General features: G+C 49.1%; 1 protein-coding gene across 1 annotated transcript; it reads right to left on the minus strand.

Moving 5' to 3' along the window:
- Positions 1-2,786: 2,786 nt before the first annotated feature.
- Positions 2,787-37,092, minus strand: JCAD (junctional cadherin 5 associated). Its single transcript, XM_082833188.1, has 4 exons — positions 37,040-37,092; positions 22,807-23,148; positions 6,764-10,281; positions 2,787-3,167 (listed from the first exon to the last, which is right to left on the minus strand). The coding sequence occupies exons 2-4, from the start codon at positions 23,088-23,090 to the stop codon at positions 3,133-3,135; spliced, it is 3,837 nt and encodes a 1,278-aa protein (XP_082689314.1). The 5' UTR covers positions 23,091-23,148; positions 37,040-37,092; the 3' UTR covers positions 2,787-3,132.
- Positions 37,093-71,548: the final 34,456 nt, after the last annotated feature.

Consider the following 71,548-nt stretch of genomic DNA (forward strand, 5'->3'; position numbering starts at 1 on the left):
CAGAGCAGGTCATTTCACTGCGGGGGAAAAAGCGGTCGGTGTCTAGTTTCAGAGTCATTTGAGTTCAAACACTCGGACTTCCATTAACGACAGACAGCTCTTCACCAACAGTCACGTGGAAAAAGAAAGATCTACTGAGAATTTCCACATGAATCAAACCTCAACCTACAACTCTCAGAAGGAAGCCAGGATCTCAGAGAGCACATACATTTTTAAGGGAGTTTTAAAAAAGGAACCCAAAGAGTTAACGTACAACGTGGAAAAGGATTCTGAAGATGCCATCAGGGGCTGTGCATCCTTAGGTGTTTCCTGTGGTCTGCAGAAACGGAAGGTTCAAAACAATACTAAAGATATTTGGTTTTCAATCATTCAGAAATTTTCTTCAAAGAAAGGTAATTACAGCTATATTAACACAGTCCCCTTCTTTTGCAAATCGAGAAATACAAATACATTTCAAATGTGATTCCTCATATAATTCTTTTAGTCCAAATAGCCAAAATGAGAACGTTTAATTTTATAAGCCACCAATTATTAAACACTAATAGTAAGTCATCTGAATGAGAAAAAGAAAGACAAACACAAAATATGAAAACTTCTTTTCCAGCCACAAATGATAACGGAGGGTTGTGTGTGTATAAGAAACAGAAATAATAAAAGCATAATCAGCTGAACTCCAAAAGCCCTGGAAAAGCTCTTTTTGATTAGAGACTGTATTATTTACCTCAGAATACGCAAGTTTAAAAGCCACATTTTCAAAGTTACCATCCCCACACCTCCCCACCCCCCGAAGACTTATGTACAGGCTGGAATCCAGAAATTAAGGTTAGAAGTATAAATATTGATAATTCCCGCCACACTTTCAGAACGCTTTTAGAGTGCTGTGATACAACGATTTAGAAGAAAGGAAGAGGGTCGCAGTTTGGTTGGTTTGTGATATACATAAGGTTCGGTAATTTCTTCCCTTTAGGGTCCTTCTCTTTCTCTCGAGGAATAAGCTGTAATTGGATCCTTTGGGTTAAAAGAAGTGTTAGATGGGACCAACAAAATGTAAGGGGAAGTCAGAACCGTTAAGATGTATGTACATGGATGATACACGTACGTGTCTATATGCATACGTATATACACACATGCCCTCCTTCATCTGCACTTAACAGGAATGCACACCCACGAGGACCCCCAGGAGCCGCCCTCACTGAGTGCTACCAGATGACCCCCGTGGTTCACCAACTACAGCACAGTAAAGCGGCCTCTTCCCCACGACATCTTTCCTGGGAAAAACAGTTCCAGCCGTTCCTGGCAGAGGCCTGGCCCATCGTCCCCGTGTGTTGTGAGAAGCAGAGAATCCTCTAATTTCACAGGAACCAAAATCTGGAAAGGAGTAACTAGGAGTAACAGGTAAGAACCAAGGCTGCGGGAAAATGTGTTTGAAAAGACTTTTCAGAACTGCTTGGATTCTGTGTTGTTTATTACCATCCAAATACATGAAGTTCTGATGAAATAAAACCATAAGGTACAGATAAAAACAGGCCACGAAAGCCCAGAGTTGTTTTAGGGCCAAACTGCAGACCACCCAATAGTTCATATTTTAGGAATTTGAAATGCCTAAAAATAGATAAGGTGGTTTCTGAAAAAGAGAGAGAGAGAGAAGGAAAGAAGAAAGAAAAAGAAAGGAAAAAAAGGAGAGGAAAAGGAGGGAGGGAGGAGACAAGAAACCATTCAGGAAATGTTAGCTCCCAAGAACGCCCGACTTAGAAAGAAGGGACAAACGCATAAAAAATGCATAAACTTTGCGCAGGTTAATGCAATAGTAAACAGTAGAATACATAGGCCTCGTAATACTTTTGTAATGGCATACATATAACGTCTCTAGCACTTTTGAAAACTATGCAGACACTGATTAAGGATGATTCTCGGTAAAAATACATATTTCTTTAAAGGGGCGGGGTGGGAGGAGGGGAGGGGTGGTCTCAGGGCAGATCCCCACGGACGTACAAAGCTGAAACTACGTTTTTTGGTAATTCTAGTGGCTGTGGCAGCAAAAATTTGTCGTAAGGATGTTGGCTGGTTTTAAGAGGGTTATTTTCAAATATAACCGTACAGCTCTCTTTGTAAAAAAATCTTTGTGAAAAGTTAATTTTATTAACCCTGAAAAATGCCTATATTGACATCTCTTTCTAAGATAAACTAAAAGTAGCAGAGTTGTGAACGGGTAAGGGCTATATGCTTTAAAGCAAATGTGAACCCTCTTTGGGTTCCTCTCACACAAAGGGATACAGAGTCTTAAATACAATAAACTTCCTTAAAAATCTGCCACCTAACAATTGTTTACATCATAGAAAAATAGCGTTTTTGTAAAAAGAAATATAGTTACTTTGTTAAAATGGTCTATTTTAAACCAGCAATTATTTTTCATATAAAGAATTTCTAAACATCCATACAGGAAATAAAAATAGATAATACTGAGTGCAAAGCAGACAACATCATGTTTGCAAACGATCAAAGCATCTCATTGCCAGATAAATAACACTCTTAGTTCATTATGGTACAAGTCTGAATCTTTCGGGAACTTAAAAGCTACAGCTTTATTCTCTGATGGCAAGTTACTTATACATAAAGTGACTTCAGCAGAAGGCCAGACTGATGAGAAATGGATCATACATATGCGTTCACATTTCCCCAGAACTCAAAGTGCTGACACACTAGCAGTGGCCTGCATCCCAGACTCTGTGACACGAGCGTGGACCGCAGGCCACGGGGAAGCGAAGGGGGCTTTACGACATTCACGGTCCTTTTAAAAAATCATTCATTATATCATCCACATTTGAGTTTTCACATACAGCCAGATTAACACCAAATTCTTTACCAGCTTGGCTAAACCCATCCTTAAGGAGGGTCTCTGTGACTCTTTTCTAAATACAGGTATTAACTCTTCGTGCCATAAAAACAGATGGTTTCAACCGACTACTGCTTTACTTCCACAGAGTGACTCTCTAGGGCTGATGAGTTTCCTGGCGGCCGTGGGGACAGGATGTCACAGCGAGGGTCCCAGCTTCCTCCCAGGCGGCGGGGCTGAGGCCACCTCAGAGATCACTCTGTTAGCAGATGACGGCCCCGCACTCCACTGGCGCGTCATCACACCCTCTCCACCCTGCTAGGGTCGTACGAATCTGCAAAAAAGAAAACGAAAGACAAGTAGCGGTATATTCAGCTGGTCTGTTGTCTGTTTAAGCCTCAGACCAGAAATAAACATGTTTAGGGAACCAAGTCCACACATGTAGCAACGTTCATTTTCAGACATCTCACCCATCTTATTGGTATTTTTTACTACGGAGTAAAAAGCTACCTAAACAGTCTAAAGGCTGTTTTAAAGGGACGTGCATGACCACTACCTAATCACAGATGGGAAAATGGGAGTTGCTTAGTATTTTGATGGTCCCTTCCTGTTGTTCACAGTGGAACATAATTAACTTTAAATGCAACTCTTGTAAAGCAGCAATGACGCTCTCAGCTGACGGTAAAGAGGATATTGTGTGCGCGTAAATTACAACTCTAAGGAAACCTTGCTGCAGAATGTGCGTCCTTGAGATCAGTGATGTCCCAGAAGGGCCTGAGGACCCCGAGACCCTGAGAGCTGGGCTGGCAATGACAGGGCTCCTGTCCCTGACCCGACAGCCGGCAGCAGGCCCTGGGAGTCTGGGCTGCCACGCTGATCCGTTCTACAGGCACACACACTGGGCCCAGGTGGCCTGGGTTTCCGAAACAGGACACCACACGAAAGAACAATAGTCCTAGACCGTCATTAGGGCTGTGGCTAGGCCCTCGGGGGCCACAGATCTCTGGGGCCCAGGCAAACCTGAGGCTTACGCGTGTGGCTCCCATGGTCAGAATTTCCTGCCACGGCAGCAGAGGTCCAGAGGTCCAGAGAACAGACAAGTCATCACCCTCGGTATTTGGAATCCTGGTTCCCACGGGCACCATTTCAGGTGAAGACAAATCACTAAGGCCCGCCCTCGTGGGTATTTCGAGCATGAACACCCTCAAAAGCTACTGCCCTTGAGGACGTGCTGACGCCCAGCCTTCTAACAGCATTATCTGGCATCATTAAACTGCCCCAGGTTCCCCACCGCGGGCCCAAGCAGACAGGCTCCCCCCACTCTTCTCCTGAACGTCTATTAGGAGAGCAGCCAGCAGAGGCTGATGGGACCAGCAGGTTCGGACACTGATGTGCCAGGATTACACTCCTCACCTGGAACATAATCCGTTCGGCAGAGATGGAGTCTAGGACCTGAATTAGTTTTGAGCTGCTGACTTCTTAGCTAGAGCGCAAAAAACCCCTAAAAAATGTTCACTGAAATGACCATCTTTAAGCTGAAGGAAAGTCTTTGATACAATGGGTGCACAACACAGATAATAAGGTTCTAGAAGGGTGTGTGTGTGTGCGTGTGCGTGTGGTTACAGATGTACACGGTATGATCTTGTTGGAAAATTCCAGAACAAAATCTGAACTTAAGCGGCCTGTGAGTTCAGGGGCAGTGAAGGGGGTCCGGCACGCTGGGGTGGCAGAGGCAGGGGTTGGGCGGGGATGGAGATGATGACTCTCGTGCCTAAAATGATAAAATGCATCAAAAGGAAAGAGTCCAAAAGCTTGTGAGCAACCAGCCTTTACTATGTCAATCAAAGACCTCTCAGAAGGACTGGCTTTGGATCCCGAGGCCAGGTGACCATCACCTGGAAGGCTGACGGGGTCACCTGAGCCACTGCACGTGTGTGAAATCGTGCCTGTGGGTCGTGCCATGCGGTCACTTCAGGAAGCTCGAGGTAGCTATGACCACGAGGAGCGCTCTGCCTTCCGATTTCTGGTCATCTTACTGTGTATCAATAACAAATGCACCAGATGGAGAGACAAGAAAGTAATCAAAATCTCGAACTGTCGGAAACTATGGTTAGAAAATATAATAATAAAGTCATGGGGGTGGGGTGGAGTTTGAATGGCTCGCTAAAATGAAAATCAACATTACCTAGGTGATTTCAGACACCCATCTGGCCCCATTCACGTGTCAAAAGGTCAGGCTACAAACTGAGGGAGTACTGAATTGAACTAGAAATTTTCTGTTACAACATATTCCCCGAAATACGTGGCCGGCCACGGACAGAGGCGTAGCGATCTCTACAAACCGGTGTTTTCCTCATAACAGGATGTGTCTTACTTCAAAATCCTTATAATTCTCAGGAGCACTGACAAAATCATCGTGATTTGATAGATAAAGAAACGCCCTTTAAAAGCCTGTGATGATGTCCTTGTAACCAGCACTTAAAAGCCAAGGGGCCTATTTTTGGTGGGAGGAGAGGGTCTCATGCTACAGCCTGACAAATCCCAATGGCTCACAAAATGGGCCACGGAGTACTTTCCACCATGATGGCAAAGGCTCCGCATTCCAGGTATTCTCTTCCGCAGCAAAGACCAACTTTGTCAACTCAGATGACCCAAGAGGGCCCTGACAAATGAGTTCTTTCGATCATGGATGCTGAGTGAGGGTGGGGGCAATGTTGGCTCATAAGAACCACTCTGCATTTGTGGGAAAACTGAAAAAGTGCCAAGGAGATTTTTTTGTTTAACCAAAATTTCGGGACTCTTCCAGCTGAAACCAGTGATCTTCTCCGTCTCCTTTTAAACCCTTGGATTTCAAAACAGGAAGCAGAGCAGCGAGGGTTGGGGGTCACCAGGTCGGCACAGCTAGTCAGATGGGAGGGCCTGGCTGACGAGGCTGGGCTGGGGTCGGGGTCCGGGGACAGCGCCGGAACACTGAGAAAGGGGTCACCCTTCCAGCAGAAGGGTCCCTTCTAGTCGGTAGTTTATGATGTGGACTTTGAATTTCCTCTAATCACGTCTAGGGTATATAATTGATAATCCACGGCGCCTGAAACAGAGATGCCAAGGGCTCTGTCGCCTGTTCCTGTCAGAGCCGAGAGGGGGAACAGGTGTCTGGGGGCACCGCTGTCACTGTCATGGGAACCTGCCTTGTGGTTCTACATGCTGAAGAAGGCTCAGGAGACACGTGAAGGTGAGGGGATGCAGGGCTCATGGGCCTGCAGGATGCTGCGGCCAGAGCCAGCTCCCCTGGGTCTTAGCCATCAGAGCACAGGGGCCGGAAGAAAGAGGGCTGGCGGGTGAACTTCCAGGGGTAGGTGGGTACTGAGAAAAGCAAACTGCTAATTCTGTCTAGACCTCTCGAGTCTTAGGAATGGTGTGGTGGTGAAGACAGATAAAAATGGGGACAAAGGATTCTGCAAGAATCACGGGGCAGGGAGTTTATCGAATCGACTGGTACGTCTTTTCCCATTAGGTTAATAGAGCAACGAGGGTTATCTGGGTGAATGGCTATTATCTGGGAAGAGAATACAGAGTCCATGGTCTCCTACGAGACTGATCAAGGTTCCTGCACTAAAGCTGGAATACTTTACTGATGTACCTCTTCACAGCTGGGGGCCCCCAAGGTTGTTTATGTCTGGAATTCTACCTAGTTGCTTACATAGATAATTTCTATCAAGACTGGATCATTTAAGATACACTATAAGATCTTGCTTTTTAAGGAAAGCTTCTGGATGATTCTTGGTAAGATGAAGACTCTTTTGGCCCATAATTCACAGGGTCAACTGCACCTTTTCTGCACCTGCAGGTTTCAGCATCCACCAACCTCGTGTTCCGATGCTCTCGGGACGCCGACTGAACACAACGCGCCCGCCCGCCTGCCCCGATCCTCACCTGGGCACCAGAAGTCCTGAGCGCCGTTCTCCTCCCTTTGTGCTGTCGGATGCCCGTCTTCTTCCAGCGGGGGGGCACCCTTGGGGTCAGAGAGCTTGTGCCTGGCGCTCAGAGCCCCGGGGCCCCTCTCGGCCTTCAGGTCCTCGGCCTCCTCCGCAGAGTCCGCGCCCCGCGAGGTCAGGAGCCTCAACCGAGACACAGAGCTCACCTCCTTCATCCTCATCAGGCGGTCGGGGTCTGCCCTCCGCGGGGGGGACGCCAGTTTCTCCTGTAAACTTTCAATCACTTTGGACGTGCTTCGGAGCCTCTTTTCGGAGGCTGCCAAATTTGGGGTCCTTTCTATAAAATGGAACAAGGTGGACCTGAAGGGTGGCTTTGTCCCCACGTCCTTGGGATGGAAGGGCCGGCACTCCTGGGGGCTGGGCTGAGGCTCGGGGACCTTGCTGGGGACGGCCCCGTCCACGCCGGCGGGCTCGGAGGCCTGGGGAGCCTGCCGGCCGCTGCCCACTTCTCCCACAAACAGAGGGCTTTCGGTCCAGCCACACCTCCTCCTGCTGTAGAAGGCGTCGGCGGACGCGGCGGGGTCACACCGCCGGTCTGGGCCGGCCGCTGCGTCCCGCCTGCGGGCCTCAAGCCCGCGGGCGCCTCCCTCAGGCTCGGGGTCTTGACTCCGCCCCGTCCTCCGGGCGCCTGGCAGCAGGGACTCCACGGCCACCTCAATGCCCAGGATCCTGGCGGCCCTGGCTTGCAGGGACTCGTTTGGGGGGATTTCTAGTGCACTGACTTCCCCCGGAGACCCCGCTAACTGGCCGGCGCTCTGCTCCTGCCCCGGCGTTAGCCCCACAGACCTCAAGTCTGGCGCCGACAGGCCTCGGGCTTTGCCAGCCACGGACAGGGGGGCCCCCGTGGTCCCCCGCCCCCCACCGCCCGCCTTGGGCGCGCTGGCTGCGCTCAGCTCCGCAGCACTGAGCTCCCGACTTGGCGGGGGCGCCCTCGGTTCCGCTGCATCGGGCGGGGGCCCTGCTGCGGCATCGCTCGGCCCGGAAGACGCGGCTCGCCTCACAGGCCTCGGGCTGACGGCCGGCTCGGGCGCCCCGGCCTCGACCTCCCGGTCCCGTCCCTCCGCCATCCGGCTCCCGGGGGGCGACGGCCCTGCGGCGCGCCCGCTGCCGTCTGCCTGCCGGGGCCCGGGGGCCCAAGGCCTCGCCTCCTCGGCCCAGCTCTCGGGCTTGCTCTTGACGCTCCCCGGCCTGGGCCCCGGGTCCTCGGGTGCCCAGCCCTCCGGGAGGCCTGGGCGCGTGGACACGGGCTGGCTGCGGCCTCCCCAGGGCGGCTCTGTCTCACTGTCCTCGCGGCCGCTGTCGCCGTCCCGGCCCCCTTCCTCCTCCTGAAGCTCCTTGTTGAAACTTTCCAACTGGCTGATCAGGTCCCAGGGGCGGCGGCTGACGGGCTTCAGGAGGAACTGCCCAAACGGCTGTCTGCTGTTGCAGGGGCCTGTGGTCGCCCCCTTGACAACCTCGGCCCTGGGCACCGGGCTGCCTCCGCGGACACGGCCGTCCACGTGTGGCTCACCCGGGCCGGCCCTTGGTGCAGGGGCCTGGCTCCTGGGCGAGGAAGACCCTGAGATGGTGCCGCCACCGCACGGGCTGAGAGGCCCCTCTTGGCCTTTCGGGGAAGGAGCCCCGGGCCTCTGGTTCTGGTCACTGGACACCAACGCCACATGCATCTGAACCTCGAAGGCGTCCAAACATCTTGGAGGCAGCGCGGTGTCGGGGGACCCTCCCCACATCTCCCCAGGGAGGGGCCACGGGCTTTGGGATTCCTGGGTGAAGCTGGTCTGCGTTTGCTGGTCTCTGTACTGCTGCCCGGGCCACGAGCCAGGACACACGAGCGCTCGGTGTTTCACAGGGTGTGGGAACCTGGGGTCGTCCGTTGGCTGGTCTCCTCCGGGGCTCCCCGGGTCTGGTTTCTGGAGCTCCGTCCTCCCGGTCATGCCGCCCATGAGCGCCTGCAGCTCCAGGTCGGTGGAGGACAAACTCAGCAGACTCTGCTCCTGCAGAGCTGCGCTCTTCTCGGGCCCAGGCCTTTCATCCACGTTCTGTTTTAAGTCATTGTTGTTCGTATCTGTAGCTGGCAGATGTGATTCTGACTTAACTGGGATGGAAACCAAACAAAATATCGTCTCGCTCATTTTTTTCTTTGAACTTTTCTTGGTCTGCAGCCCAGCTTCGAACTTTCTGAGCCGGGTTTGTATCTCACAGGTACTCTCGCCCTGGGGGCTCGGGGAGGAGACGAGGCTTTCTGCGTGCACGTCCGGCCGCTGACTCCGAGTGACGACGCAGGCGTCTCTGTGCTCAGCAAAGCCACCATCTTCTCCACCCCCGGGGAGCCGGTCCCACAGCCAGCTCTCACTCCCCGAGGGGCCCCGAACGACAGCCTCCCGCTGCAGGCTTCCAGGCGCCGGCTCCATGGCAGGGACAGGGCCGTCCAGCTTCACGTCTTCCCAGAACCCGTGGGGTCGGGCGAGTCTAATGTGTCGTATCCGTGGGTCGTCGAAGGGGATGTACAGGACGGAGCCGTCACAAGCCGTGGCGGGGCGGGGCTGCGGGAGGACCCCGACAGGAGAGCACGGGCTGGGCCCCAGCTCCTCCTCGGCTCCCCGGGGGCCCGAAGGGGGCTGGCCGCCGGCAGCAGCCTTCTCCACCGGGTGCTGCTGCGCGTGGCGGCCTCCGCCCTCGGGCCTCCGCCCTCGGGCCTCCCCCGGGCAGGCGGGTGCGGCGGCCTGGAGCGGCGACCGGTAGGAGGGCGGAGGCACGTACACCGGGGGCTCCAGGCCGGGCTCAGGCGCGCACGGCTCCTGCCTGGCGGCGTCGTTCGCCTTGGCCGAGGGGGCGGCAGCCGAGTCCGGCTGCCGGCTGTCCGCGTAGCTGCCGTTTTCCGCGCCGGCCCTGCAGTGTTGGTGGGAGCCGTAAGATGGAGGTTTGAGGGGTCTCCCAAACCGAGGCCGGGGTAAGGGGGCCGAGGAGCCGCCCTTCTCGGGGTTCCTGGTGGCTTCCGAATCGCGAGCACCGAATGAAGGCTGAAATGCCGCTTGAGGGACACCTGGAAAGTGCCCGTCGCTCAAAGGGATGGGAATCTCCACGCAGCTCAGGCTCTCGGGGGAAAGAACCCTCGGCAGCGAATGGCGTTTCTCGGAGGTCAAGCCGTGGCCTCCGAGCACACACGGGTACAGGTCTTGGAACAGCTTCTCCCCGACGCCAGCCGGCATCTGCCCCCCCGGGTTCCGTGGCTGGGCCTGGCCTCCGACGCGGACGCTCTGCCATCTGGCGGGAGCCGCCAGTCCCAGCCCTTCCTCGCCAAGTGCCCTCCGCATCGCGCCCTCGCTCCTTCCGCCAGCCTCCCGGGGCCCCTGGGTGGCTTGCGCGGGCGCGCTGGGGGCCCGGGCCGGCTCCTCGCGGGCTTCTTGCTCCCTCCTCCGGTGGGTATGGCTGCGGCTGGCCGGGGGCTGCTGGCGGAGCCTGCGAGACAGAGAGGCACGCGGTTACGCCAGGGAGGACGTGCGCGGGGAGCCTGCCTGGGCCGTGACTGCTGAAAACCGCACCCTGGGCCTTCCCTGGCGGCGCAGGGGTGAGGAGTCCGCCTGCCAGCGCGGGGGACGCGTGTGTGAGCCCTGGTCCGGGAAGGTCCCACATGCCGTGGAGCAACTAAGCTTGTGCGCCACAACTACTGAGCCTGTGCCCTAGAGCCCACACGCCACAACTACTGAGCCTGCGTGCTACAACTACGGAGCCCTGCACCACAACTACTGAGCCCATGTGCTACAACTACTGAGCCCGTGCACCACAACTACTGAGCCTGTGCCCTAGAGCCCACACGCCACAACTACTGAGCCTGCGTGCTACAACTACTGAGCCTGTGCACCACAACTACTGAGCCTGGGCTCTAGAGCTCATGCGCCACAACTACTGAGCGTGCGTGCTACAACTACGGAGCCCGTGCACCACAACTACTGAGCCTGGGCTCTAGAGCCCATGCACCACAACTACTGAGCCTGTGCCCTAGAGCCCACATGCCACAACTACTGAGCCTGCGTGCTACAACTACTGAGCTGGTGCACCACAACTACTGAGCCTGTGCTCTAGAGCCCATGCACCACAACTACTGAGCCCATGTGCTACAACGACTGAGCCCGTGCACCACAACTACTGAGCCTGTGCCCTACAGCCCACATGCCACAACTACTGAGCCTGCATGCTACAACTACTGAGCCGGTGCACCACAACTACTGAGCCTGCACTCTAGAGCCCGCGAGCCGCAACTACTGAGCCCGTGTGCCACAACTACTGAAGCCCACGCACCTAGAGCCCATGCTCTGCAACACGAGAAGCCACCGCAGTGAGAAGCCCATGCACCGCAACAAAGAGTAGCCCCCGCTCACCACAACTGGAGAAAGCCTGCATGCAGCAGTGAAGGCCCAATGCAGCCAAAAATAAATAAAATTAAAAAAAAAAAAAAAGCAATGAACTATAAAACAAAAACACACTCCCAACCCCAGCACTCGTCGACTTGGAAGAAGCCACGGCCCACGAATAAGGGCTGGAAGGCAGCCAGCTGTTCTGCCATTGCGCGCCTAGCGACAGGCTGCGCTCAAGAACTTCAGGACTTCGCACGCACGTGAGCGAGGCCAGGCTCAGGGCTCTGAAATGCCCGAGGGGACCGGGCTTCCAGAGTGTGGCCCTGGGCCCTGGACTCCGTCCCCAGCTCAGGCGGGACGGCTGCTTGCTCTCTGGGGGCGGGTCTGGGAACCCGCGTCGAGTGTGGGCAGGAATCACGAGGGGGCCGCTCAGGTGAGGACCCTGGGTCCCAGTCCAGAGGCTGACTCAGCAGGCCTGGGTGGGGCTCCATAAAAGGCACTCCTGCCAGGTCCCTGGGTGCTGCCTGTGCTGTGGGTCCCAGCACCCCCGCCCGGCACCATCACTGAGGGCGGGCGTCAACCATGAGCGCACGGCAGTCGGGGGACCCCGCCTCCCCACGCCCGTAGGCAGCATCCCAGCTCCACCCCGTGAGAGTCTCCGAGGCAGGCGGGCAGCCAGGCACCGCGTCTCTCCGCGGCCCCCAGCTCTTCCCAGCGTCTGGATGAGACGGAGGCTCCAGCAGAGTTCCCACACCCCCCGAAGGTAACAACCCCCCACTGGGCTCATTAAATATACACATTATCAATGTCCCTGCCCCTAAAAGTTCAGATTCAGTAGCTCCGGGTTAGGGTCCGGTGTCTATTGTTACCAAGCTCTCTGGGCATCTTGTCTTCGGGGGACGTGGGAAACACGCTTGGGCCACCTTCTGAGACTGAGGGGCTCTGCTCCGGAGAAGAGCCCTCTGCCAGGTAACGGATGCTGGCACCTGCGGCCGGCCAGCTCCAGGCTGTGGCCCACCGCCCGGCTGGGCGTCAGGGTTTCCCTGTGAGCCTTTAAACCATACCACCGCCCAGGGCCCACCCCCAGACAGGGGATCTCATCAGTGCCGCCAGGAGCCTGGGCCCAGATATTTCAAAGCCTCCTCAAATGACTCTGGCAGCCCGAGTATAGAGCTGCTCTACTGCAGCTGAAGGAAGGATCTGAACACTGCTGAACTGTGCAGAAATATTAAGCGACTGCCTACAAACCGGCAGAGACCAGGACTGTAACACAGAAAACCCATGAGGTGGAAGGAAGCCTGGGGCGTTCCGCTACCTCGATTAACCACGGGCTAAGCAGGAAAGGTTCCAACTCTACAAGTCCTGATTGCTTTTTAAATTATAAAAGTAATATGCACTCATTGTTGAGAATGTGGAAAAATATAGGAAAGTACAAACCCCAGAAATCGCTCGTAGTCTTTATACCCAGAGACAGTCATTTTGATGTATATCTTCTGGTCTGTGTGTGTGTGAGGATGTGGATTTTCAAACAGCCTTAGTGTTGATCTGCTTTCTGGTTTTACGTCAACATTCCCCAACATCTGCAGCGCAAACGACAGCCAACACTTACATAGCGGTGACAGTGTGCTAGGTCCTTACTGAGTGCTTTCCTAACTCATTTAAGCTTCACCAGCACCCCTCCGAGGTAGGAACTGCTGTCAGTCCCATTTTACAGAGGAGGAAACTGAGGCACAGAGAGGTTGAACAACTCTCCCAAGTCACACAGCTTGCAAGTGGTGGGAAAAGAATTCAAACCCAACAAATGTGGCCATAAAGCCCAGTTAGCCACCATATTTCACTTCTTCCAGCGTAATGGCAAATTCCTCACGAGCACAGTTTCAATGGGAGAATAGCAGTCTATCACGTGTACGTGCTTTATTTAACCATGATGCTGCTATCAGACATCCACGTCGCTTACGCTCTAAAACACTTCTGAGAAACTCTATTCACCAACACTAAGCAGGTCCCAGGTTATTTAGAATCAATCCGTAGAAAAGGAAGCGGCAGATCAGGGGATCATGATATCCCTGTTGTGCAATGTGACCTCAGATCGGTCCGGCCCGTTTAGGCTCGTCCCACCCGCAGCGTGGAGCAGAGCTGGCCCTGCCGCACTGTTCCCGTGTCCGGCTATCACAGCCGATGTGTTTCCTTACTAGACAAGTGCAAGTAATCTCTCATTGGTTTTTTTTTTTTTTTTATGTGCTTATCGGCAAACGTCTGGAGGAACTGAAATCCTGAGGTGCGATTTGTCCACGTTCGGGCCACGAGCATAATCAGAGACAAACCAAGAATGACACAAACAGGACAAGGATATAAACAGGCTGTAGTTGCCTACGCCAGGAAGGGGGCCAGTTTTCTTCCCCGCCCAAAAATGTTCTGTTATCACCTCAACTTTGTCAAAGCTGCCATTTGTAACTGATCAAAACGGCTGGGCATTCTAGGCAAAACTTTCTTCTATTTGCACAATACAGCAAAACCCCAGTTTCAAGAAAACACAGATCCACCCGGAGAACTTTAAATAATCTATTTTAAAGAGTACACATGACAGAGAAAACTTTTATACGAAGCAATTATTTCACAAACATCTAGTTTGTACCTAGTCTGAGCCTGGCTCTCACAGGCACACGTGGCCCACGCGGTGACAGTTCTGGTGAATTTCTCCTTCAGACAAGTTATCAAGTTGGATATCTACTGGCTTCAGTGTATGACGTCCATTAACAGCTAAAATGTGTGCCACTTCACATGGCTTCAAAGCCAAGAATGTGTTTTCCGGTACCTTTGAGGAAATAAGCTGAGATCAAATTTTTCTTTTTTAAAAATGAGACTAATAATTTACATTTACAAAACGTTAACAATGGGACGTTTCACAAAAAACATGCTGAACGCGTTAATACGGGGTGGGAAAAAGATAAGGAAAGCCAAGTGGCGTGTGAGAGCCCAAATAAACGGTGTCGACAAGGTCAGTGAGACACGCAGGGTCTTTGTACAGAATCCCTGGGAGAACAGGTCAGAGAGGAGACAGAAGCCACACCTGCGAGCAGCTCCCTGAGTATCAGAAAACAGACACGATGACGACAGAACCACTGATCGCGGTGTTTGGAAAATCTTTGAAACATAAACATGTGAAAAACAACATGTCTATAGGAAAAGAGGCAGATCTGTTTGCTGAAGGTATAAAGGCTGATGATGAAAAAAGTGAGGAGACCTTTCTGTCTGTTCACATGACATTTTCAACCGCAACAGGAAATCCCACCATCCTTTCTAAAAGGAAAGCCTACTTAGAAGGGCAGCAGGGGCCATGGTTTTTAACCATGGTTGCACCCACTGCAGGATTATCCCCTCCACGGTCCTCAGAGCTGCACCAACCTGTGATCGCCTGGGCTCAATGCAGCCTAGCTCTGTGCCTGATACCCCGCGGGCGGGGGGAGATGCCCTCCTCCCTTCCCCACAAGGTCCTGAATCTGGTCCCCCAAGGGCAGCCCCCAAAGGCTCGTCTTCTCTGTGGAGGTCGGGAGGCCCCACCGAAGTGGTCCCCAGTCTAGTGACTTCTTCCCATTGGCAGGGCCACCACCCTAGCAGATGCTGGTGCCGCCCCATGACCTTGAAACCCTGGTGTCACTTCCTTCAGAAGCCACGCCCTCTTCCAGATGGGAGGGTCAGTCTTACCCAGGAGCACAGTCTGAGCATAAGGGTAGTATACATCCCTTAAAGGACCTCCCACCCCGTGAAGGAGCAGTGCTTTCCTTCTAGGTTGGCAGGGGCACTGGGGCATCTCTTTAGAGGGACTCAGCGCCCGCAGCCCAGTGCTGGGTGTCTGGCACGTTTCTGGGACGCGGTCAGCTATCTAGTGCTACAGAATTTCCTCCCCAATCCTCTCTGGGCCTGGAAGTCTGCAATTTCACTTTCTAGCATGCCGTGGTATATTCAGTATACTACACTGTGTGACTAACCCTCTGACTCAGGGTAACAGATAAGCTAATTTTGGAAAGGGGAGCTTTAAGGTCAAGAAGAGATCACGACTAAGGTTTAGAGGTTAGCACAAATTAAGATCAGTCAGAAGAGACAAAGCTGCTCTGGGAACATAATGGACAGATCACTATTCAGCCAACGGCTCAAGGTGAACAAGAACTGCAAGTTGCACTGGCACAGAGGTAACTAAGAGACACACAACTGTCGGGTCAGACGGTGAATGTACTGTTACGCCTGCTTTCCACAATGTCGCGATGAGTGAGTGCAAATGATAAATACTACAGAATCAGCTGAAATAAAGGACCAGGGAGACTATTTCAGGAGGTTACTGTTTGGTTTTTTTGTTTTTTTTTTTTAAATACACACACTTAACAATGGGTCTGGAAGAGGAAGCATGATAAATGACAGGACTGATGAATGATGCTAACTTTAGCATGTGCGGGAGGGGCGGGGCAGGAGGACAGTCCAAAGCACTCTAGGTATCCACACGGACAGGTAACTAAGCAGACCCACCCGGGAAACACATCTGCTGACGCAGGGGATGGAAGGCCCTCTGAGTCTGGTCCTCCACCCGGGGGTATGAACGCCTGAGCCTGGGTCCAGGGCCCACAGAGATGAGCTCAGGATGGGTAGCGCCCCCGGGCAGGGCTGGCTATCAGAGCGCGTTACCAGCAGTGGACGCAACTTGCTCTCGTGGCAGCCGGCAGTTTTCTGCATCATCTTCGGGGTAGGACTTCAAGAGATTTTTGATTCTGCGAGGTCTGGTGAAGACCTTTTATCCAAGTGACCGAAGTCAGAGGCCCCGCCCAAGAGGCCCTGCTGCGGGGAGGGGCGTTTAGGGTCGTTGCTTGCTTTTTACAAACCAGCGCCTGGAGCTGCAGTTCTCGGGGATACACGTGGGGCAGACGCCGTCCCCTCCCTCCCAGATGTGGGACCCTCCCCCCAGTGGCTGGGCAGCTGCCCTGCACTTCCTCTGGGTGACCTGGCCCCTTCTGACGGACTTCCCAGCTTCAGGAAGAAAGGGCTGAAGTGGGGAGAAGTGGGATGAGAAGACAGGGCCTGTGGTCAGGTTGCCGGGGAGCGGCGGACCCCCAAGGAGGGCGGCTCCCGGCGATGGAGCTGCCGAGGCGCCCCTCAGTGGCGCCACCAGGGGGCGGGGTGGGGACGCTGCCCGGAGTGTGTGGGCGTCTCCTGGGGGCGCTGGACGGCGGGGGGTCCAGACACCTGCAGCAGGGCTTCGTGACCACGTACCCTCGGCAACACGCCTCACCTACCCTAGCCTGTGACTCCTCCCCTGTCCAGTGGATGGTCCGAACGCCTTCCTTTTCAAGCTTGTTGGGAGGATTAATGAGATAATACATTTCAACTGTTTGTCAGAGTGTCTAACATACGAACCCCCTGTTTTTAGCTACTAGCACCATCATGAACCCCATTAAAAGCAATTCTCAGCAGGGTGGCTCCATTTCGAAAGTCTTTGCCTCACATGGTACACGGAGCGGGTGAGGGGCAGGCAGGGAAGAGACAAGTGAGTGTCTGCCCTCGAGTGGGGTTATTGTAGACCCGTACTGTCCTCTCCTAAGCTGTAATCAATGGGCCTGCACTGACTGACATAACAAGACCCTGACCCTCCGGCCAGGCTCTAAGGGAGGGTCCGTAACAACGATGTCCAGCCAACCAATATCTAGTCTATTCAAACAAAGCAGGAAGAGCAAGCTGGGGCCCATCTTCTCTCTCATGAATCCACTAGGTAAGGCAGATTATTCCAGAATGTTCCCCGTGTTCTCGTAATAAGGACATATCCTTATGGATATATATGGGTGTTTCCTCACCTACTAAATAACCCAGTCCTCTAGCTAAAGAAGGAACTCGTCACCAGCAAGTCTCCTCTTGGTGATAATGTTGCTGCCAAGACAAATGGAGCTCTTGGCTGTGCTGATGTCCTCCTCCTCCTCCCCACTGTTCTCCCTGAAGTCTCATGTTCAAAGGGTCCAACCTGATTCTTCTTGGGAAAACATGGTGAGGGTAGAGCAACATGGAAGCACGCGCAGGGAGAGGACCAGCGTCCGGGCTTCTGGAAGCTGACACTGCTGATGAACAGAAACAAAGTGCCTCGGAAGAAGGGTTTACAACAAGACAACGGGAAATCGGAGGTCTGGAGCTTCGCGTGCGCTGATGAGCGCTCCAGCTCACACAGCCCGTACTTTGCTCTGTGAAGTGGTCAAACTAAAAAGGCCTAACACTTAGGAGACGAAGCCGCAGCTACAAGACAAATGATGTTTGTGGAAGTGTAATTCTGTACAGAGAAAGAGATACATGGAAACAGATGTTAAACTCGAGGCATTCCGTTTGCGGAGAACCATTGTAAGAAGGATATGATGGGAGAGAGGCTTAAAAAGCCTCTGCAAAGGAGCTGTTTACCAAAGCCAGTAGCGCCACCTAGAACGACGCCCACTGATCGCATGGGAGGCTCCCCAGACGAGGCCCCTCACCCCACATCAGAGAGCCTCTCAGACTGCTGAGTCTAATTAGCTATGACTGCGCTGACGACAGGACACACTTACAAGCTATTCTCAGGATTTCTGGGGCTGAGCAGAAAAGAGCTTATTGTGGTACAACTTTCAGGTTCAGACCTCTGCTATGTTACGTTACTTTACAGCTTCCTCTGATTATAGCATTTCAAAGGAAACACAGTAAGGAAACAGGGAATGCCTGATAACAGTGTTTCACAAGTTTAATGGTAGCCGAGTATTATTCAATGATGGCTACTTGCATTTAAGCATGCAGTTTCCTCCACATATAGATAACAGCTAGCTTTTCTCCTGTGCGCGTTTCCTCTGTTTCCCCTTAATCTTTGTGTGTGTGTGTGTGTGTGTGTGTGTGTGTGTGTGTGTTGGCAAGCACACCCTGCAACAAGGCAGTATGTGCAGAAATAGTTAAACTTGGTACAAACTGATGAACTGAAAGTCTACTCGTTATAAGCTTTGAGCACAGATGTAAATACCAGCTTTCAGAAGCATCCTTTTCATGTTGCCATGGGGAGGACAGAGAGGCCACAGAGAAGATGCACACAGTTAGTATCTGCTGTTGGTTATACGGCCAAGATTAGGACACAACAAAAACCTAGCATTAAATCATCTGACATCTAGAACGCTGTCTGCAGTTTTACAGACATCCTGGGTTTCCCTGCTATGTACATCCTGGGTTTCCCTGCTATGTACATCCTCGGTTTTCCTGCTATGGGAATACTGTAGTGACATCTGACGTGACCTGTGAGTTTTCTTCTGTACCACGTGGGTGACTCACACAGCCAGTTTCAACACCCCAGTCCGGTCCCTGAGACCATCTAGGAGTGCTTTAGCGCCCCGGTGAACACTCCGCGGAGTGAATGACTCATGGGGGACGTGCCAGGGCTTTAGGGTTCCTAAATCAACGGTCTGGGAAGAGAAAAGAAAATATGTGTGGGGTGCACGGTCAGCCCCGCGCCCACCCTGGCCTGGAGAGCGGCCTCATCCGAAGCCTTCCGCCCAGAGCGGGTGAGGCCCGGACACCCACCGCCGTCCAGCCGCCCTGCCCTGGCCAGCCCCCCGCGTGCTGACCGCCGACCAGAACAGGGCCGCAGGCTCACCATGCCCAAAGCATCTCTGGCTGCCCCAAACTACACATACCTTCTCTCGGAAATTTAAACTAAGACCCAAGGGCGGAAGTCGGCGGGGGCTCTGGAGCCAAACCTCTGCCTCCACGTGGGACTCAAGTCCCGGGGAGCCCAAGTTAGCGGGAAGTGGGAACTGCTGGTGACGTCAGTGGAGGAGCTGCAGTGCAGGGAGACGCAGTGACAGGCAACACCTCGGGCGGAGAGGGTCCCGCAGGGACGGGCCACAGCCTGGAGAGACCCGGGCTAATGGCCCGTCCTGGGCCCAGCTTGCTCGTCCCACATCGGGTGAGGCTGCCAGTCTTCGTGTCCTGCGGGCCAAGCCCCCGTGGTATCCTCACACCTCCCCCTTCACGCAGGTGCCTCTGCTTCCCTGCGCCCGGAGAAGCCACAAGGATGGAAGCTTTCCCGCCAGGGACCAGGCGGCCCCCGGGAGTTCTGCTGAGCCTGTGACTGTCCCCTCCCCACCCGTCCCCCAAGGTTGGCATAAACGAAGGCACCAAGGCCGCGACCTCAGAGCTGGGGTCGACAGTGCAGGTGACGGGGCCGCACAGCCAGCGTTTGTGCTTTACACGCTCGTCCAGTCTCCAGCCCTGAGAAGTCAGTCCCGGCAACACGTGGGACGCAGCTTTGGAAAGCAGTGACTCTAACTGTCGCTCTGGATAAACGGTCTCCCCACTTGAGCCGAAGGGCTTCTCAGCAGGTTCAGCCGGTCCTGCACCCCTCCTGCCACCCCAGGAGCTCGGTATCGCTCAATCTAACAACAGCGACAGCTCAGAGCACAGCCTCTCCGCCCACTTAGGAAGCGTGGGTCCTGCATTTGGGAACCTAGTCAAGGCTCCAAATCTGTTCTGTGTTCCTCCCCGCCTTTTTTTTTTTTTAACATTTTGCTGCATATAACCAGCTCATACACGAAAAACTCTAAGGTGATGTGAGTTATCAATCCTATCGTTCTTCATTCTCACCCGGGAGCCCTGATGTTCCAGCCACGCCCAGATGACGGGCGACACTGCTCCCCACCTACGTGGCCTCGGCCTGCGTGCGCAGGGCGGCGTCATTACCCGGCTCTGACCAGGGAGCACAGATGCCGTCCCTACGCAGCTCCCCAGACAGGAAGGGGCTCAGCGGCGCGTGGGAGTTGCTACCCCCCCCCACGGGCAGGGAGTGCAGGGGAGGACATGAGGATGGCCCAGCACAGGCGACGGGCCCCGCCAGGCACAGTGTGGCCAGGCCCGGTGCTGCTGTGGCCCGAGCCGGGCTTCCCTCCACGCCAGCACCGAGTGCGTGGCCCTTGCAGAGTCACTGACGTTCTCTGAGCTTCAAGCTCTTGGCTGTAAAATAGCGACATTGCTAACATGCCTACCTCTCCACCATTCCACCAGAATAAAACAAAGCAGTCTCCTTTCGGCCCCTGTGGCCTCTTCCAAACTGCTCTGAGCCCCCCGTCCCCAGGAGGTCCAGGGGTGCTGCGGACCTGCCTGTGGTGAGGGCACTCTCTAAGGCAGACCTCACCCCACCGAGGAACTGCAGGATGAGGGGCCCCTGTGCAGCTCCCCAGTCACCCTGATGGCTTGGAGTTGGACAGCGCATCCTGGGCCCCAGCGGCCCCCCAGACCCGGAGGCCAGCCCGGCAGGGTCACAGTGGGGACCAGGCCAGGTGCAGGAGCACGGCTGCCTCGCCCCGTGACTAAAGGCTGGGATCTAGCTGCGCGCCACTGATGCTTCCCGACTCAGAATTAAGCTTTAACTGTTAGCACCTATTTATTTCCTCTCAAGGCACGCTTCTCCCGAAAGGGCAACGTAATCCCCTCCAGCCTACCTTTCCGCCTGCCTCCTCTTTCCAGTTCTCTACTGGCCACTAAAGAAAGAAAACGTCTTTTCACTTCAAGCCAGGAAGCTGGGCAGCGGGTCTCTGAGGCACGGGGCGCTGGCATGGATCTCTGCAAACATGAATGCGTTTTCTCTTTCTACCCTACAAGGCAACCTTCAATCCAAAAGCACCTCGACACCTCCCAAGTTAACCGGGCAGCCTCAGAACCGGGGGGGAACGGCCAGATCTCTCAGAACTCCGTCGACAGGCAAAGACGTCCCAGCGCTGCTCTCAACCCAGCTGAGCCCTTCACTTGTGACAGAAAGAAAGGCGCCTACAGGTCTGAGGGAGGCTGGGATGGAGGGCCTTGAGGTTCCCAGGCCCCCGTGATCACACAGGGCTAGGGAATCCTGAGCAAGCTGTGAACGGGGCTGGGAGCCTCACTGCCCACGTGGAATCCTTCAGGGGATTCTACTGCTTCCCGAGCAGGACCCAACTCTGATCTCTGATTCAGCCCTTTGGACTGGGATGGACCCCACTCGTGGCACGTGTGCAGGGATTCCAAGGCCATCGTCTTCACCTCGTTAGAAACTAAACCTTCTGCTTCTCAACAACTGTTACGAGGCTGGGTGGATGAACTGAATCCCTGGGCTTATACTGGACACACTGTGTGCCCAGCACGTAGCAAGCTCTGCAGGAGATGCAGAAGGGGGAGCAGGGCACAGCCTTGGTGCCCTGAAATCCAGGGTGGAAGGTGCAGGTGTGTGCTCAGCACAGAACCGGAAGCACAGGAGGCGGGGTGAAACCCAGAACGCGTTTGTGCAGCAGCAGCTAAGGCTGTCCTGGCTCTCGGACAACATACCCGCAATCACCCTCCTCCAAAACCCACGGTGGCCATGCTTTTCAGGGAACATGGCTGCAAAGGCAATAGTGGACATAAGGGCAGGTTTTGAAGGGCAAGGTTAAAAAAAAGCAGCTTCAAGCCCTTCTCCATCCTGGGCGCCCTCCTGAACCCACCCCATCAGTGACAACCTCGCCCTCCACAGAGAGGCAGCTCTGACTTGGCAACACAAACCTGCTTCTACTCCACTGGGTGTGAAGAGGGGCCCGCCCCTTTGCTTGTACTCAGTGACCAAGGTGTTGAACGCTCCGACCTGTAAGAGCAAAATTCCTCCCCTGAAGGCTGTCGACCAACGAGGAAGATCCTCCCTGTGAAAGGCGACCTGTAACCGTGGAAGCTAGTTCATTCCCTTTGGACTAGACTCACTGCCCTTTTCGTTTGCATGTCTGTTTGCTTCCCTTAAACAGAGGCCTCTGCTCCCACCTGTTTGGGTGGCCCATTTTGCCCGGCTGGCAGCCTCGCGCTCTTTGTAGGCACGGCCCCTCCCCCGGCCTGAGCCTGGTCCCCGGGCAGCATTAAAGGCAAACACAGCTTTAGGAAGTGATGGCAAAGGGTTCCCCTAGGTTGAAACTGCCGGGTGAGGGCTGCGGAGTCCTCTCCCGTGCAGGCTCTGGGGCAAAGCCGCCGAAATTCCCTCTAATTTACCTCCCCCCTCCTCCACCAACCCTCCCCGGTCCACCCTCTTTTTGGTTATTAAGAAAACACCCACAGACGCAGCTGTATTCAGACGCGATCTCCACACTAGGGCCGGTGTGTGCGCGTGTGCGTGTGCACGTATGCGCGTGTGTGTGCGTTTGTGAAAAGATGGGTGGAGGCCTGTGGAATTACACGGATACGCGAGAAGAAAGGTCTGCTTCGGCACAGGTGGAGGAGGCGTATCCGTCTCCCAACTCTGTGAGGTACAAGGTGGTGAAACATGTTGATGAGAAAGCAGAACGTGCTGGGAATGTGTGCCTGACATACACCGGCTTCTCCAGTGTTTTTAAGTGATTCCTGGCTGAGGAGATACGGGGAGCTTACACGGGAACAAAGAGGCGGCTGAGGAGTAAGACGCCGCGCCAGCGGGCGCAACTCGGTTACCGGCCACTCTGCGCTAAACGCCCGCTGCACCAGCCCTGCGTCCCCGCGCACGCCGCCTTGTGCCGCTCTGCTCCCCCCCTCCCAGGCCCCCCAGCCCCACCGGAGGTGGCCAGGGACGGACTCACACACCCACTGCCAGACCCCCGGGGCACGGGGAACGGTGGCTTCAGCTGGAGCTTACCCAGCCTCGGAAATCCGCGCAGCGGCAGCAGCGCTCGGGGGCTCCCCGAGGCCCCGAGGCCCGCGGCCGCGGCTGTCGGGCTCGCTCAGGCGGCCGGTCCCCAGCGAGGCCTGGCCGCGTGGGGAGGCGGCAGGGCCATCGTCACACCCGTTCAGCAGGCCGGGGCCCGCCGGCGCCCGGGTCTTCACGGCCTGGCGCCCCTCGCCATCATCCTTGCGCGGTGCCGGCAGCTCTCTGGACAGCTTGTAGCCGTGGGAGATCAGGAGGTCTTCTACGCTGTACATAGCGCTCGGGCCGCGTCCAAGCCCCGCCGCCGGGGCCGTCGTGGTGGCAGGACCCACACTGCAGGACAAGGAAGGAGAGTATCTGTGAGCCGTCACCGACTCCCGTTGGGGCCCCGCGCCTCGCCCGCCCTCGACCCCGACCAGTCTGGACCCTGGCTGCGGTGCCAGCAGAGGAAGGGAAGGGGGGCTCCTGCAGCTCGTTCAAGCCCGGGCTTGGGTGAGTTGGCCCCTCGTGGACCAGAGAGGTGGCATCTGTTCTTTGATTCCGCTGAGCCAGGGCGGGGCGCCGACGCTGGGGACCGCGCCCTCGGATGGCCGCTCCTGGCGGGAGAGTCGAACTAGCGATTTAAGCCATGAAATGATTGACAGTGTCCCCAGCGCCCACAGCCCAGACATCGGAGGACAACACACACCGGAGAGAAGACAAAACAGAGAGACTCGGAAGCTGCAATTACTACTCCATGCTGCTAAAAAGAGACATCCCCAGCTTAATCTTACTGTACTTCCCTGCTTTCATCTTGGAGACACAGCTTTTGCTCCAAGAGGGCAGAGCGAGATCTTTAATCAACCCGGGGCCAGGATGCACTTCAGCAGACGCAATCTGAGTGGGTAACTAGCCGCTGAAAATAGATCTTCAGTCCTTAATGAGAAACGCTGACCAAGCCTACACACCCAAAGCGCTACACGATCCCAAGTTCCTTCCCACACGAAACCTGTAAGAATCAAATCCCTCCGCAACGTTATCTTGGGGAGATGGTTTGCACCTCTGAGCCCAGGGCGCCCACGTCCGAATCCTGCCAGGGCACCTTAGTTTAACAGTGGCAACTTCCCCAAACACACTGTCCTAAGACAACGGTACCGGCCAAGAAGCATGAAAATGGACAGAGCCCTACGAGAAGGCACACGCGTGCACAGACGTGGCACTGCCATGTTTACTTTTACACCAGAGAATCTTCTTTCCTGCGTCTTCCCATTGCTAATAGGGTGGAAGGCGGTTTGGTGAGACCTGCCGTTGCCTCTCCTTGGGCTGTGATGCTGGCCTGGGAGAGCAGCACACAGCAGCGGGCCTGGAAGAGCCCGGCCAGCTCCAGCCCCGCTTGGCTGGTGGACGGAAATAGCTCGAGCACCGTGGCAGCCCCTGCAGACAATGGCCAGGAAATGCCTGCCGCCCGCCTGCAGGTGAAAGGGGGGCGCAGGGGGGCGCAGGGGGCGCACGTGCTTCCTGCTGACGGGACCTCTCACGGGGGCCCATCACAGGATCCCGCTGACTGTGCCCGTCCTCAGCTCATCACTCTCTGCCCGGCAGCAGCAAAGTCTCCACTGTCAGCACGGAGAGGGTGGGGGGACCAGACTGTGGAAGTCTGTGGTTCTCCATCAGATACCTACACGTCACGGAACAGCCACAAGCTCCTGCCGTGGCTGTACTACTAGTGGAACCGTCTCCACGGCAACTCTGCCACTCCTGACCCTGCTGCTGTGTGTCTTCTAGGGCGCTTGTACAACATGGCCAGAGAAATGGAAGGACCAGAGAGGCGAGCGTTCCTTCCGATTCCACTGAGCCGGGCCCTGGGCTGGGACTTTAGAGGAAAGGGATCCCATCACAAACCCAGGGCCGTGGGGACGTGGAGGCAAGGTCTGTTTTGTTCAGTGCTAGGCCCCTGGCATCTGGCACATAGTATGCTCTCAATAAATCACTGTTGAATGAAGGCACAGTGGGAGAAAGGGACATTTGAGCTAGGTTTTGAAGAATGATTAGGAGTTCACTCCATAAACTGCACATGCATGTGTATGAGATGGGGAACTGGCATTTAAAATAGACTTGGGGTACCATCATACCAGGAGTAAAGAAATGACACGGATCCTGGTAGAATCCTGGTAGAATCCTGGTAGCCTAGACTAGGGTCCCCAGACTCACTGGCTCAAGGTCACACAGCCAGTCGGCACCACGGCTAAAGTTAGAGTTTAGGTCTGAGGACACTCAGTTTCTCTCTCCGTTACTACGTCAGGCTCTTGAAAAGCAAAGCCAAGTGCGCTGCACCCCAACTGGCCACCCAGTACGCATAGGAGCAGGCCGGCGTCCACCACAGAATCCACTGTGAGAGCGGTAAGAAGCAATGACCCTCAAGGAAAAGGTCCATGGGTCACTGTCCTTCCGGGATTAGGTGAACCTCTCCATCCTGGCTCTGTCTGTGTGTAAGTATAGTTAGCAAACCCTTAAGCGGCACGCCAGCTCAGGCCAGGCCGTGAATACCTTTCAAAAAAGACCCAAACTCAAACAAGCCGTACTTGACCTTAGAGGTTTGAGGTCAAAAGTGTATTGATCTGGGGGGACTCGTAACCTGCTCGGCCTCAGAGGCCAGCAGCCTGGGGGAGCAGGAGAATGAAACAGCAGCTTCGGCACGCAGGCTGTGGGGCCCCATGGGAGGGGGTGACCCACAGGCCCTGCCGCCCGGGTGGGATGCCCAGCGCCCACCCAATCCCCAGAGGACCCCTCTCCCTCTGGCTGGCACTCACCACTTCTCGACCCCAACTCAGAGCCTGGTCTTCTCCCTCCTTTCCACCCCAGGCCAAACATCACCCCTCCCCTCAGACAGAGTTTCAATAGCCACACGGCGGTCCCAACCCCTCTCGGATGCAGTGTCCTAACCGTAGCATCCTTACCTACTGCAGAAGGGCTGGCCTGTCCCTAATGCATCAATCCCCCCGGCCACCAGGAGGGGACGCCAAGGTGCTGAGGAGGAGATGCGCCCTTTCAAACTTCCTGCCCAGCCCTGAGACAGCAGCCTTCTAAACGGATGGTACCCGAGGCCACCCTTGCCCACCAGCCCAAAGGGCTGCTATTCAGACAAGCACACAGCAAAGCTGGGCATAAACGCAAGTTATTATAACATGAGGGTTTACAACTTGGAGAGAGGTGTGTGTACAGTGGACCCTGGGGTCACTGACGCCCGGGTCGTCAGAAATCTGGGGGTGACTTTACAGTCAGGCCTCTGTACACAGGGTCCCTCTGTATCCTTGGTTCCCCATCCGCGGATTCAACCGAGCCTGGGCGTGCAGGCTCACACCCTGTAAGGAGGCGCTTACTGAAAAGAATCTGTGTATCTGCGGCCCCACGAAGGTCAAACCTGCGTTGTTCTAGGGCCCGGGCAGGAGACTTTTCATCCCCATGGTGGTGCTGACACCCAGCCCCAGCCATGATCCCGGGGGCAAGTCATGAACCACACCAAACCTCAGTTTTCTGATCTGCAAAATGGCCACTCTCTTCTTGGCTCACCAGACCGTTCTGAGGGCCACATAAGTACAGGGAAAAGTGTAACTCGTGCACAAATGTGGGAGTGCGTTTATCATGCAGCGATGGCTCCTTTGTCTCTGAAGGGCTACCTGCCCGATGAAAAGCTTTCACCTTCGTTATTCATTGTGACCACCAGACCCTTCCTGATTCCCTTCGTGTCACTTGGGATGTGACTCTTGATTTCCAAAGTCACTCCCGCTTTCCATCACCCAGACAGCTGTCTTCCAGGAAGGGACACTCCCATCGCCCTCCGAGTCACTGACAACAGCAAATGTTATTTTACAGAGTCCCAAACGTGGAAACACAATTCCCGAGGGCCTAGGATGCACTGGACACTGAAACTATAACAATGAACGAGACACGTTCTTTGCTCTCGAGAAGCAGCTCACGGGCTTGCTGTGGCGACGGCGGGAAAACAGGTCGTTGAAGCACGGCACACGCACGCACACCGACGGAGGCTTGCCCCTCCGCACAGTGTCACAGCGCTGCGGCGGAGACGAGGACAGGAGGAGAGACGGGACCCGCACCCAGGCTCTCAAGGGGTCAGGAAGGCCTCTGGAAGATCGCTTCTAAGCCAAACAAATCCCTCAAGGTAGAGCTGCACTGTGAGATCACCCTGTGAGTGTGATTTTCCAGCCAGTCCATGTAAGAAATTTTTTTCTTTGCTACTTTGTCACCTTGTGTCAAATGCTCATAGTGGAACATCTAATAAAGAGCAGTCCAGTCAGCGCAGGTACCTAGATACACTCTCAGGGAAGGAATCCCAGGACACAAGGACAGAGACAAAGGAGCCCACTTTCAGGATCTTTTTCATTCTATGACTATCTGAATACCATTAATGCAGAGAAGACATTTAAGATAAGGACACACGTGTTAACAGGACAGTCCATCAGGGCCCGGCTGCCTCTGAAAGGGGGGAGTTCGTGGCTGGGAGAGTCTTCAGTGGCGGTCAAGGATTTGTAAACTCTGTTGTTTTTACAGCAAATCCACTGAAGGTGTGTGTACACACATTAGTCAAAACTTGAAAGGAAAAGTACTTACCCTCACATCCTGACGGGTGCTATCATATTCTCTATTCCATTTTCACTTTTGAAAAATGCTGGCCACTGCCCATAAATTCAGTGCCGCACGAATCGGTCACAACCTACAGTTTGGAAAGCACTGATGCAGAAATCAATCCTGCGCTGGTCAGGATGCTGGACTAGGTGACCCCTGAAATTCTGTCAAGTTCAATGACCCCATCAAGCTATGAGAAATTCCTTAGTCTAACAAGTTCCTTGCTCTGTTCTCAACAGCAAATACACCTCTTCTGTCCTATCAACAATTTCCTTTCAAGAAAAGTCACAGCAACTAAGGGAAGCTACTTTCCTATTCTTAAGAGCATAAGATGAAAAGAAGTAAACCTCCTTAAGGGAAAGTACAGTCTGCTGCTTCCTTCCTCTGCCTGTGATCTACCTGGGGCTCGAGACCTGAGGCCTTGGAACACAGCATCACTGGCTGACAGATAAGACCCAGTGTAGCAGGAGCTAAGAGGGCCACCAAGGAGCCCTCAGCATGAATTGGACCTGCAGTGCTGCCGCTTTTATTCTTTTTGGTTGGAGAGAGCCAGGAAGCAGCATTTTGTCTCTTTTGAGTTCACTATGGCTCTTTTCATCTTTTCCTACTATTCTCTGCCCCACAAATTGCTAGAGTCCATCATTTCAAAGACAAAATTGAGAAACCAGTTGAAAAACTCTGCCACCCCAATAAACCCTGATGGCCTGGCAAAAGGGCCACGTGTCCTGGTGGGTCTCCTTCTCTGGGGGGCGTATGTTCAGCTGTTTCTTCTCATCTCAGGTGGAAGCTGCCTGCAGACTTCCACCCGATCAGAGCGAAAACGGAGCAGCTCAGAGAGCTTTCTCGGCAGAAGGGCCTCGCTTTCCATCCTGGCTTCTGCTTGGCGGATGGCCTTTACCAAGTGACTCAACTTCCAAGCCGCTTATTCCAAAGAAAAGCGTGTGGCTTCTAGTAGCTACTAGGATGTCAGGAGAGCAATTTCTACCGGACTTTGTGGCGTTGCTCAATGTTACCAAAGAGAAATCAGGGCCCAACCTGGCCACCCGGCTCAGAGAACCTCGCACCCGTTCATACAACTTGAGTTGAGCGACAGAAGCCATTGGATTAAAGCAAATTTTGTAGGACAGTATATACAAAGAAGGAAAACCGGATTCGTAACAAGTCCCTTTTTACAGAAGAAAACTTTTGTGCTGAGTGTGCGACAACACACCAAAAAATAGTTACACTAAATGCAAACTATTGCTTTTTCCCCCTCTGTTCTGTTATTAAAATGCATAATTATAAGCATCAAGACTCCAAAAATAATCGAAGAAACAGTGAAGGAAATAAAAAACAAGGAACAGTGAGCTGGGTGAGAAGACTGGGTTCAGTCCACAGTTCTCTTGTTCACCTCGACAGGACTGGTTTAGATTAGACGAAATTCATGAGATGAGGCCCAAAGAGAAATGCTTACGGCACACAGGCTGTGATCTAGGTGGTTTAGAGGGGTAGGGTGGGAGGGAGAGGAATAACAATGCTGAACAGCTCAGTTTCCCGGGTTGGGTTTTATGATTGAGTCATGACATCACTAGGTTTATATGCTATTACTTTTCTTCCCCTTGAGGATGCTTGGGCTAGGTGGTAAGATGCTCAAATACCCTCCAGGAGATGCATGACGAATTCACCAAGAACATCTTCCAATCTGTGGTTAATTTATCCCCCTGCCACCGCTGCAATTAACTCTCTCTGTACAAAGCAGAAGGAAGAGCCTGTTCCATAAGCTCAGAATAGCAGCACATGAAAGATAATAACATCATCCGTCCCCGAGCATCTGCAGTCTGCCAGCTACTCTGCTAGCTGCCTGGCGCACTTTGTTTTCTACTCCCAGTAAATGTCCTGCTGTGGATATGAACGTCTCCATTTTATAGACGAGAAAACCAAGGCTGAGAGTCCAAGGTGACACAGCCTGCAAGCACAGATCCAAGGGTCAGACCAAGGTCTGTCCAGCTTCACAGCCCGTGCTCCTATCGTAGGCTCTAAATTTCCTTCCTTAATAAGCAACAGAAGTTTCCCAATTTACCAAATAATGCATAAATGTAAACAAGAAAGGAGAGAAGGCATGGTGGCATGAAGATGAAAACTATATTTAAAAGAAAAAAATTCTTTATTCTCTTGGACTGAGACGGCTCTTCGAGGCGATGCTTCCCTTGTACACTGAGCACACACACCACACACACACGCATGTACATGCACACACACGAGGGCTCATGCCTCGCTGATGGCAACGTCTTGATGGCCGTACTAGCACTGACTTCTAAACACTCAAATACTCAGTAACACGATTCATTCACAAATACACCACACGATGCTCTCCGACCTTCAGCAGACCTCTTCAATTATTTTGGGTTCCAGGCTCTTGGCTGGGGACCTGGAGTTCTCATAAAAGCTGCCGTGTGAAGCTGAAAGGCGGACAAACTGCACGTATGAGAGATGGGAGGGGAGCTTGTAACTTTCAGAAAAAAACTAAATTCTAAGAGAAAAAAAATTATCTACATAGAAACAGACACCCTTGGGAGTTCCCTGGTGGCGCAGAGGTGAAGAATCCACCTGCCAGTGCAGGGGACACATGTTCGAGCCCTGTTCCGGGAAGATCCCACATGCCGCGGAGCAACTAAGCCCGTGTGCCACAACTGCTGAGCCTGCGCTCTAGAGCCCACGAGCCACAACTACTGAGCCCGCGTGCCACAACTACTGGGCCTGAGCTCTAGAGCCTGTGAACCACAACCACTGAGGCCTCGTGCCACAACTGTTGAAGCCTGCGTGCCTAGAGCCCATGCTCTGCAACAGGAGAAGCCACCGCAGTGAGAAGCCCGCACACCGCAACGAGGAGTAGCCCCCCCTCACCGCAACAACAGAAAGTCCGCGCGCATCCCAGCGCAGCCAACACAGCCAAATATAAACAAATAAATAAATTTATTAAAAAAGTAAAAAAGAAACAGCCACCCTTATCTGCAACGATAACAGGATCTGGACTTAAGTGAGCACACAGTGTGAAACCACAGAAGGGTTTGGGCAGATAAAGGAAAGGTGCTTTACACTGACTCTGGCAGGAAAGTGAAGGACTAACACGGTCAGAACAAGGACAGACGTGTGGACAAGTAGTCACAAGTCCCCTCTTTTGTAACGTGCAGGGGTGGTAGCAGAGAGGATAAGGAATAAAGGAAATTATTGAGAGTAACTTTCAAGGGAAGAAGTACAATGGATTTTGGTCTTGGTGACTAAGGTAATGGTCCTTTCATTAGGAGAAACACAGAAGTCGGAAATAACTCCCGGTTGGAGAAGATGACAGGTCATTCGATTTTAATTTAACCAACTTATTCCTGCAAAATTTCTTTGTGCCCAAATCATTCTCGAATGGCTTTTCATCAGAGTTTTTGTCCTTTCCAAAGAACCCGAACGAGACCACTTAAAGCCGTCTTACTCCGCGGGGGGCTTCTAAGTGCTGTAAACAGCAGCTGTATCCTTTATATCCAGGCTGAAGGGACGGTGAGGTTAGGAAAGCACTGCTAACAGCCCATCAGCATTGGAGCATGAACTTGAGCCCTCCACCCCCTCGCTGTAGGGACTAATTTCCATTCCTCCACGCTGCTCAGTACACATCTGCTGTGTGGAACGAGGCCTGAGACGATGCATAGGAGAAAAGGAGAGAACCTATGGGTTTCAGTCTTCTCCCTAAAAAGTAAATTAAGAAGACTGAACTAGAGGTTCTTCGGGGTCCTTCTAGCTCTAGAAATCGCCCCTCTCTCTAGCCTCTTCTCCCCTGTGATGAGCAGCGTGCATTTCTAAGTCAGCCGGCCCCGGTGAAGAGAATACAGCTTGTGGCTCTGACACAGAACAAAGCTAACTGGGTCACAGGAATAGAGACCCTCTGACCTTGGCCTCATACGTAGCACCCATACAGAGGCCAGCCCAGAGAGCAGAGCTAAGCGGCCACACGCTGAGAGGAGGGCGCAGGTAAGGCCAGGGAGTCTACCACCCAGCACCCTCGCTCCCAGAAGACCCCGAGCGCAGGGATGCCCACTGATTGCAACGTGCCGTGCACTGGGTGTGTAGGCCCTGCGCTCTGAGAACACAAAGACACACAAGCCCCGCCGACACCCCCACCTGGGGACCTCCTAGGCTGGGAGGCGTGACTCAGGCATTCTCATCACTAGAGGCGGAGCCTTGCGAACGAATGGTACCTAAACAGTCTCCACTGCCTCTTCCCTTCCCATTTATAAAAATGTTCCATCTTTTCGTATTGACGGTCAGCAGGCTCCGCTAGACAGTGAAATGAAACAAAATATTAATAAACTCGTGAAATCAACCAGCACTTTTCTGCTTTTTTAACAACTGCCTAGCACTGAAAACTAAGAGACAAATACCCAATTAAAAATATGAACCAAACGTTCACCCTCACCTGTGATCAAGGATACGCAAATTAAACCCAAATACCACTATTCACTTCTCAAATTATTGAAGCTTCTAGAAAGCAATAGCTGTTGTTGGTGAGGACACGGTGCGTGAGCTTTAAGGGTTCTCCTATTTGTGTATGACTGTGTGCAGGGATCTGTAGGTAAATGCTATTTCCTTTCTTAAAAGTGATTAATGTTATAAAATCTTTAAAAATCTGAAACCCTATAGACTAATAATCTCACTTCTTGGGATCCACCCTAATGAAATCATCCCAGATACACACAAAGTTTTATATAAGGAAACTTATCCAAGTTTTAATTATGATAATAAAAAAAGCTAAACTAAATGTTCATTTAAGGGATGGTTAAAATTCTGGTGCATCCACGTGGTAGACTATAATATGCACACAGGTGTATAAAATGATGTTTTCAGATATATAACGGCACAGGAGAAAATGCTCCTGGTCCCGTGTTAAGTAGACAGTTTACAAAAGCCTAGATTCAGTGCATATAATACAATTTCATTTATATACGTACACACACACACACACAGTGTGGGGAAGAGGAAACATACTAAAATAGCAACAGTGCTATTGGATTCTGAGTTTTTAAAACAATGTCCTTATTTATACTTTACTGTATTTTATGATGTTCTGTCATGAAATGGAGTAGATCGAACCGTATGAAGTTTTACGGGTAAAAAATGGTCAAATATTGGCACTTTCTTACACTTTATTATTATTTCATCATCAGGGAAAAAAAACCTTAAAAACAAAAAGCTACATAGGTAGGATTAGGAAAATGTACCACTGAAAACGTACGGCATATTTGGAAGACTCAATGAGCATAAAAGTGACACAGAAGAAAAGAATAAATGAATAGTAAATTACGTAAGGCTCAAAGGGTCTAGTATATGGTATTTGCGTCTTATCTGCTACAGATATACTTAACCTGATTATAGTAGGCTCAAAATGACGTTCTGCTGATAGAATTGTATGTAAGATTACAAGCAGCATTCTAAAGGTCTCGATGAGACATTGTTACTCTTCTAGAAAAACGTTCTCAGTTGCATTTGCTGACATTCCATCCTTAAGATGCAATTAGTCCCTCAAATTGTTGGCAGTTGACTGTAAATATTTCTTCAACTGACAATTTTTTGGTCAAATGTTATGATTAATATATAACAAAGTACTTTCTTTAAACAAGAGGTGAATAGCCAAGACACAAAACAAACCAGACTGAGGCATGTTGCTAACTGAGGCATGGATTTTTATTGCTTTCTACAGCTTTTTTTTTTGGTGTTTTTTTCGATGGTAGAGCCATGTATTTTATTATGAGCAAGAGGATTGCCATTTCCCTTTCCAGTCTTAATAATTAAATAAAGAGCTCAACAGTTTAAGTCCTGGGACAGTAAGTTCTCACACACTGTCGTCACCACACCACTGAGGGATTACCAGCTCTGCCAGGGCCCTCAAGTGGTGAAAACCTCTTTAGACATAAAAAGTGTATGGAACCTGGGAAGTAATAGTTTTTAGTAGGGCAACCATCATGGAGTTAAGTTTCTTTAAGGTGACAAAAAAAAAAAAACAAAAAAACAACGAGATGGAAAACTTGGGTCTGAGATCAAAAGGTTCCTGGAACACTAATCTTGCTGGGTTGGGTTGGTATTAAGGCATTGATTCAAAAAGAGAAGAAAATAAAGTACCAAATATTACAGACTTTATTTTTTTCATAAATATTATCTCTTCTAACTTCTTTGTCTCTTCACCACAACTTGTATGAACACACATACATACACATTCACACACACACACACACACACACAGATCTTCTCTTTCACCTCTAAATCCTGTCACACAATTATTGCTTTGGAGACCTCACCCATTTGTAAGAGACCCTAAGTACCTCATTAACATTTCCAAAAGATTAGCAGTCATTAAGAAAAGGACTGAAATTGGATACGATTTTTTAAATCTTCTGGAATTGTTGGCTATTTGCAAAAACAACTGTAAAACTTATAATAGGTTAGAATTAAATTCCACTATCACCAAAGACATCAAACTCCACATACAAAGATTCCTGAAGTCTATTAAACGTATAACACACTCGTTTTGTTTCGAATAAAAGAGCCAACATTTAACATTTAAAAATGTTAAAGTTTAAATTATTTCATATAATTCTTACATTATTTATTTTCTAATTGCGAAAGTAATATAATGTTATTCTAGAAATAAACACTGAAAAATTCAGCCTTTAAGTAAAAAGTAAAAGTGCCCCCAAGCCCCACTGTGTCAAGAGATAAAACCATCTGGTTTCTGTTTCTCCAATTAGTCCTCCTATACACAGTTGCTTTCTCTCTCTCTTTTCTTTCCCTCCTTGAAATATGTATCTTGGTGTGTCTTTATAATAGTATCTAAATTCTTAGACTTACACACAGAAGAAACAAGCTGAATGAGAAAGCTCTAGAGAGAGAACCAAAAAGCAGCAAACTACAAAGCTATTTAGTGGCCTGGTAATAAAAGGCTCTGCCAGTTGGGCCAGGCGGTCCCCAACTGTCAATATATTACCTTTAGAAAGTTTCTGGAAAATATATTTAGTTAAAGAAAGTTAAGGTAATAAGCCAAACTAAACAAAACATCACAAATTCAGAACAAGATAATTGAGGTTTTAGCACCCGGACGGTTCCTGTATGTTTCAATAACATGTAACGTTTAAAGACTATATCAAAGTACTGGAGCCTGTTCTAGCCCCTCTGGGCTGCTGGCTTTAGCAAGTGAGCGCCCCTTTAGCGCGTGCTGCATTCCCTAAGTCAGCCCGCCCTCGAAACAAAGCACAATAGCAAGGTTTCAACGACTGAGATAACACTTCCCATGCAAAAGGTGAACAACAACATCTGCTGAAAAGCCAAATAAACTGCAGTAATGGGTTCAGCCACCGGCCTAGAGGACGTCAGAGACGTAGTCCTTGCTTCTCAAAATAAAAACCACAACAGAACAATTGTTTCACTCCAACGCTCTGCATTCTAAACTCTCTTTAGATTAATTAGCGAGAAGACCCGCCAAGCTCTTTAACAGAGAAACGCTGGACTCTGAACAGCCCGGCCCGTGTTTGCGGTCCTCCCAAACTCGAGAACCTGCTGGGGCTGCAGACTGCCGGGCTTTCTTTACTCATAGCATTTCTAAGATTTAGCTTTAAACTGCATTTTAAAGATTAGACTCCAAGGATCTTTTCAAAGGTTTTTTTGTTTTTTTTAACTGAAAAATTGGTCCTTATTTATTCTCCTTGTGTACCTCCAGTCGTCAGTTACCTTTTATAGCTAAAATTTTACGGCCGAATGTCTCTGGAATCTGTGACTTACTCAGATGCGTTACTGGATAACTCTGATTAGCCTGTCAAACCCTCCAGAGCATGTGGACACTCGGCATTTTAAGTTATGTTCCAAGGAGGTGGAAAGACAAAAATTCTTTTTTTTTTTTTCCTTTCTGGCACGGGGTTCCTCCACCCACCCAATCCCCCTAAATCTCTTGGGCCTGCCAAAGGCCTGACCTTCCCATCTCTGCAACAGCGGGTGAAGTCTGGAGGAAGGCCCAGCAGATGAAGGCCTCTGTTCAACAAATATTTGCTCACCCCTCTAGCGGGAGGGAAACCGTTTGCTGCACGCTGCCTGCCCTGAGTAACGCTTGGAGCCCTTCAGGAAGCTTGTTCAGCTGGTGGCCAAGAATTAGACACCTACTATCAAGGTAAATATAAAGTCCAAACCCACAGAGCATTACGGAAAACCGAACGAATTTACCAAACTCCCCACTTTACACGAAAACCAACACGAGTTCCTCGAAATAGAATCTGCGTGGAACTTCCAAACAAACTTACACTCGCCTGCCCTGCTGGACGGTCTTAATCCATTCATCTTAAATTCTAAAACTACCTGACAGACGGCAACGCTTCCCTTTAGTTTTGCCCACTCAGACGACTGCGTCTGCGATTTTCACCCAAGCGTTTCTGGCCGCCTGAATCCCTGGCCCACTCCCCCTCCCAAGAATCCCCTCCCATCGTCCAACCCGCATCTCAGATCCCCGGGATACACACTTGCGAAACTGAAAAGACGAAAGGAAGACCTCCGAGTTGTGTGGTCCGCACGGCTCCGCTCTCTCCCCAGCAGGCCAGGCGTCTAGAGCCGGGGCGGGAGACGCAGCACGGGGTGGCCAGGGCGGCAGGGGACGGGCGGGGGTAGGAACCCGCCTAAGCTAGCTCCCCGAAGCCTTCTGCCCCCGGAGAGCGCGTACGAGCGAGGGCGGGGGCGCGGCCAGGTTGCGCGGGCGTCAAGTTCCCGTTTCCATTTTTTCCTTCGGTAGTGAAATCACAGCTGCTTTTCCAAACCCCTAGGAGAATCCCAGGCGCTCGGCTGCTCTGGCCCGTTTCGGGGGCGAGAGCGGCGCCCTGAGCCGTAGATCGGGCGTGCAGGAAACCCCTGGCCCTCGGGGGCGAGCCGCTGGCGCCCGCGGGTGCGGGGCGCGGAGGGTGCGCGCGGAGACCCGGGCCCGGCGGGCGGGCGCGCTGCAGACCGCACAGGGAGCTGGTCAGCCAGACGCACGGCGCTCTCGGGCGGGGCCCTGCCCTTCTTCCCCCCGGTTTCCCTTTCCCTCCTCCGCTTCACCGCCGGCAGCCGGGGGCCGAGCCGCCGCGGGCACTGGCGGCGATCTGCGCCCTAACACCGGCGGCCCTGACCCCCCGGCGGCGGGCGCGCGCGGCCGGGCGGAGATGGCGCGGCGCGGGGGGGCCGTGGGAACCGGGACCTTAGGGACCCCGCGCAGCGGCTGTCAGCTCAAAGGGTGGACACGCCCGCGAAGGCGCCGGACCCGGCAGCGACCCCCGCCCTCCGGGCCCCCCCGCGCCGAGGGGCGACACGCGCGCCGACGCCAGCCGCGGCCCTCGGCGCCGGCCGGGCAGCGCGCGCCCGGGGCTGGGCACCTGAGGGCGGGGACTCGCGCTCCCAGCAGAGCGGCGCCCCCCGCCCGAGGCCGCGCGGCGGGCTGGGGAGGGCGCCGACCCGAGCCGCGTCCGGGCTGGAGAAGTTGGGGGGCGAGCGCGGGAAGCTGGGGGCGAGGCGCCGTGGGAGCAGACCGGATGGGCGGTGGGAGTCAGGAGGGGCGAGGGATGCCGGGACTTACCGAGCGGCTCCCTCATGCTGCCCCGCGCCGCCGCCGCCGCCGCCGCCGCCGCTCCGGCCCGCCGGGGACCAGTGCGACCCGCCCCGCTCGCTGCCGCCGCGGCCGAGCATGCCCGGAGCCGCCGGCCGCCCCGCCCACCCAGGCCGCCCCGCCCATCGCCCCCGCCCACCCCTCGCTCCGCCCCCAGCCCCTCCCCGCCCGCCAGGCGGCCTACGGGCTTTGGTCTCCGGCCGGAGGGCGGCACCTGAGCGGCGGACGCAGAGCCGAGGGCTCAGGCCTCCTCCCGCCCCGCCGAAGGCACAGGTGAGCGGGCCACCCTTCCCTCTCTTTCCTGTCCCTTTGGTTTGGGCTGCTTCAACCCTGTGCGAATGTACACACACACACACACACACACACACACACAAATACGTATCCACTCACAGAGAAGCACACACACAGATGCACACACACATACAGCCACACACAGGTTCACACAAACACTCATGCACACACACTTTCACAAAAACAGGCACGCGGGAAAGGCGTGAAGAGCGGAAGACAGTTGACAACAGTTTAGTGCCTGGGCTCGCCTTCTTTAAAAGCAGAGCCCTGGGAGCCTTCGCTGGAGGCTGCCAGGGCCCTGGCGGGTCAGCGGCTCCGTCCTGTCTCCCGTCTCTGACAGATGAGGAGACTGAAGCCAGGAGGAGGTGGAGCTCAGCGGGATGAGCATTTACCTGCTTCCAGCCCGCTCCACCTCTCTCGAAACAGTGATCAGGCTGCTGCCAGTTCTGTGGCGGCAAAAGCCCTTGTACTTCGGAGGGCAGAGAAAAGACAAAGCGTTCAACTCTGCTGATGAGCCACAGAGAGGGAGAGGGTATTGGCCAAGTCAGTTTCACTGAGGCGAGGATGGGTGGGCGGAGCAGCCTGGGACCCCTGCAGAACGAATTGGTAGAAAAACGTTCAGCCCCGCTATGGATTTCGGGCTGTGCTCGTTGCCATCATACCAATAATATCTAAAGTCGTTTGTACTCTCACCGCGGGCAGCCCCAGGCTGAGCCCTTCAAATGCATTATTTTCTTTTAATCGTCACCACCGTCCTTTGAGATGGTGGGTCTCGGGGAGGCGCCACAGTTAGCAAATCTCAGAATCTGGCCCAAGACTCTCATTCTGAACCCTCATCGCAAGGAGTGTGCAGTCTACGGGAGAGAAAAAAAAAAAGCCAAACACGCCAGTGCTGGGAAAGAAAGAGAATATGATCAAGGGCTGTGTCGTGCCTTATCCGTGGTGCATCCGAGGAAACCAGGGCCGGGAGATGGGAGCAGACTGCGTGACCAGGAGCTCAAGGGGCAGACGGCTTGGGTCCTGATCCTGGGCGCTCTGCCACTTTCTAGATGCGTCACTTCACTTCCGTGAGCCTCAATTTCTTGTCTGTTGAGATGGGGACGACGACAGTCCTCACCTCATAGGGAAGCCATGAGAGTTAAGTGAGATAATGCCTTTTTAGCACTCAGCATACTGCTGGCACATGGTAAGAACGCAGAAATGTTAGCTCCTACCGCTAACACCTGTCCTGATAGTGGTCTGTGGGAAGGCTTTGCGGGGAGCGCCCTGAAGGCCTGGTAGGTTGCACTTAGGCAAAGAGGAAGGCGATCATCTCCGGGCTGGGTAAATAAGATGAGAAAAAGCAAAGAAAATAAAATGCAGAGGCTTTTCTGGGAAATCGCAGTTATATACAGCGGTGACATTACTTCTTGTCATAAAAGCATCTCTCAGGGATAGACGGCTTCAATGACACACCACTCCCGTTTGTCCTCAATTTGTCAACACAATGAAATAACTTTTTGGGGTGTGGAACATCTACATGTGCCCAGCGGTACACAGATGCGCACACACGAAGGCAAATGTTCCCGCAGGATCATTTATCAACCAGCGCATTGAGATCAGGACACGGTTCCCCATAGAACAACGTTATATTGTTGGGTTTCTGGGTCAGCCCCACGGAAACTTCCTAATGTAGCTGAAATGCTGTGTAGTTGCAGCAGAAGACAACACTGAAGCAGCGGGAGAAACAAACTCAACTAACCCACATAAAGCTTCTTCAGAAAGAAATGGTGGGTGCAGAAAGGTAGGGCAAAGGCAGCTTTCATTAGAGGGAGGTACCGGGACTGCGATATTGGAGATGCTGGAGAAGATGACTTCATGATTTCCAAGATTCCTGTGGTTTCCTGACACTGCCTCTTTATCATGACAACCTCGTTCAGAGTGTTTGCCTTCCCTCTTTCTTCAGCACAGACACATCACTGGCCCTGCTCTAATCACGGCCATGACTAAGGCCGTTTCAGAAGAACAAGCAGAATGAAAAAATGAGGATGGGGCAGTGGGAAGCAAGGAAGAAGGTGGGAGACTTTTCTGCAGATTTGGGGATACCGCTGTGAAGAGGGGAGAGGGCAAGATAGAAAAGGCACATGAGTATGAGGGGTGGGTGTCTGAATTATAAACGGAAGCAAACAGAGGTGAACGGGAGCATGGTGTTTCCCCAGATGAAGGTAAAAGCTGGGGAGGGAAACCCATTGCGCCCATTTCCCACACTGGTCGCCAGTACATAGACCAGGGGTGGTGGACAGATGTGCGAACCAGCTGTGTATCCATGTGCGTATATGTGGTCTTCTGCCTTTTATATATACACGCACGTATACGTGTATACGTATGTTTGTTATTGTTTGTTATTGTCTCTGTAACTCAGAAAGCACCTGCATAGGTTTTATTTTGACTGCAAAGAGAACCCCTTTCCTTCCCCCCATCACCTCCCACCCTCAGTTTGGTGTAACTTCACTCCCTCTCTCTCATCTACTTGATTTTGGGAGATTTAAACACAGGAAAAAAAAATCTATCTACTGCTTATGCAATTGTGAGAAAACAAAAAGTGTGGTTTAAAGCAACCCTGAGCGGGACCCGGTGCCAGGATCCAGCCCCGGATGGCCGCACGTCTCCGCCTCTCTCCGAGTCCTGGAGAAGGGATTTCACAGGCTCAGGAAGGAACTGGATTATTGAGTCATCAGGGCAGATGTGCGATGACCAGAGAGAGAATGCTTAACGGCCTTCTTAAGGAAAAAAATAATAAAAAGGACAAAGCCCTTGTTCCTTTGACTTGCTGCTTTTATAAGGACCTAGAAACCTGCCCCCCCCCCCACCGCCGTCCTTGCTTTAGGGCCTCGGTGATGACCCTACCACAAGGTTTCTTTTAACTTACTATTGTTTGATGTTTTTCTCAGTCTGTAAAAACACTACCAGTTCTTGTTTTCTAAAAAGATTAATGTTCTCGATAAGATCTTGAAGTCCCTCTTCTTGGCTTGTTCTAGAAAGTCAGACAATAATAGTTATACAAAAACTAGAAAGGGTTTTATAGCAACAGGTGCTACGAAAACTTGTTTTTAGACCTCGACATACTTTCTATTAATTCAGATGCTATGCTGCATTATTAGTTTTAACCAAGAACTGCATTATTAGTTTTAACTAAGAACTAGAAATCTGTTTTCCCAAATGTACTCCCTGGACCACTTACTTCCAGATCAACCAGGGGGTTTGCCAGAAAGCCAGATTCCTGGGCCTCATTGGACACAATCAGAATTTCCAGTTGCTACAGTTGAGAGCCTGGAACCTGTACTTCCAGTGAATGCCCAGATAATTCGCATGCACTGCAAAGTTTGAGAAGCAGGGAGAGAGCACAAGAAACAGAGCTAGTGTGTCGAGGGCCTAACGGAATGATTGGCACGTAATAAACATTCACAGAACAGCAGCCGTCGTCACCATTACTTGATGCTGGCGGAGGCCCTGGGGGAATAAAGTGCATTAGGTGTCTGTTAACTGCAGGCTTAGAAGACTGGGCACCGCCCCCAACAGAAATCTTACAACCCTGGGGATTAAGAAAAAGGATGACAAATGTATTTCACCCTATACCTTCACTCTAAGGAGATTGAATCTGCATGGTTATTGCATGAGAAAAATGATTTTTCATTGTTTTCTCTTTGTCCACTTTCTCCTCCATCAGGCCACGCACTTGCGGGAAAGCCTCTCGGCCTCCCTCCCGACCCTGCCACCTGCCCCCGGAGCGGAGGTGCAGTTCGTTCCGAGCATCCCCCTGCCTGCGGTCTACAAGTCTTTGTCAGATTCATAAGGAAAACGCAATTTTCCTGTCCTCCGGGGAATGACAGTGGCTGGCTGGGAGCACCTGGGACACAGGAGAGACAGATGTGGCTGTAGGAGGACAGTGACGTAGGCCAGCACTGCAGTGTCCAGACACAGGCACAGGCACTCTGGCCTCCTCTCCCGACATCTCACACCAGCTGATCGAGAAGCAACTAAAACTGAGTATTTTCTTTAACCCTGTGTGACTTTTAATTTAAAAAATGGGAGGGACTTCCCCGGCGGTCCAGTGGTTAAGACTCTGTGCTTCCACTGCAGGGGGCACGGGTTTGATCCCTGGTCAGGGAACTAAGATCCCGTAAGCCGAGTGGCACAGCCAAAATAATAAAATAAAGTTAAAAAAAAAAAGAGGAGATACGTGAACAGCTATGAAACAAGTTGGTTATCAACATTAGTTGCAAAAAAAAAAAAAAGCTTCCATCAGGGGAGAGGATAAGATATCAGGCTTTCATTGAGTAGGTGATGGCTAGCATACAAAAAGGACACCAGGGTGGGGAGAGGCAAGACCTTGCTTGCGTTTCGTGTTCGTTGTGTGCCAGGCACTTGGCTAGGCCTCGACTTAAGCTCTCCCATGGATTCATTACCAGGGTTGGATGATTCTGAAGGAGTGATTCAAGTCGAATGCTGAAGAGACTATAAATCCCCCGTAAAAGAAAGCTTTCCACATCTCTGCTTGTTGGCCTTCATAAAACTCCCACAGCATTTGGCCTAAGCTGCTAGGATAGCGTCTATCACGATACACCTGGATTTGCTGTGTCAGCCTACATATCTAGTTCAGCTACTGGATTCTGAGTTCCTGATGGAAGGGATTGGCTCCACCCTGTCCTAACTGTGTTTTCTTAGGTCCCATATTTATCTGTCTGTCATCCATTAATCACAGGGCCAAAGCAGTGGCCTCCGTTGTTTATAACTCTTCTGTGATCTGGAGTCCATGCTGTAAACAGCCTCCTTATCTAACCCTCACACACCAAGCCGATGTTTTCCATGCCCTAAATCAACCCAGACAACAAGGGACAGCCCTGATGTCCCAGAGCCCACCAGAGTCATTCAAACCAGCCAATCCCAAGCTGTTTCCCAGCCCTGTCTTGCCTTATCCACGGAGACCCCAGTAAAAGCTGTGACCTCTGCTTTCCCATCACTCCTTTCTGGGCTCCCGTGGCCCTGCGTGCCGTGGCATGCCTCTCCTTTCTAGGGGATCTGTGAGGGACATTAAACTTTTCTGTCAAAGGCATTGACCTCTCTGAGTTGTCACTCACTCACCTTTATAAATTAAGACCCAGATCAATCCCTCTGTTTACCACACCCAGCACCATAGGGTTGAACTGAATTGTTGAGTATCTCTGAGTGGAAAATGGCCACCTGAACTCACATTGTGCAAATCCTGAGTTATAATTCCTCACCATATGAACAGGGCGAAATCAGTGAGCAGAGGGCTGAGTGCCACTGAAGGAAAAATGACCAACACTTTCAGAAAGTGCCTAGGGTTTCTCAAGGTTTTGGTCTATTGGTTTTCAGTTTGTTTTGAGTTTTACTTCTGCTATTTCCGTGTTCCGTCTTAAACCCAGCCTACTGTTCCTTTGTTTATTAGTCGCTTAAGTACCCAGGTGATTGATTGATCCACTATATCACTAGATATAGATATAGATAGATCATGTTGCATGCTATTTGGTGTAATCCCACAAAAAATAAATTTTCTAGAAGCAAATAATGTAAAACATGCAAATAAGAGAGTCAAGGAGAATAATTAGTGGTTTGTAGGAAAGCATCTAATAGACATGAAGCGTAAGTCTGAGAAAAGAAAATAAATCATTAGTGAAAGTCAGCTTTTCATCAGCAGTGGTTAAAAAATAACAATAAAAGTCCAAACCCAGTGTCTCATTTGGCTGGGACGATTGTTAGTGAGCTCCTGGGTAACACCTTAACTCCTGCAGTGTTCCTTTTGTCACCCACTGTCCCCTGGATGAATGGAAACTTAGTCCATCGTTCGGGGTCCCCACTGATAAGTCGCCCCCATCTCAGCATCTGCCTGGACCAGAGCCTCTGTCCCCGCGTGGGAACCCACAGCAAACCTCCCTTGGAGAGGATGAATTGAGCGCAGTTTTCAAGTCAGCAGGGAGCCGTACGTACTTTCTAGTTTTCTCAAACTAGCGAATGCATTAATTCTTTGTCTCAATATTTTTACAGTCTTCGCTATAGTTCTTGATGCCTGGAATGTGTATTAGAACTTTTGCTGAAACCACCAAATACCTGAAGGTTACCATAACTAACTAGTCACAGATGTAGTGTTAAATCCACCCCTATTTTTTTTCCTCTCTACACAGCATACGCTGGAGCCATAATATTATACATTCTTAGAACAGATGCTATTCATAAGCAAAACTAATATCTTTTCCAGAGAACACTGCCTGATTTGTGGTCAGGGCCCACCTGCTTATCAGTGGGCAAATCTACACATGAGGTTATGATGGATTTTATATGTGGACAGGTTAATTTAAAATGTAGAACATTTCCTAGTTACTAATTCTCTGCTGCTAACTCACAATAAATCGTTCCATTATAATTATTAATTTATTTTTAATTTCCCCAGCTTTCCTAATGAACTGTAGTATGAACAGGGCACCAGCACATGGAAACAGAGATGGTGACAGAATGAGGAATATAAGGACTAAATATTCTAATGTTGAAGCAATTGCTGGAGGGTAAATCTGACTTTCAGCCATTTGATGTAAAATGTTAAGGTCTTTTTTTAAATTGAAATATAGTTGATTTACAATGTTGTGTTAGTTTCAGGTATACAGCACAGTGATTCAGTTATGTAATGCATATATATATATGTGTGTGTGTTATATATATATATTCTTTTTCAGATTCTTTTCCATTATAGGTTATTATAAGATATTGAATATAGTTCCCTGTGCTATATACTAGGTCCTTGTTGTTTATCTATTTTATATATAGTAGTGTGTATATGTTAATCCTAAACTCTTAATTTATCCCCCCGCTTTACCCTTTGATAACTGTAAGCTTGTTTTCTATGTCCGTGGGTCTATTTCTGTTTTGTAACTAAGTTCACTTGTATTGCTTTTGTTTTTTGTCCACATATAGGCGTTATCATATGATCTTTGTCTGGCTAACTTCACTTAGTATGATAATCTCTAGATTTTAAGGTCTTAATACCTATGTTTAAGGGAATATATTTAAAAGTTAAAAGACAGATAGGTTTTCTTAGATGTAGGTTTGAAAGTTTAATATAAAGAAAATGAGAAGGAGCCCCCCAGATGCCAGTGCATCATTGCTTTGGGAAAACAAAATGCGCTCTTCTTTCTAGTAAAGTTGGCCGACCAGAGGTTAGCATCATAAAAACTTACATGACATTTAAATTAAAGGCCGTGAAACATCTTCAGTGCACAGTTAACTCCCACTGCTACTTAGCAGAGTACATTTATTGAGCATTCCCACTTTCTAGGTTGTGTGCTACACTTTGTATTCCACGCTATAGCAGAGACACTATGTTTACTAATATCTCAGAATAAGCACATGCTTCCTGCAGAACCTACACACACAAAGGCCTCCTTCATCACACCAGACTGTAAGCTTCTAAATGACAAGATACCCGATGACAACTACCATTCACAACAGAAACCATTAAGGCTGAAAATGTCACCATCTGATTTTATTAAAGTAATGGGCCGTTTGGGAAAAAAGAAGTGGGTAGCTGTCATTGGCTAGGAATCCAGAGCTGGGGCTCAGAAATCTGCATTTTACCTAAGTTCCTGGGTTCAAATGAGCAGCAAAGTTTAGGAGCCACGGTTTGCAACATATCCTGGAATTAACTTGCTACTGACAGGTCCTCTTAATAATGCTTCTTCACTTGCCCTGTAGATCTCGTTACCTACCAAGCCACCGGCTGCCCAATGTGGGGAGCGAATGCGTTCACAGTGACATGCGTCCCAGTTCCCCTGCTTGTCAGGCGGTGACGTAACTGAGGGTTTGGGTTGGGTCTTCGGGCTGCCATCTATTGATTGTGTGTCTTTAGGGAAATCACTTTGTTCTCTGAGCCTCAGTCTCCCTACAGGATAACAAACCACATTGTGGTTACAAGGATCAAATGAGATCTTTTATGAAACCATTCAGAACGGAGTCAACATTCCATAAATGTTAGCTGTTAGAAATGTTGAAGGCTGCGCCTTTCCTGGGGCTCACGGGAGAATGGACGAGAGAGATGGAAACTCCTGGCCATCACACACTGTCAGCAAGAGCTCCCAGTGTCTTCACATTCTGGGGACTAAATGTAACTGCTGAGCACAGCCCCTCATTTGTTGGGAACCAAGGGAGAAACCTCTCTCTTCAGGCAGACGTCATTTTAGTGCATTTTGCTTTAATGTGCTTCCTAAACATTGTGTTTTTCACGAATGGAAGGTTTGTGGCAACCCTGCGTTGAGCAAGTCTGTCGGCGCCATTTTCCCGACAGCGTTTGCTGACTTCGTGTCTCTGTGTCACATTTTGATAATCGTCACAGTATTTCTAAATTTTTCATTATTATGTTTGTTCTGGCGATCTGTGCTCAGTGATCTTTGTTATTACAACTCACTGGAGGCTCAGAGGATGGTTAGTATTTTCAATAATAAAACGTTTAATTAATGTATGTACTTTTTTTAGACATAATGCTATTGCACTCTTAAGAGACGTGTAAACATGACTTATATATGCGTTAGGAAACAAAACACTTTGTGTGACTTGCTTTGCTTCTATCTCCAGTTTACTGAGGTGGTCTGGAACTGAACCCACAAGACCTCTGAGGCTTGCCGGTATTCATTTGCTTGTGGTAGGAAAAACGTTACAGAGATATTAGGTGATTAACAGATTGTAGGGACTGTTCCACTTAGCCTCTTAATTGAAAGGCAAGACTGTGATTTCCTTCCTTCCTTCCTGCTCTGCAGACAAGAGAATGGTATCTCAAAGAGCATTGCATTTTTAAGCTAAAACAAAGGTTTTAACTAAAGCTACTGAAATATCATAATGAATTTAGTTAAAAGACTGTGCAAGGCAGGATACTTAGAGCTACATTGATTCTGCCAGGGATCCCAGATACCACAAGATCCCAAGAGAACACTTTAGTGAGAGGACTGTTACCTACTGTAAAATGTAAAGGAAGGCTCAGAGCTTAATCTGAGCGTCTGGCTCCGTGTGTGTGTGTGTGTGTGTGTGTGTGAGAGAGAGAGAGAGAGAGAGAGAGAGAGAGAGAGAGAGAGAGAGAAGAGGCCAGTAAAAGAACTAGCTTTCAGGATTTAGAAAAGTAGTTTTAACCCAATGACGACAGCATGGAGAAACGTGTTAGAAATCTTGACAAAAATACTGTGGACGAAATAGCTATCTGAGTCTAACTCAAGTGTGCTCTGAAGCATCCCTGATGGGGGTCAGTTTGCATGACTCTTCTTTTGGATATTACCCCATAGTGGACCTGTGGCTAGGACATTACTGCACTGACCTTTCACCCTTTTCTTCCAAATTCAGTGGGAGTGCACCAAGCAGGCAACTGGACAAGATGAACGTAATGTGACCATACTATAAACTCACTGAGGGAATCCCCTGGTTGTCCAGTGTTAGGACTCCACTCGGTCACTGCCAAAGGCCCGGGTTCAATCCCTGGTCGGGCAACTAAGGTCCCAGAAGCCACTCAGCGCGGCCAAAAAGAAGGAAAAGAAAAAACTCACTGAAAGTTTCGGCAATTTCAAGTTCAAGTCCTCTTTGTGTGTCTTGAGCCAGATTCTCTGGCCTGGACATTCCGAAGAGCCAGCCTGGCTATGTGGCCTGGCTTTCAAACGTTCCCGGGTGGATCGCGTCTCACCTCACGTGTGAGTGCGTCATAGCAGGGGTAGAGCTGATGGGCACAGCTCTGTGTCCACTCGGACACACAACGGAAGGGATTTCCGGAGATCTGCAGCTCCCGTGACCCCCACGGGGGACAGGAATCCAGAAAGGGCAGAAGTCATGACAATCCTTGCAATCCTCAGAACCAGGTTGTGGTGGAAGGTGACAGGGCAGCTGGTGGCTCTGTCAACCCCCCCGGTCCCTGTCCTGTATCCATCCCATCCCAGCACACCATGCTTTCAATACCTGCTGTCATAGGAGGCTGACTCCCTTTTTTCCATTTCCCACATCCAACTAACTTTTAAAGGCTTTACTTATTTTATTTAAATCTGGATTTCACAAGCAGGAAATCTCTATAGACTTCTAGGAGCCATCTTCTTCCTTGGGGCAAAAGGCCCTGGAGTCCAGAGTGGACTGGGTCGGCGTGGCCCTCCTCTCTGAAGGAAATAAATGGGCTTTGGGGAATGCAGGAGCCAGTGCAAACAGAGTCCCCGCAATACCAAGAAAAAGCCCACAAAACAGACTGTCACATGCTGCCTTCAATCTGCTTTCAGCAGGCCTCCTTAGGAATAGTGTCCTCTCCTCATTAAACCCATTAGCCTGGTGACATTTCACACAGTTTTATCCCTGCTCCAGGGAATGGCCTCATTGATCTAATCTCCCTGTCAGCAGCAGTGACACTGGGCAATTGTTATATAATAAGTGACTAAGGAGAGAAGGCGCCCAAGGTTTGCTCTGACTTTGGTGGGTTTCGAAGCAGAGCTGTCCCCTTAAGCCACTCTAGAGACTTACATTTATTCCAGAGGAAAATTCTTGCATCCAATGAAGCCAATGTCACATCAGAAACGCCAAAAACCCTGGCAGAAGCCAAGCTGCCAGAACCGTGCCATCAGATTATGGGGTAACTCAGCGGAAAAAGCCAGAGCGAGTGGGAAGGGAAAAGTGCGCTCGAGATTACGGCGGCGTGTCTTTGTTTCTCCAGCATCTGCTAAAGGGGGAAGACATCCCTTGGAAGAATTAGAGGAAAGAGCAAAGAGCTGCCACGCCTCCGTTTGCCTAGCCTGCCACTCCTGCATCCTCATTTCATGTGAACACGCACTTCCCAGAGCTGTCATTTGTTCTGAATCTTCTCCACTGAGATGACAATTGGAGTTAGCCTGATGCTTCCTGGGGCAAATGTGTTTTCACTTCGAATTTAGCAATATGGTTCACGCAGGCACTTTCGGAGCATTTGGTACCCACCCAGAAATCTGACAGAGTGATTTCTTTCTAGAGTTCGCACGCCTGTGTTTGCATTTTATCAGAATAGCTACACTGCCCAGGCGGTCCTTGATGGCAGAAACCACAGCTGGGGCTGAGTTTCAAAGTCAGGTCCTCCAAGACTGGGGAGCTCACTCTGCCAGACAGAGAAGCAGGGCTGCCTGTTTCGGCAAGGGACAGCATCCCAGCACTGCCCGGTCATCCCTTCTCTAATTATGCAGTGGGACTGTGAAGGGACATGTCTGGGGGGTTAGGACAACAGAAGGACACACGTGTAACCCTGGGGAGCGTGGCCTTGCTAATCATTAGTCTAAATTGAACTCGGGTGTGATGGGACCGACAGGCGCCTGCCAGCCTCAACTTCCCAGGAATCAAAGTTAGCCTGAGAGCAAAGCCATCATGCTTGTCGAGGATGGAAGGAAACAAAAGATGCACTATAAGCTGGCGAGACCAGCTGCGAAGGCTGAATTGCTCGGGCCCATGTTTTATTCATTTGAGAAGGGTTTCTCGGGGAGAGAAGAAGGGACATTCCCCAGCAGAATTCACTTGCCCAGAATGGCAGGCAGAAAAATGGACATGTATGTGATTGAATTGCGGAAAATGGAGGAAGACATTTGGAATTGCAGAATATTAACCACGCTGCTGCAAGGCACCTGGACTGGTCCGGTGCCACCTGCCTTCAGAGAGCTCCTGGTGGTTCTCTGCGGCAAGGCGACACACAGGTGTGGGCAGAAGGTGGTACCTGGAACTGAGGTGTCTACACCCTTGGCAAGGAATTGAACAAAGAAATGTACTTTTCCATACTTTTTTTTTTTTTACCATTTTTAAGTATACAGTTCAGTGGCACTAAGTATCAATACATTCACCATCTTGTACAGCCACCACTATCCATTTCCAGAACTTTTTCATCAATGCTAACAGAAATTCTACCTGTTAAACAGTAAGTCCCCGTTCCTCCTCCCTTCAGCCCCTGGTAACCTTTCTTCTATTTTCTGTCTATAAATTTCCCTATTCTACCTACCTCACAGAAGTGGAATCATATACTATTTCTCTTTTTGTGTCTGGCTTATTTCACTCAGCATGACGTCCTCAAGGTTCATCCACGCTGCGGCATGAGTCAGAATGTCCTTCCTTTCTGTGGCTGGATAATATTCCATTGTATGTATATATCACACCTTGTTTCTCCATTTGTCTGTTGTTCAATGTATGCTCGTGTTGTTTCCCCCTTTGGGCAATTGTGAATAATGCTGCTGTGAACACTGGTGAAGAAATATCTGTTTGAGACCCTGCTTTCAATTCTTTTGAGTATGTACCTAGCAGTGGAGTTAAAGATCATGCAGTAACTCTATGTTTAACTTTTCAAGGAACTGCCAAACTATTTTTACACTAGCTGCGCCATGTTACATCCCAGTAGCAATAGGTGAAGGTTCTAATTTCTACACATCCTTGCCAACACTTGTTATTTTTTTTTTTTATGATTGGTCTTTTTTAAAAATAAATTTTATTTATTTATTTTTGGCTGTGTTGGGTCTTCGTTGCTGCGCGCGGGCTTTCTTTAGTTGAGGCAAGTGGGGACTACTCTTGTTTGCGGTGCACGGGCTTCTCATTGCCACGGCCTCTCTTGTTGCAGAGCACGGGCTCTAGGTGTGCGGGCTTCAGTAGTTGTGGCACACAGCCTCAGTAGTTGTGGCTCGTGGGCTCTAGAGTGCAAGCTCAGTGGCTGTGGTGCACAGGCTTAGTTGCTCTGCGGCATGTGGGTTTTTCCCGGACCAGGGCTCGAACCCGTGTCCCCTGCATCGGCAGGCGGATTCTTGACCGCTCTGCCACCAGGGAAGCCCATGTAATTTTTTATTTTCTTTTTTAAAAATAACCATCCTAATGGGGGTGTGATGTGGTATCTCATTGTAGTTTTGATTTGCATTCCATGTTCTTAATAATTTAGTCACTAAGGACAGGTATGGCTTATCCTTCGAAATTCTAGCAGCTCACCCTGGTCAGCCAAACAGGGTGTGTATGAAGCCTATTTCCTGACAAGTCTCAGAGCTGCCCTGGAGGGGTTTCACCTTGTAACCCTCACAACCGCAGAGCACACAGAGACTGATGGCAATTGTAGGAAGGCAGACTGGATCAGGAAAGGCACTCTGTGCTCCTGGGCCAGATGGCGGGCTTTCTCTTTCTTTCTTTTTCTTCCTTCCTTCCTTCCTTCTTTTCTTTCTTTCTTTTCCTTTCTTTCTTGCTTTCTTTTCCTTTCTTTCTTTCTTTCTTTCTTTCTTTCTTTTTCTTTCTTTCTTGCTTTCTTTTCCTTTCTTTCTTTCTTTTTTTTCTTTCTTTCTTTCTCTTTCTTTCTTTTCCTTTCTTTCTTTCTTTTTTTTTCTTTCTTACTTTCTTGCTTTCTTCTTTCTCTCTCCCTCTTCCTTCCTTCCCCTCCCTCCCTCCCTTCCTTCCTTCCTTCCTTCCTCCCTCCCTCCCTCCCTCCCTCCCTCCCTTTTCCCTTTAATGCAGCAGCATCAGAGATCTGCCATTCAGTGCAAACCAGACACTTCACCCATCACGCCTGTGAAGATGGTTGAAACAGCTGCGCTAATGCCTGACAGGCTGGACAATGGTGAGCGGTGCAAGGCTTGCTCTTTTGGAGGGAAGAGCCTATCACTCTAAAGCAACAGCAAGATCCATAAATTATACCTGTGGTGATTGGAAAGAGCTGGATCTGGAAGAATCAATCAGAGAAATCTCTTCTCTAGTGATTGGCTGATGGCAGCAGCCCTTTTATACTACTCGGAAAGTCCACAGGACAATAATGCATTGCTCTTCAGAATTAGAGGTATCGGAGCTGCCCCAGGCATTTCTCCTTGATGACACTTAGGAGGATGGTGCCGCTGGAGTAGGGATGTTGGCGGCATTCAGGAGGGAAGGGGTGCAGATAGTATTCTTAAACAACCCTTGGTAATGGATGGTCAGAGGTCATAGTCATCCTCTTTTGTGTGCACTAGAAGCAGGAAAGTTTATCTGATGCTGTGGGGATGGCGGGAAGGGCTCTACAAATCTGGTTCTGGGCTCCAGTTGTCAGACACTGGTGAGGCTATTCCAGTCAACGCCAATGAAACTCACCTCCACTACTGTTGCTGTTCCAGGGATGTGACTGTGTTTGTTTGTAGGCCAAGGAGAGTAGTGATTATAGGAGCTTCTGGCCTGTGGCGGCAGAGTGCAGAAAGGTGCCATTGAACTTCTTAGTGATGGAGATATTACTACTCTAGATGGGCTTTTTGAGTTTCTAAGGAGCAAAATTTCCAAGAGGCAGAAATTGATTAGTGTGTTTAATCACCATTATCTCTGAGCAAAGCTTTTTTTTTTTCTTTTTTCCCCACAAAACCTCTGCTGGGATTTCTGGCCATGGATTGGCTGACCTTGTGTCAGTTTCTTGACCAGGCTCCAATCAGTTGTGTCTGGGGGCCTGGATCACCTGACACACCACATGGCTGCTCCCATTTAGATACTGAAGGGCAGTGGGCAAGAGGGTTTCAGGAGTTGGGGACCTTGAATTGCATCCATGGTTGGTGGGTCTAACACATTCACACCTCAGTCTGCACTTACAGAAACCAGACACTAGGTTTTCACAGTTCTCTCCCCTGCTTAGAACAGTTTCTGCAGATTATGAGAATAAATTATAAAAAATATATAGCTCAAGTCTTATTTGCACAATTATTCTTATCATTATTCATCACTTATTTAGTTTTCCAAACAACCCCTCCCTCCCAAAGAGAGAACAGGAATAAAAATGAATATTCATATAAACCTCTTGGCAGAAAAACAAATCTGTAAGAGGGTTTCCTTAATGAGTTGTCTGAGTTGAGTAGTTTAGATGTTTCCCAGAGTAAGTCCAGATGGAATTAATTCTCCTACTGTCCAGTAGTTTGATTGAACAGTGATTGAGTGAAAGAAACAGTTCTCCTCTCCTTTTGGGAGTCTCATCTTAGAAGAACCACCAGGTTTTGAAGTCTCACTTGCATCTTCCTTCTTCAGGATTCAGTTGTTCCTCCTTTGCCCCTCTTCTCTCCTCCCCACCTTCAAATAGCTACATTAAGAGCACCCTCCCCTTGGTCCCCGGGACTCACAGCTTTGAGTCAGCTTAGCCCTTCCCTTCTCTCCTCTCTTTCCCCAACAGAAGTCATCGGTGAGTCCTGTCTTCATATCCTTCAACCTATCCCTCCCAATATATTCCTGCAAATTTGGCACGTGTCCCATCTGGGGCTCTGCCTTTGGCCTTCCTCTACTCCCTCAGACTTCCTACACAAAGCTTAAATCTCACTTGAATCAGCCCGCTCCCCTCTTTGCAAACCTATGGTACAGCCTCTGTCAAATTCAAATGCTACTTTGCACACTTTCTACGTTAAAGTTCCTAATCACGTGCTTCATGGACTGTCAGCCTGTTACCGACCAGAGTTCTTGGCCTCCTTAATCAACAGAAATGGATCAGAGGCCAGACAAGAAATTCAGGCAAGGCTTTTTTGGGGCCCCTGCTGCAGCTGAGGGGTGCAAGATCAAGTAAGAGGTTCCCTTGCTCGCTCACTCCCCGGGGGGGGCAAGCTGCTTCCTTATATGGGGTAAGGGTAGGGGTGGGTCCAGGGGTCGGGCCGAAGGGGTGACGTAGGTGGTTTGCCCACCCCTTTGGTGGTGTTGTGTGCAGGGGGCGTGCACAGTACCCTGCTTTTGCTCCTGACACCCTGCTTCTGCTCCCGCTCCCGGCTCTTCAGAAATGGCAGTTGGTCTTTTTGGTCTTTTTGTGTCTTCTTGTCCATAATTTGCCCCAACTGTGCATGCATGCAGTTATTTTTAGTCCCTTATAGTTCCTTTGTATTTGTTGCTCAAGGAGATGTTTGTCCAGGTGCCAGCATTACAGCAAAGGGTCCCAGGTCCCAGACTATCTCAGCTCCACCCCCATTCTGTAGGAGGGCCCCACCTCTGACCCCTCCCCTTCTCATTCTTTCTACAGGCCATCGCCTCTCTGGAACGCTCCCCCGCGTCATCACCCCCAGGGCCCCGTGCAATCCCAAGTCCAACAGCAAGCCCCCAGCTTGTACCACAGACCCGATACACCCATGCCTTCATTTAACTGTCCTCCTTACAGCTCAATCTGCGTCTTCTTGTCCATGATGCCTGCTGTCCTGTTGGTTCCGTTAAGCTCCTCTCCCACGTGGGAGTCTACCAGGACTTGCTCTTGGCCTCCAGAAAGAGGAAAGCCGATTCCCTTTTCACCAGGGCAGCTCTATTGTAGAGTTATACCAGGTGATGTTTGTATTCTAAACTCACTGAAGAACGGGACACATCCTTACTCTGGCCCAAATCTCCTTACTGCTGACCATCTGTCACGTCCCAGATGAAGGCAAATTCCCCCAGAGGTCAAGTTTAAGAGGCATCTATGTTACCTGGGAGGGATAAGATATTATTGGCACGTAGTGAACTCATACCACGGACTAGTTAACCAGATTAGCTAGAGAATAAGGAATAAAAGACTAGAACAAAGGGCCACTAGAGTTTGATATTTGATATATCAGTCAGGATTTTCTTTTTTTCTTGGTGTTTTTTTTTAGTCGGGGGTGGTGTAAAATGACAAAAACCCAGTTAGAACTAGCTTGGTCATACAGGGAGCTTTGATTGGATCACGGAATTGAAGAAAGGGTTGAACAAACAAATTGGGTAAGTAAAGGCGTGAGTTGACTCAGAACCTGGAATTCAAATGGCAATAGGTAGAACCATGGTCCTAGCAGGGCTCTGACGAGAAGAGAAATCAGTGTCACTGAGACACACCCATGAGGACAGCACACAGCTGCTGCAGAGCAGCTCCTGGAATTAGGAGACACCCATTTAGAATTTGCATGTAGTACTATTACCTCCAGCACTGACTGCAATTCTGGTGCAAAAAGATGTTCCTTTAGTTTTTAGAGATATCAATCAAATGTGTACATAACTAGAAGGTCTACGGGTATATCAAGTTTCTTTATTTGCTGCAATTTAAACAGCTGCATTTGTATAAATGTTATATCTTTGAAGCCTAAGTGTAATTGTTTTTTACCTTTTTCTTAGAAATGAATAATTAGGAATATATATTTTACATCTCACACATAATGGTGATGATGAAAACCTTTAAAAGTGCCTTGGAACAGATGGTAGTTTTAGAACAAAACAGACCAATTAGCTGTCAAATCCAGTTACCCGTAGGATGAAAAACAGAGTCAGTTCTCAGGTAGTGCTAAGAAAAACTCCCACTTATTCTAATACCTTAAGATATGAATTCTTTTGTAAAAATTTTGCCATGGGAAGAACTATGAGAGCTCACTGTTATTGAAGGTCACAAACTGGAAGAAAAAAAAAAGACTTCCCTTATCAAATGATATAAAACCTAATTCAAACTGATGTCACTGATTCCAGACCAAATGGTGCAAATTTCTAAGGTTTTCCAAATATGCATTATTTTCCTGTCCCCATTTGCAGAAACGTTTAATCTCTTTATTTTCTTGTTAACCGTAAGAAGGAGGAAGAGCTAATCTCCTATTTTACAAAAGTAGAGTTTTCTTCACAGATACAGAGAACAAACTAGTGGTTACCAGTGGAGACAGGGAAGGGGATTAAGAGGTACAAACTATTAGGTATAAAATAAGCTACAAGGATATATTGTACAACACACGAATATAGCCAATATTTTTACAATAATATAAATGGAGTATAATCTTTAAAAATTGCAAATCACTGTATTGTACACTTGTAACTTATATAATATTGTGCATCAACTATACTTCAATTAAAAAAAGAAAAGAAAAATACCAGTAAAAAATAGCAGAGTTTTCTAGAACTGGAAAACCTTAGAAGTCATTACAGATGAAGAAAATGACTTGTCTGAGGTCAGACAGCAGTTGAGAGTCAGAGCAGACACCAGAAAACAAGCTCCCTCTCCAGCATCTTTCCACTACCTCACTCCACTGCTAAGAAGTTACTTCCTAAAGGACTGTTTCTATAAATAGTCACTCATATCAGATTTTCTTATATGTATATTCATGTGGATCTACTAAATGCTTCAATGAAAGATTTTTAGAGAACATTTTACATGACCACAAACAGTTTTCAAGGTAAATATATTTATGGGTGTCCTGCTGTACTCGATAGATATAGCAGGGTTCTTTGTACAGCCCAGAATACGGGGTCTACAGATAACTGGAAGAAGTTTAATTTAATAGCTAAAGCTTAAATGCCTATTTACTAAGCCATCAAATCTGTGTTTAAATAACCGAATCCATGATTTTACATGAGGATGAATTGAACTGTCTGTCTATTAGCCCTAATACAGGTCAGTCAAGAATCAGAACAGAAATACAGGCATCGAAATCACAAGAAAAAGAAAACATGTGAATGAGCAAAGCAGATTTAAAGAATCTGAAAACGTCTATTATTCATGAGGTGGGAGAGTAAGTTAAATTAATTTAATAATTTAATAATAATTTTATTTAATTATTTAATTATTTTTATAATTATAAATATATATATAAATATATAAAAATATATATAAATATTTTAATAATTATTAATAATTTATAAATTTATAAATAAATAATAATTTAAAGCAATTATTTGCACTCTGGAAATCATCACAGTTACCCAATCCATGTTTGTTCTGTTCTCTACTTTTATACAGTTTTCAGATTAGTTTGTCCTCATATCCTTCCCACAAAATAAAGTAACAATCCTGATGTTAGACCTAGCGGAATACTAGAATCCTGGTTCTAAAATACTGGTGGGTATTCTGCCATCACTGGTGTCTTTTCTTCCGTTACATAATTTTTTCTTTTTAATCTTTTGGTTTCTTTATGAACTCAAGTTCAGTTTTTACGTGTTTACTCTTTCAGAGGAGTAATGTCTTTCTGGTATGGCTTACATACTTGGTGTTAAAGAGGGAGTCCCTCAAATTGTAAAATTGAGGAGAAAAGCAAGGCTGAACTAAAATGATCCACCATGAGCACATTTTGAGGCCCTGTTCTGTGTGAACCATCTGCTTTATTTGCAACTCATTTTAAAGAAAATTTATAATATTGTGTTTAATTTCTGCTGAACAGCAAAGTTATATTCTTTTTCATATTCCTTTCCATTATGGTTTATCACAGGATATTGAATATAGTTCCCTGTGCTATACAGTAGGACCTTATTGTTTATCCATCCTATATATGATAGTTTGCATCTGCTAATCCCAAACTCCCAGTCCATCCCTACCCCACCCCCTATGCTTGGCAACCACAAGTCTGTTCTCTATGTCTGTAAGTCTAATTTTGTTTCATAGATACATTCATCTGTGTATATTAGATTCCACATATAAGTGATACCATATGGTATTTGTCTTTCTCTTTCTGACTTAACTTTGCTTAGTATGATAATCTCTGGGTCCATCCATCTTGCTGCAAATGGCATTATTTCTTTCTTTTAAGTGGCTGAGTAATAGTCCATTGGACATAGATACCACATCTTCTTTATCCATTCATCTGTTGATGGACATTTAGGTTGTTTCCACATCTTGGCTATTGTAAATTGTGCTTATTTGCCACTCTTTTTATGTGACCTTGTATTGGTCTTTTTTATTTAAATTTTTATTGGAGTATAGTTGATTTACAATGTTGTGTTAGTTTCAGGTGTACAGCAAAGTGAATCAGTTATACATGTATCCACTCTTTTTTTTAAGATTCTCTTCCCATTCAGGCCATTACAGAGTATTGAGTAGAGTTCCCTGTGCTATACAGTAGGTTTTTATGAGTTATCTATTTTATATATAGTAGTGTGCACATGGCAATCCCAGTCTCCCAATTTGTCCCTCCCCCCTTATCCCCTGGTAACCATCAGTTTGTTTTCTCATCTGCAACTCTACTTCTGTTTCGTAAATAAGTTCATTTTTACCCTATTTTTTTTTTAGATTCCACATATAAATGATATCATATATTTGTCTTTCTGTGTCTGACTTACTTCACTCAGTATGACAATCTGTAGGTCCATCCATGTTGCTGCAAATGGCATTATTTTGTTCTTTTTTATGGCTGAGGAATATTCCATTGTATATATGTACCACATCTTCATTATCCATTCCTCTGTTGATGGACATTTAGGTTGTTTCTATGTCTTGGCTATTGTAAATAGTGCTTGTTTGCCATTCTTTTTATGCGACCTTGCATTGGTCTTTACATTTCAATAGTATCTCAACATTTGTCCTTTAGTCTTTACCGTAAGATTCCCTCTAGCTCAAGATTTCTTTAATAAATCACAGTCACAGTTCTTGCTTTCAATAAATTTACTGTCAAGTTAGAGCAAAGATGTGCTGGACTGCAATATGGGACACAGGTTTTGCAAAAATCTGAGAAAACAGAGGCCAGTCAGAGATGTGCAATCGCAAAAGGATACTTGAAGGGGATGAGATGCCCTTACAGGATGGGAAGAAGGAAGGGCTTCCAAGTAATGGACGATACGAGTTACAAGCCAAAGTTGTGAGAACTAGTTTCAAGAACTAAAGATGTGTGTTGGAAAGTGTGCGTGTGAGTGAGGAACGATGCGCTGACCCTGGAGATGCTCTTCGGTCACTTTGCAGCTAGGCCAAGAGCCTTAATCTCCAGCATCACCCATGACTCGGTTTACCTGTTCTATCTAAGAGTGCCCATGGACTTAAGGTGATATCCAATCTATGAGATTCTAACTTCTCATTGGCACAGCGAGAATCTATGGCATCAAATAGAATTTTGTTTAGTCAAATTCTAACACCAATCCAGTGCTCCCTCTGGAAAGTCTAGTTATTTACATGAACTCATTTAAAACGTTCAAAATTGAAATTCCGTGACAAATCAGATGGGATTTTATAAACAAAATTTGCAAAACTCTGTATCTCTACTAACTCTTTTGAAAGTGGGCAATTTAGAATTTTTTCAGCATTAAACTGTCACCAAAATTAAAACTGTACATTGAATTTTATAAAAAGGGATTTTTCTCAAGGAAAAATGAACAGGTACAAAGCGCACTAAAGATGAACTGCCCAGAAAAACAATTCGAAGCAAAGCTTACTTATTGTCTGCCTCTTCTTGGATATTGAAATTCTTCTCTCCACAAAGAACTGGTTTGTCCCTTTGGCAGACAAGTCAGTTGTGCGTTTTACTGACAGGACAGAAAATAGAGTCTTCCACCGAATTTGAAATGAGCCGCATCTACAACCCAATGGAGAGCTCACTTCTTTTTGTTTGCCTGCAGATGGTGTCAGGGGGCCTAAGGTAGGACGTTTTGTCTGTGTCTGGACCTCACCAGTTGCCTTAGCTTTGGACTTTCAACAGTGAATTCTGCGTGCTGAGGGCCATGTCACAAATCCAGATCATTCATTACTACCTAGGTTGGGTGGAAATGCGATCCCACTATTAGAAAAACAAAAGTCATTCAGTGCTTTGTTCCAACTGACACAAGGCATCCTCACTTTTGTCATCCTGGTCTTTCCCACAGATCAAGAGATGAGGAGATGTCCACCTAGCTTTTTCCAACCAGTAGATCTGAACTCTTTGCAATCTGAGGCATATGATTTGGAAATGTTCACCTACTTCTTATAAACAAAGAAGCCAGATCTTCCTGATAGTCAGAAATAGTTTTCTAAAAGGCATACTGATAGATTTCTCTCTGTTTTGAAAGTATGGAATACATTTCTTAGTTTTGGTAGATTTTTATTTCTTGCTAAAGAACTCCTGCTGTTACCTGTCAGATCAGCAGGATAGGTATGGGGGGATGAACTCCAGACTTGGGGGCTGGAGCCTTGGGTGGGAATCCTGGCTCTTCTGAGTTAGGGGCACCTGCATGATGGAGACGGTGCTGTTACCCACCGGTGATGTAGCCACAACCCGCCTCTCCACTCCTGCATACTCTCTACCCCAGGTGGGAGGCCAAGTAGTATCCGATTGTCAAGTTAGGGAGGAGCATTCTCCAGCATCATTTTATCAGTAATACAATTGCCGGACTTAACTGGTTCCCAGTGTGGGATGGGAAAAAGGGGAGGAGGTTATTTCTCTATCCTTATTCAAAAAGACCTAGCATGGTCCCTGGAACCTCATTGGACTTTAGTCAATTTTTGCTTAAAAGTAATGAAAGTAGAGAGAGTGGCTCTAGTAGAAAAAAGCCAAGTAGGTTGAGTGTGAAGATTATAAATAGGTGCTGGAGGCAGATGACGCGGCTTCCAACGGCTTCCAACTCCCCAAGATCGATCGTTAACATTCGGAGAGAAAACAGCAGTCTCTCTCCCTGTGGGAAGTTCAGGAGAGAAGGTTCATCCTTAGGAGTTCCAGAACACACCACGGCCTGAGTCTGTGGGTCTCAGCCAATGCTGGAGGAATCCTCAAAGCAGCCTCCTCCCCTACCCCCATCCCCGGTGCATTTGTTGACTTAGAACAAACGGAGGGGTCTGCCAGCTCAGTGTTCAGGTTTTAAATCAAAGAGTTTGGGAGATAGCAAGATAAAGGGCCTGATTCCATTTCAGTTTCTTTCTCTTTTAAAAATAATAAGGTTCAGAAACACAGTGACCCCAAAGCAGGGGCTGGATGAAGTCCATCTGGTTTCCAGGCCTTGATGTGGGAAGAAAAGACACGGTACAGACCATTAATCTCTATCTCGAGAAGGAAGGCGATGTACAAAAAATACGGCTCATTAACCAAAATGCAGACTTTCATTTTTGCTCTTTGGGGAGAATTTTGAGAAGCCGTTGATGGTAAGGGTGGACCTCTACCTGGCCGTGGAACCGAACTGCGGAGGTGTTGGTCAGATCATGGCTACCTGAGAGAGAGAGGGGCTCAGAGACGACGAGCATCTGTCTCCTAGAACCTTGAATGGTAGGCACCTCTCTGCTCCCGCCTCATCTGGCTGGGGAACCTTTGTGGAACACCAGGGATGAGGGCTGTGAAATGAGGATCCTCCTTCCATATTAGTTTAGTTGCTGCTAATCGCTGTGCAGGGACAGAAATGTTGGTGCATCTTTTTGGCAATCCCTTCAGAAATACATAAAACTATCCAGTGTTCACTGGACAGTTGTTTCCTAGGATACGGAATGGCCACCGCCATTTTTGTAGCCAGTGATACCGTTTGGTTTATCCAAGGGGGTGAAGAGCCTCCGTAGGTGAGTTCATCACTCGGAAGAGAACAGCAGGTGACAGCTGTCTAGCGAACAGCAAGGCTCTTCTGTATTTCGAGGCTTTTAAGGTACACACACACTCACACACATCTCGTCAACTCTGCTGTGTAAAAGCTACTCGCGATTCATAAAAATGTGATTGTGTCAGAATAAATTCAAAATGCGTTTTGTTCCCAATTATGTTTATGAAAATGGTCCAAAGAATGTCTGTGTCCCACCAGCGAACATCAATGCTCTATAACCTTCTCAACCTAATGGGTGCTTACCTAACGAAGTGTTTATCATCCTTCATTGAGGGGGTGTCACCCAAACAGCTGGAGAGCCCAGCCACGGGATAAAGGTGTTCTGTATATCCCTTTGTGTGCCAATAATTTAACTAAAAATACTCTGAGTACTTCAAGGCCCCAAGCTCATCGTGGACACTACCTACTTCCTTGCTGATTGCTTGAGTCACTTTTAGGAGAAATATTTGCCCAGGTGACAGGCAGCCACGGGAGGTGGGGGGTGGGGCGTGGGTAAAAGAGGTGGTTAAGAGAAGAAAGATGTGAACCTTCTAGATTCCCTTACCCACTCCTAAACCCCTTTCCATACTCAGCCAAAGGTCCCATCAAACCACGAGCAGCAGGAAGCCAGAAACTGAAAGTCAAGGTCGAGGCATTGCAGGGAAGGTGTTGCATCCGGGCCTCCAGGGAGGGCGGTCCTCCCAGGGCGGAGGATGGTCTGCTCTAATTCTCATGCTATTGGTTTATCGAGGTCGAGGAAGGGAACGGGAGACAAGCTCACGGCAAGATTAGAGACGGCCTGATGCAGACCCAGCCTCCGAAAAGCTGAGCACTGGCCTCACAGCCAGGCTGGGGCCCCGCTCACTAATCTCCTTCCGGCTCTGACTTCCCTGGACCACAGGGGCAGAGGCATCTCTCCATCCTCACGGCTAAACAAACCCCTTAAAGCCCTGGAGGATGAACAGTAGGGTGACTTAAAGGCAACTGACTGGTCCATTTGTGAGAAGCTCTGTCTGCAATATGATTTCCGACAGCTGTTTGGCATAATTAAAGGATCACTAAACAAAGCTAAGAGAAAAGTCTCAAAAATAGGTGTGATTCTGGATGAGATTCTAATGGCATAATGGGCTTTCTGTTTAAGTTTACCTTTAAAGGGAGTTCCTGTTGGAGCAGGGCTTCGAGGATGTTAAAGCTGGCAGCAGGCACACGTGGTGACTGACGTCAGAACTTCTGGGAGGGGCGTAGGATTTAGGGAGGGGAAAGACGTGAAAAGATGACTTTAGCAGCTATTGAATTTCCTCAGGGTGGCCGTCACTATATTTTAAACTCTCTTCAAGTTCTTTAAGGTCAGTCTACTTTAGGGCTAAACCCTATGTTTTCTCGGACACATAGGGATTGCCTAGAAAAAGAGAGTGGAGCATGGGAATGGGGGGTGGTGAGGGGAAGAGGTGTGCCCTGGGTTGCTGTCTGTGGGGATCCAAGTAGGCCCGGGGCAGTGGGGGGGCGAGCATTTACGTGGCAGGGCCCAGCTGCAGCTCCTAGCACACAGCGGCAGGCCAAGCAGGGCGCTGGGGCCTTCCATAGCTGTCAAAGGCATCGCAGCCGCCGGACCCTCCCCCGTCCATCCAAACAAGAGGCGGCAGGCCGAACGGTCCCAGCTTACCACCCCTGGGGCAAGAAGCCCCCGAGGGCTCGCAGGGTTGCCTGCGCTCACGGACAACATCCCAGGCAGAAGCCGCCCCTCCGAGCACGTGGCCCAGCGCTGTATGCCCCGCGGTCCCCGAAGCGGCTTAGAAGCTTCGAGAAAGAAGAATGTCCCTTCCTTGGGCAGCATTAATAGCAGCACCTGAGCCAGGATGTTGGCTGCCGGGCATTCGCTTCTGGAATGTTCCTGGTTTGACTACTTGCGAACAACCCCCAAAGCCTGTGACACGTGATCACTCGTTCTCCCGCTAAGGCGCAGAGTGGAATTAGCCTGAGAGCCGGGTTTGGGGCGAGAGTGAGCCGTGTGGCTGGTGAAATGCGCTCAGCTTACGGCTTAGCGTCTGCATCTCAATGCAGGGTTTGCCGTTTCTCTGCTCAGCACCTCTGTGAGTTGCTAGAAACAGAAAGTGTCCTGTTGTGGGAAAGTGTTCATAAAAAGAGACAACTACATATGTGGATTTTGAAAGAGAAAAGGATGCGAAATGCTCCAAATAAGCCGCGGGTTTTAGCCAGAAAATAGAAATTTTGGACAAATTAGAAAATAGAGGAAAGGCTATACTATAGATGGAATTCAAAATGCACAGACGGGCCAGGGTCACGGATGTTCAGTCTACTGTCATTTCCAGTATCGAGATGTGAAGGAGCTGTGCTCTCCGTGTAGATCCTGAGACCAAGTAATGAAAGGAGTCTACCTTCAGCCAAAACTAAGTATCACTCAAGCTGGGCGCGGTTTACATTTTGATGAAACCCCGTCCTCTAGCTTTCCCATGTGGATCCCGATGGCGTGCTCTTTCTGTGACGCGTTCCTGGTGTCCACGTACTAAGAGTCGTTTACAAGCTCATGGTTTCCCACGTCTGGGCATGCACATCAGTTTGGATGCTTTGGAACTGGCATGTCCGTGAAATCGGTGGTGTATTCAAGCTGCCTTGGAGGGGTGGGTGAGGCAGAGGCCCCGAGCTGGCCCCCTTGAGGACAGCGGAACAAACAGAGAGAGACTGAGGGTTTTCTGAGCCAACCATGTGGACCTGCTTATAGGACGGCGTGGTGCTTGTGTCCCTGAGCCACTGCAAATGTGTCCTGAGCTCCAGACCCTTGTATTATCAGGACAGCGCCCTAACTCTAGTTGGCAGCACCCAAGTCGAGGGAACCCCAGGGACAGAGTGTAGCTTAGAGATTCAGCAGGTTTCTGGGTGTCAAGTTTCATTAGCAGGCATCCCCAAAGTAAACTCTAAACTCTTTGGTTTTGTAGAGTATTGGTTTATTTGATATCGCTTGCAGTAATGAAGCCCTCACCTGAGAGCTTGGGCATCTTGTTAGAAAGAGCTGGGAACTCCGTTGGGTTCTGTCTTTCTTGCCCAGCACTTTGCTAGGCCCCTGAGGACTTGCTGAGTGTGTGATATTTCTTTTGGGGATGCTCTAGGAAGTCATAGGGAACTCGCCTCCCTGCTTTGTCATTTCTTGTCCTGAAGTCAAGATGAAGTTTCAGGAACTGTGTCCTGGGGACTACTGTGAAATACGGCCGTGGGGTCACTGTCACTGTGTGAGGGGCCATGTAGAAGGGTCACCTTCGCATCGAAGGCAGAGGACCTTTACCACTGCCTGCGCTCCCCTGTGTAGCCCTCGGGGAGGTGGATGGTGTTCTAATGGAAAGAAATCTCTTCTCCTACGACTCAGAATTAACAAGCACCGTACCTGCCTTTGTAAAGGGCGACCGCCCGCTCCCACAGGTTTTCTTCTTGCCCACGCACCTCACAGACTCAGCCCGCCGGTTCTCCGTCATCCTGATCACCCCGCCTCCCGCCTGGCTTTCTCTCCCCCCGATCTCCCTGAGGTGTGGCCTGGTTTCCCATCTTTTCCTCCTCCCACACTCCCTCTGCAACAAGCATACTGAGTACCCTCGTTCTGGAGAGCAAACAAGAACATCCTGTTCTCACCAGAAGTTAGTTACATTCAAATGGTCTGAGTAGGATGTTTGACCCAGGGGTGCAGATGTCAGTCAGGGCTGGGTTCAGGCTGGTCTGGCTGAGTCCCTTTCATCCCTGTATCCTTTTCCCTAGTATTGCCTGTGCCCAGGGCCAAACTTTAGGTCCATCCTCCGTGCCCTGGAACTCTGGCTCTTGCCGTGGTACACACTCCCGTTTTTTCTCTCCTGCCTTGAACTTGCAGTTCCCAATTTTGCCCCTGAGGGATAGTCCATGGCTCTCATCTCTTGAAGTTAGTTTCTGATGCCTGACTAATTTCTCTACTTCTAGTATTGCTGATAGATACTTACTAGTCAATGGTTAAACCCGATCCTATTCCAGGGTGAATCATGACTATGGCTCTAAATCAAGTCCTGGGCCAGCCTTACCAGTGGCCCCGTGCCCTCAGTAATGGATGCCAGTGTCCTGGGTGCCTCGTCTGCCTTGCCTCACCTCTAACCAGAGCCTAGAGCCTGCCCCCGCCATTTTACCCCGTTTCTAAGCTTACGTCCTCGTCTCACCCACCATAACTTAGAATTTCTGCTTGGAAGTGTGCATTTAGTTCTCCACTCATTTACACGTCACCTGTCCTGGTTTCATAGCATCTATCCTGCTGTGTTTTAAGTACAGGCAGACCTCAGAGATATTGTGGGTTCCAGACCACCACAATAAAGTGAATATCATACTAAAGCAAGTCTCAGGAATTTTTTGGTTTCCCAGTGCATATAAAAGTTATGTTTACACTACACTGCAGTCTATTAAGTGTGCAATAGCATTATGTCTTTAAAAAAGCAACGTACCTACTTAATTTAAAAATATTGCTAAAAAATGCTAACCATCCTCTGGGCCTTCAGCGACTTGGCAACTTTTTTTGGTGGAGGGTTAGAAATACTGTGACGATTATCAAAATGTGACACAGAGACACGAAGTCAGCAAACGCTGTCGGGAAAATGGCGCCGACAGACTTGCTCAACGCAGGGTTGCCACAAACCTTCCATTTGTGAAACGTGCAATATCTGTGAAGCACAATACAACAGAGTGTGCCTGTATGTGCTTACCCGTCGGTCTCCTAGGCCAGACTACAAGCTCCTCTTGGGCGAGGACTTCATCTCACTCATCTTCGGATGACAAGACAGGTGCTCAGAAAATACTTACAAACCATTGGGGTTAGCAGCTGAGGTTCTCAAGGGGAGAGACCTTACAGAATCCTCCAACCTCAGCCTCGCTACAGACAGCGCTTTATCCTGGAAGCAGTGGTAAGAAAAAACGACCGATAACAAATGCTGGAGAGGGTGTGGAGAAAAGGGAACCCTCCTGCACTGTGGGTGGGAATGTAAGTTGGTGCAGCCACTATGGAGAACAGTGTGGAGGTTCCTAAAAAACTAAAAGTGGAGTTGCCATGTGATTCGGCAATCCCACACCTGGGCATGTATCTGGACAAAAATATAATTCAAAAAGATACATGTGACCCCTATATTCATAGCAGCACTACTCACAAGAGCCAAGACATGGAAACAACCTAAATGTCCATTGACTGATAAAGAAGATGTCATGTATATATACAATGGAATATTACTCAGCCATAAAAAAGAAGGAAATAATGCCATTTGCTGCAATATGGATGGACCTAGAGATTATCATACAAAGTGAAATAAGTCAGAAAGAGAAAGACAAATACCATATAATATCACTTATACGTGGAATCTAATATACACAGATGAATGTATCTATGAAACAAAAACAGACTTACAGACATAGAGAACAGACTTGTGGTGGCCAAGGGAGAGGAGGGTTGGTGCAGGGATGGATTGGAGTTTGGGACTAGCAGATGCAAAGTATTATATATAGGATGGATAAACAACAAAGTCCTACTGTGTAGCACAGGGAACTCTATTCAATATCCTATGATAAACCATAATGGAAAAGAATTTTTAAAAAGAACAAATGACTGAATTAGCAAGAGACAGGCTGTTCCCATTCACCCCAGAGACTTTCTGTAGTTCCGTTTGTCTGTTTCTATTTGCTTATTTGTTCCTTTTTAAACAGAGTGGATTCTCTCTGAAACTCAGGTCATGTTGAGTCAGCTGACCACAACAGTCAGAAGAAAATTTGCTGCGTTCCACTTTTTTTTCATTGTCAGTAAAAGCCAAGGTTCAAAGCACACAAACCATACCATCACCAGAAGAATGAGAGGGCACAGAAGCTTCCAGAAAGACGCAATCAGCTTGGACCGTTAGAGCCTCCTCTCCCCATCACTCTGCTTTGCTGTCTTCCTGACCCATCTCCCCAGGCTTCCTCACCTCCAGAAGTGCCAGGAGACAGAGGTCTGTGCATCTGAGAGCAGAGGGCTGGGGCCGGCCCTGGGGGATGCCACGTCACAGGACATAGAGCTGTAGTCCTGCTGCACCCCCCCACCTGAGCCTCAGTTTCTTCATCTGTAAGATGTGGGAGATGCCACCCACCTTACAGAGTCGTTACAAGGATGAGTGATGTCTAAGTGCTATGATTATTGTGACGATTATGGAAACCTCTAGGCTCAGACGACGTTCTCAAGCGGGCGCATCATGGAAATCAGGGAACCGCTCATGCATCATTCATCACACCTTGACATGATTTTCATATAACGTTCAGCCGGAATAGCTTCGATCTGTTTCTTGTTTCATTTGTGGTTCTGAGCCCAGAACACAGGATAACTAGCTCACCAGTCCAATAAGCTGATTTTTTTCCCTCAGAAAATGAACATCTGTTTGTGCCAAGGTCTCAGGTTCCTGAAATACCTGGCTTTCTGAGGTTGAGGTACGGACTGAGGAAGGCTCACGTGGTATCGTGGAATTTCTCAACTAGATTATTAAGGCTGCAGGACACGTATGCGACAGGTATCTATTTGGAGTCACCGTGGGAAGGTGAACCAAGCTCAGATTTTCCAGGAAGCAACTGTCGAATTTTAATTAGCTTTGAGTCCATTTCTCTGCAGATCCCTGAGTACTTTTTCAATAGCCTTCTGGTAATTATAACAATTCCGAAAGGAATAATTTACACAACGTAGTTTTGTACGCTTAGAGGAATGAGAAAGGCTGCTACATGCCTGGAGTTACTGTCAGAGAGATGTTTAAAAAATATGAATGACAATAGTGTACACCATCTGGCTCGTGGTCTCCACCAGCATCTGGGACGGTGCTGCGCAATTGAACTTCCTGGGATAATACCAGCGTGCAGATCTGTGCTGCCTCATAGAGTGGCCACTGGCCACACGCGGCCATCAGGCCCTTGAAATGGGGCCAGTGTGACTAAGGCCTGAGTTTTTAACTTTATTTCATGTAAACGAATTGAGATTTAAATAGCACTTGTGACCAGTGGCCACCATATTGGACAGTGCAGCTCAAAGACACCGGGTGGAGCTCCCAGTAGCCGCCCTGCCATTTGGAGCACCACGGGGGCAGAGGAGGAAACCCAGAGGGCACCCACGGAGCCACAAAGCCCATGGACTTCAGCTCAGCTGAAGCCTCTCGATTGGCTTCTCTGGTTTCTTATCCCGCAACAGATTGGAAGCATCCAATGAGAGAGAGAGGCAGACGTGATGGAAAGGAAAAGTTGAAATGCTTTTCAAAAGAGAAAAGAGAAAATAGTTTAAGATGACTGAACATAGGACAAGCAGGCTTTATACCTCAAGAGGATGGTATTTGGTGCCTTGGACCGTCGAGGAAATGTTAAGAGTTCAGGAACTTAAGAAAGGACAAGAGAGAGTAAGAGCAACCCTCATCCAGACCTTTGTCCCTCGAAGGTGGTGAACATATAGACGGTTTGGGCACATGAACTGGTGAGTACAGTACTGGGTATCTGGAGAGCCCAGCTCTTGTTCACATCCCGTCCCTCCTACAAGCAAGAGATGTCCTGTGATGTCCTACCGCTCTTGGGCTGAAACCAAGTAACTACCAGGACCCTCTGGCCTGCCTGATGGAGGTTTGTCCCCCACCCCTGCCTCAGTTGACCCCATTTCTCCTGACTCTCTGCTCTCCAGCAATGCTGATCTTCCTTCTGTTTCTAGAAGGTGCCATGATCCTTCCTCCAGAGGACTTTGTGTGCTCTGTCCCCTCTCTTTAGAAGGATCCTACCACTCGGCCTCACCCCTCTCCCGCTTCGGACCCCAGCTCAAATGCCCCTGCGCGGAAAGCCTGCTTACACGGCCACTCCTTCCCACCCCATCTGGACCTGGTTCCTTTGTCATTCACTCTTCCACATGAACTCCTTGGGCCAACACCTGCTTGAATACACACACATATATATATTCCTCAGTGAGGTTACCTGCTTTATTCATTTGTAAACTCCAAGAAAGCAGGGCTTGTGTCTGGCCTGATTCTTTCGCCTTTGTGTCTTCAGTGTCTGCTTCATATTCGAGAAATGCTAAGTGAGAGAATGAATGAGTTCTGGTGTGTTTCTAAGACAATTTTCAGGACGCCAAGTGTCCTCCAATTCCTAACACGTTCACATCTTTTTATAAAGTCTCTTAGTCTCTGGGATGACTCATCTCCTCTGTAAGAGCCATTTCTAAGTTCTTAACATCCCATAACTTTTTGTCATGAAGTCCTCAGCCTTAAAATTCCACCCACTTCACCCTTATTTGCTCCACTGACTACAGTCACCCCCAAACTTCCTGTTTCCTTTAAACCATTCATCCTCCTTTGGCAAGCTGGACGGTTCTTGCCATCTGTGGCTCTTTCCTCAGCAATGCAATTTTCTTGATCTTTTTTTCCCCACTGTTTCTTTCACTTGATTTCCCTGATGGCCTTTGAACTCCTAGCTTACCTTCTCTCCGGCAGGATAGCTGCATTGTCTTTTGAGATTTTTAATTTATGTTCCATGAAATCTTTTTCTATCGTCTCTTCCATGGACTTCCTCTAAATTTGCAATCTTTCTATTCCTTATGCTTTCCCTTTTGAAGAAAATATTCAAAAGTGGGGGAAATGAAACCTACACTAATTCCCAACTCTTCTAACCTCTGAAACATAAAACATTACGAAGTTTCTAAAACCTTTAGAGGTTCCCACCTTCTCATTTTCTGTCTGATTCCATTTTTTTCTAAACAAATCCGGAGTAAAAAACTCCCATTAACCCTATGCGCCCCTCCCTAAACCTCAGTTATGCCTCAGGCCTCATTCTCTTTTGTAGAATACGCACTCTTCTTTGCTTAAATGATTTTCCCTTTCTAGTAGACCATATTTAGTGCTATAAATACGTGATATAAATTTGATATAAATTTCAATTCAATTTATATCAATTCAATTCAATTTATATCAATTTCTTGATATAAATTTCAATTCTCTTTAGCAAGTATTTTGATCCACTATTATGTACCAGGCACTGTACTAAGGAAACAGTAATGAATATATGATGAAAGAAGAATCCTTATCCTTGTGGAGATTACATTTTACGGGGAGAGATGTAATAAGCATAATGACATATATAATCTTAGATAGTGGTGAACTCTACAAATAATGCTATATAATAAATGCTATCTATAACAAAAGAATCTGAATTTATAACCCCTAGCCTACAAGACTGTCGTGAGCTAATCACATGTGAGCTAATGTATACATGATGTATAGAGGAAGGTTCATTATTCTTTTTTTTTTTCAGAGAAGAAAGGATTTGTCACGTGCAGCAAGTAAGGAGTGGCTTCATTATTCTTGATGGAAGTCGTGACTGTTTTTTAAGCACAGAGTCCTGCCATAAATGTATTAAAAATCTTGTCATTATTCCTTTTTTTAATGAAAGGGAAGATTATTCACCTATTCGCTCAAGAGGCTTTTATGGGGTGTCTTCTGTGGCTGAGGTACTAATGTACATGCCAAGTGTTGCCACGAAGAAGAGAAAATCTGCGACATTCTGCCTTTGAAAGCAGCACTGAAATAACAAGCAGACTCACGGTGGCCTTTGCCCGAGGAAGGCCACTGGGGGCAGAGGGTGAGCTGACGCGTTACCCTCAGACTGGTCTGGGAGACTCACCTCCCACCCAGCCCACTTCCCATGGCTCGAGGTGGCAGAGCCCTGGCTGTTCTTTTGCTATAGTGTTTAAAGGTGCTTTATAAGGATAGCAAGGCCAAGAACTCAGACTGGCGGGATTAGAGTTGGAAGGCACTTCATGTGCCATTTGTCTATTTGTGTTCGACTGACCAGTGATTGATTGACTATTGATGGATTGTTTTGGCTCTATCATCAAATAGGAGTGGAATTTTCTTCAAACTAAAACCTTAAAGGAAACAATGACCTCTGGGAGGAGGGGCAACAGAGAGAGAGAGAGAAAGAGAGAAACAGAGAGAGGTGGAGGGAGGGAGGGTAGAGAGAAAGAGAGAGAGAGATGGAGAATTGGCAGATAAACACCTGGTCCTGCCAAGGGGAGCTATATTGAAAGACTTCATAGGCACGAATGTTTGCAAAAATAAAAAATAAAACAAGTTGTGCAAAGAAAGATCTGGAAGGGTGGTGGTAAGTTTTGCCCAAAACTGGCTTCTGCACATAAATTCATCTTGTCTCCAGACACTGTAGTTATCGGTGTTCAAAGAAATTGTTAACGTGTTTTACAAAGAGATGGAAGGCAAATCTTTAATGTCCTATCACCAGAGAAAGGTATAAATTAGAAAATATGAAAACATGAGATAGTAGGCTAACATTTCACAACAATTTAGAAATAGGATATAGATGGATGGAGAGATAGATAAATAGATAGAAAGATAGATAGATCATAGATAGATAGATAGATCATAGATAGAAACATAGATAGATATTCAGTAGGTCGATGGATGTAATGGTACCCACCTGCTTGAGGAGGAAGCAGTTTGGGAAAGAGAACCGGTTCAGTTTCATTTGATAAGAAGAGAAGATGTCAAGAGAGGGCTTGCACCCGTGCCTGTGTGAGCTGGTCACGTGACCAAGCAGCTGCACCAGAGGACGAATAAGACCAACGGACCCTTGTTTCCCACCTTTCTGACCCGCACGCACCCAAAGGCACTTGGGTGGCTGCACTGAGGCACAAGTATTCCTCAAACCTCCAGCCCTTCTGCACAGAGAGAATCGCCCCTGCATTTTCTCTCCGTAAGATCCTTGTTTCCCCACCTTATCCTCTTTCAGAGAAAGACACAAGCCCTGTGCAACAGTCAAAAGCTAGGGAGCAGCTGGCTTCTCCCAGCGCCACTGGCACAGTTTTCCCAATCATCTTTTCAGTAAATCAATGACAAAGGAAAGAAAATATTTACCTGAGGTTCCCGCTTTCCTCGTGAAAGTCTAAAACGGAATAATTACAAAGCAGCCCGATGCCTCTTCCCAGAGTGGTTTAAATCCCAAATCTGCCTCTGAGAG

This window comes from Leucopleurus acutus (assembly GCF_964270905.1).
Source record: "Leucopleurus acutus genome assembly, chromosome: 1".
Taxonomy (NCBI): Eukaryota; Metazoa; Chordata; class Mammalia; order Artiodactyla; family Delphinidae; genus Leucopleurus; species Leucopleurus acutus.

Excerpts from the sequence above, each read along its gene's own strand:
- JCAD (XM_082833188.1), bottom strand. The coding sequence starts at position 23,090 with ATGTACAGCGTAGAAGACCTCCTGATCTCCCACGGCTACAAGCTGTCC. Across the intron at positions 10,282-22,806 it reads GCGCGGATTTCCGAGGCTGG|GCTCCGCCAGCAGCCCCCGG; the intron begins GTAAGCTCCAGC and ends TCTGTCTCGCAG. Across the intron at positions 3,168-6,763 it reads TCAGGACTTCTGGTGCCCAG|ATTCGTACGACCCTAGCAGG; the intron begins GTGAGGATCGGG and ends TCTTTTTTGCAG.